The 72,089-nt window shown below is 34.5% G+C and overlaps 1 protein-coding gene and 1 non-coding gene across 2 annotated transcripts; one reads left to right on the top strand and one right to left on the bottom strand.

Moving 5' to 3' along the window:
* Positions 1–23,780: 23,780 nt before the first annotated feature.
* Positions 23,781–25,588, bottom strand: LOC113749463 (spermidine hydroxycinnamoyl transferase-like). The gene is made up of 2 exons (XM_027293216.1): positions 24,111–25,588; positions 23,781–24,011 (listed from the first exon to the last, which is right to left on the bottom strand). The coding sequence occupies exon 1, from the start codon at positions 25,490–25,492 to the stop codon at positions 24,128–24,130; it is 1,365 nt and encodes a 454-aa protein (XP_027149017.1). The 5' UTR covers positions 25,493–25,588; the 3' UTR covers positions 23,781–24,011; positions 24,111–24,127.
* Positions 25,589–60,597: 35,009 nt separating this feature from the next.
* LOC113753219 lies at positions 60,598–60,704 on the top strand. The gene has a single exon (XR_003465002.1). It is a non-coding gene; the product is annotated as a small nucleolar RNA R71 (small nucleolar RNA).
* Positions 60,705–72,089: the final 11,385 nt, after the last annotated feature.

Genomic DNA, 72,089 nt, shown 5'->3' with positions numbered 1-72,089 from the left:
GTTTGGTTGCTATGTGATTGCTTTTGGTTAGGCTTTGTCAAAGAATGTGCTCCGACAAGTTACTGCCTGGCGAATACTTTTGTACCCTAAAGCTCCTGCGGGGCAGCTTGATCGATCATGTAGTTATTTTTTAAAATATGGATCAATATTCGAGTTCCGTAATTATCATGTTTTCAGTAAATGGAGGTGCCCTTTCACAAGTTGCAAGAAAATTAGTCGGTGAAAACTCAGATACCTCCGGTGTCATAAAAAAAAATTCTATACCCTAAAACATTTTATTTTTGATCTTCTATTTCAGGAGACTATGATACTATTATGGTCTCCACATTTGTATTGCTGTTGTTTTGTCGATTGCTTAGCTTGCTCTTTTTATTTTGGGGCCCCTTGGATGAGGACAGCTGATGTCAAGTGGAACTACTTGGAGAGAAAAATTTTTTAAAAAAAATCAATGGTTTTTTTATTTTGGAAAGTCAGGTGACCCCTCTCTTTTTTTTTTTAAACAATAATAATATTTATATAATCTCATCTATCATATTCTATAAAAAAGGGGAGTCTAAAGAGACTATGTAAAAAATTAGTAGATATGCAGATCTGACTAGATTAAAGAAGTGTTCTATCATCTTTTTTTAATTTTTTCAAAAGAAGCGAGATTCAAATCTCCGACTTACCACCCAAATAGGAATTTAGTCCCTTTTTATTGCCACTGAAGCTCAGTGGTTGACCCCTCTCTTCATTGTGTGCATGATGGAAAGGTTCACAACTTAATTAGGCCGGGACATCAGCACAGCAGTTTTAAACAAATATTTTCTAGCAGGCAGTTTAAATATTTTCTAGAGAAAAGACATGCTTGGTATGACTCATGAGATGCTTGAAAGATTGGAGGCAAACTTGAAGGCGAATGGTTTTCTCAAGTTCATGATGCGATTGTTTGCGCTCATTTCTATGTTCTCATGCTAGAAGATGAAAGCCCGAACAACGCGCGGGTATTAGGTGCCTCTATTTAAAATGTTTTACATAATTTTTAAGCAAAATACAATAAAATTGAGAAAATAGAATGTATTGCTGCTATAACTTGTTAAAAAAAACATGTATTTAAAGTAAGTATCATATCAGTTGAAATAGAATTACCCATAAACAAATTATTTTATACTCTACATAAAAATAAAGTTAATTTCTAAATGCACATAGTATTTCTTCTACATACGTTAATTAAGAAACTAGAAGGAAATGTCAAAAAAGACTAACTAAATAACATAATAAGAAAACATCCAAAGTTGAAGCTATAATATATTACTTTTTATTATTTAACATCAACATAACAAATGAGAGCAAAAACTTTTTTTTTATGTCAAATAGATAATTCCCATCCTTATACTACAACTCATTATAAGATTAAAAAAGTTTTAACCTTTAGCTTTGTTCTTAGCCAGTTTTATCTTATCCACATCAATTTTGACAAACCTGACACTCGAAAGGAAAGAGTCAACCTTGTAAATATATTATGGAAAGCTCAAAAGTATCACGCAAATAATTTGCAAGTATTAGACAATCTATCTTAACTATGATCGAGGAAGTCCCTAAGTTTTTTGTCCACATAGAATCCAAAATCCAAGCAAGTTGATGCCTAATATATTTTTGGTCTCGTCAAGCATGATGTGGATTGGAGCATAGAATTTATAATTGTTCTGATCAATAGGAACAGAGAACATAACATGATCCAAAAATAGGATTTTTAGAAGGAAATAAATTTATGAGTTCATATTGATGGAAATCCATTGAAAACTAATAACTTGAAGTTAAGAGCTAGCTCATAGAATTTATTGAGGATAATTTTTGCACTTTTGCATCTCCTAAAGCAATCGGTAATGTCAGCACCAAATTTGTTGCATTGGACAAACAAAAATGAGTAAAACTTCTTTGGGAGTTCAAGGTGTCTATTTCATAAAGCATTCTTGAAAGGAATAAGTGACCTATTGTCACAATTTAACTCTAAAGAGAATGCAATTCACACTCTCTTGAAAGATTCACACTATAGGAAAATGTGAAAATTTGTTTCTTCTTTGATAGCACATCTCAATTGTAATGGTAAAATACAATAGAAAAACACCCTCATGTGAAAAGAACTTATTTGGTTGTACACATAAATTGGAGTTGGAAGCCACAAGTAGAAAGCGGTTAATGATATTTCCCTTGCAGATGCAGTATTTTCACTACTAACCCTGCAATGATGATCAAACATTCACGATATATTTCAAAAATTCCATATGAATAATGAAATTATGCTAGTGGAAAACAATCATACATAGAGTTCTGTGAAAGCAAGCAAATGAAAATTTGGTGGAACAGAAAATACCTCATTGGAAGGTTGTACTAAAGTGAAGGGAGTAGTTAAATCAGCAAATTTCTAATTTATAAGCTTCACAACTTTGATACAATTAAATTGGAAATAAAGAAGATGAATTGGAACAAGTTGGCCATGATTGTGATAATGATCATCCAACATAAGTTTCATAATAATGTGCATTAATTTTACCTTTATATCTTTTCTTCCAATTTGGCTTTTTCACCCTTATAAGAAACACAATGAAATATATGACTTTAGAACAAAATTGGAAAAGACAAGAAACTGATCTTAGTTTTATAGAGTAGTATACATAACTGGCCCAATTTAAGGTTAGGAAGAAGAAAGATCCTACATTCGTAAATGTTGGGGAAAAATGGAAGAGCAAGAAGCAAATGGATAAATGTGTAAATAATTAGAAACAATTGTTATTTGGATAATAATTAATTCAATTGATTGTAGGTTATGGGAGACAAAAAGAGAGAATTTTGATTAGTTGAAATTTATTGATTAGCTCCGAGGTAGTGGGGGTTGAGACAATAATGACGAGTCCATTAGGAACTTGAAATAATGGTATGTTGAACAAAATTCTTTCTTTATTTATGCTATGCTCAAAATCCAAGGATCACCGGATTATTAGGAATGGCAATGGGGCCGGGTGCCAGCGGACAACCGCCCCGCGGGGGGTGGGGCGGGGGCGGGGGGAATTTTTTCCCCCCGTTTAGAAACGGAGCGGGGGGTGGGGGAGTATACCCCCGCCCCATCCCCCGCATCGCCACCCGCAAAAAAAATTATATATATAAATATATATATATAATTATATATAATACGTAATTTAATTAGTTATAAACTTATGATAATGATATTATTAGTTAGATGCATTATATAATGTATATTAGTGTATGTAATATAATTAATATTATCAATTATACGAATAATTAGACATGTCTAATAATAGAATTTATTAATTAGTTTACTAAATTTACTAATACATTTATACTAAATTTCTAATTACACTTAATAGAATAACACTTTTTTCTAAAAAAAAAGCACAAACACAATAATGAATTAGTAATTATATTGGTACCAAAAGTAAAAAACTTAACTATTTTAGTTGTATTTATTTCATCATGTTGGATTGTATTCAAATAACTTTTGTTTGATTGTTTTTATGAGTTTCAATCATAAAATTACAATGAATAACAACTTGATGATGTGTTGATATATTAGTACTTGATTATTTATTAAAATTTAACTATAATAAAATTTTATTAACCCCGCGGGGGAAGCGGGGCGGGGCGGGGAGAGTGGGAGGCGGGGGACGGGGCGGGGGTCTGGGGGAATTAATAAGCAACGGGGCGGGGGGTGGTGGAGGGGTCCCCCGCCCCGACCCCGCCCCGTTGCCATCCCTACGGATTATGCAGCGGGATCTTTCCTCAAAATCAAAATCAATAAGCATGCCAAAAGAGGGAGATTTTTTCACAAAAAAGAAAACAATTAGTCATACCTGGAATAAAAAATGCCCGATTATCAAAACCCAAAGGCAACAGCTATTATGCAATAACAAAAAGAAATAAAAGAGGAAGAAAAACCATTGCATATTATCATAATGTTATTAAGAGGTAATTATATGATAATTAGAGAGATTCTAGTTTCCCTTAATCGTTATATCTTTACTTCACATAATGATCAGGATATTGCAATTTTAATTACCAATTCAAAATGACATAAAATCCACGACGTTGTAGAACCTTTGAGTGTTAATTGCCATATCAAATGGCAAAGTAATTTCACACATAAATAGTGTACTAATTAATTAAATGTCACATGCATAACCACACATTCAAAGCACAAGCAAGATAATACTGCCAAGTTAACAAAATTTCATGCTTCCATTATTTGTATTCCAAGTTTCACCACATATCAATACCTACTGTAAAATGCAAAGATAACCCTTAACGTAGTTGAAATTCAAAGATGAGTTTGATTAAAACTCATTCTTATAAAATATAAGGATATTGTTCAAGGATTAGTGTACAGTATGATTTGGTAGTCCGAGACACGGGACTGAACAGTTGTCAAAAAAATCGTTCCAGTTAATTTTGTGTAAAATACTCAAAATATAATTTTGTATTCATAAGATGTAACTTACTTTCAATAATAATATATAATTATAAAATAAAATTTTATAAGTCCGACATATAATATAAAAATAATATACAAAATACAACCTAGACCTTACATTTTTGTTTGACCAAGTTTTGACAATAAACATTTAGAAACAGTTGCCACCCTCCTCTAATAGTCTCTACCATTTTTGAGGTAAAAGCTGACACAATTGTACATGGCATTCTGCCGCACGTCAAGTCAAATTGTTCTCGGTCATTGCGTCAACCACTAACAAGTTGCCTTTTTACTTTCCCAACTCTGCCCACCATGACAAAACAAACGGATGATTTCCGAAACCTCTCCTCAGATTTTTTACAATTTTACTGAGTTTCTATAAAATTTAAAAAATTATATATATCTCTCTTATCATTTAAAATAATAATTTTATTCTCAAATATTTTATGAAATTCTCTTATTTCATATGCTTGTATTTAGAATGAGTTTTAAAATTATTTTTTCATTCCTTTTCCTTCTTATTCCTTTTTTTAAAAAATTTTTACCAATAAAACTGTATAACTATCATTATTGCCTCTAGATTTCTATTATAACCAAATGTCGAATTAGTGATTTTTTTGAAAAATTAATTTTATTTATAATCCAATATTTTTTATGATCTTTGTTTTCTATTTTTTGGTATTAAAATTAACAATAAATCAAAAGGAAATGGCCCAAAAGCACTACTAAATTATGATAATCTCACTCTTCCAAAAACTTATAAATTCTAAATAAATTATTTCAACATTTTCTTTTTAGTCTTATAAATCTAAATTTATAATAAAATACCATTAAAAATATCATATCATAGTAATAAAATTATTATTATAGTTGTTTATTAAATAGTAGATATGGACATGAAAAATTTGATACATTTTTCTTATAATTATACTAAATAATCCTATATTTGTATAGAAAAATAGATTAAAACTCATTCCGCAAGAGTATTTTTTGGTGTTTATATAAAAAATTGTTCAAGTCAATATTATTTTAAAGTTTTATTAGTAAAACTATCAAATTAAGGGAGATAAGTGTAATTTTTTAAACCTTAGAGAAACTCAGTAAAATTATTAGAAACCTCAGGGAGATTTCTGAAATTATTCCCAGAACAAAAGCTCTGCACTGTCAGTCCGCTCAATCATCTTTATGTCCATTCAATCTGGGTCTTACAAAAGCCTTATGTTTCCTGGTAAAATTGACCCCTCATGTACTTGATCCAAATCGCTTTGACGTCAGTAATTGTATTCGTACCTTACGCGTGATCCGTACTCCTTACCAACGTATTGGTACAAACCGCTATACCATTTAGTAGAATTTTTTATTGTTTAACAAGCAGAAAACTGATAATATGCGTAGAGAAAGTAGCTGAGCGAGTACTAATCCATACCTGGTGTAGGTAAAACAAATTGGTCCAGCGTAAAGACAAAAGAAAGACAAATCAGCATGCAGCAGCAAGAAAAAACAGAATTCCGCCGCAATGCTAAAGTCTTGTCTGGATTATAATTGTTTGAATTTTTCATAAAAAATTACTATAATAATTTAATATACGTAAAAAAATTAATAAAAAAGTATAATTACAAAAAACGAGGCCAAATTGGAACCTGAGCCATGTGATAATGCAGTAGGTGTCACCCTAAAGTCAAGTCTACTTCTGCAACCCATGAACCTAAAATATGTGTGAAATGATAAAAGAATCCATGCAGCAAAGGTGTTAATGAGGGACCAAACTCAGTGTTCACCCAACGCATTGACACACGCGTATCTACCTTGCGTATAAAAAGAAAGAGAGGTTACTGTAGCAATCTTTTTTTTTTTTTTTTACCAAATGTATAGTCTCTTATTTTAACAAGTGTCAGTTTCTTACTGTAGTTAAATTTTTGCTCCATAATTTTTTTTATTAGTCAAAAGTCATAAATATCTCTCCTTCCAATTCTTCTTTTTTTGCTTTTTTTGTCTTTACTTTTAACCTTCATCTCCCTTTTCAAATTTTTTCTTTATAATTAATTATATTAAGATTATTTTCTTACTTTTTTTTAGATAATTATTATTGACCTGGAGAGGTGGCGCAACAATCAACTAATTTATATTGTCACTTCCTATTCCATCAATTTTAACTTTGAGTAAATCCTATATATACTGACAGTATATACACTATTACCGTTTGATTCATGATATATGTACAAAAGTTAAATTTTAAATTCAAAATTTACATGGTTGTCATTCATCCAAAGTATAGGAAAGATTAATTCTTCAACCTTTTAATTTAGTGTTTTGCTTTTTCTTTTTCTTTTTTCCTTCATCCTAATTTTTCTCTGTCTTTCCTCATTCCGCTCAATCAATGCATTTTTTTTCTTTTTCCTCTATAATTAATTGAATGTATGTTTTTCTTGCACGGGAATGGATATTTCTTTTATTCCATTGTTCAAAAATCAAATCATGATCATCTTTTTGTTTAGAAGAAATATAGACTATAGACTATTTACCTCCACTACTCCTACTGTTTGGTATATTTCATTTTCTTTTTATTCCTATTCTTCCCTCGTTTTACACTCCCAAATATGGACTTAACTTTTTTTTATTAACTGTATTTTATTTAGCCTTTATCATTTTTCTTTTTTTTGCCTCTTTATTCTGTTACCTTGGTGTATTTATTTATTTTAGCTTGATTTCCTTGATATTGATTAAGCCTTCCATTATTTTGATTCTGCAAATCGATTTTCCTTTTGTGCGGTTTGTCTTAAATCTAAATGCAAAATTTATTTTTTGCAATTCTAATGTTTTAGTTCCTTTTTAATGCATAATTGAATCTTGCACTTCCTTTATTAGTTCTTTGGTATTGAATTTTTGTACCCTTTTTATGCATTGAAAAAGCCTTTCATTCAACTTTCTTGCAAGTTTTACTGTGAATTTGTAGGATAGAAATTTTTACATGATGGTGGTATCTTGTTGGAAAAAGAAATAATGGTGAAATTTTATGCATTTGTAATTATAATGGCAAGATACTTGAGTTGTATGAAGTATATATCATTTATGTTAATATTAAACTGGTTTTACATTTCTCATGTGTTTGATTTTTGAATTCTTTGTTGTTGTTTGTCCATACAATATAGTATATGTCTCCATTGCATCACAATAAGCAAGTTGGAGCAAACTTTTGAAACATTCCATTATATATAAACTTTTTTAGACTCATTTTTTGACAATTATAATTTCTTTTTATTTGAAAGCAAATTATAGTGTAATGAATTTTAACCATAGTTTTATAGATGGGCCTAGACTATGCTTGCATAGTCCGGTTACTTCTAGTTTGTTAGGATATGAAGGGTACTGTATCCGCACTAAACTGTCGGTTGTTGACATTTCATTTGCTTCATGCAGGTTTAACATTTCATTTCACTTTTTAAATTTTACTTATAAATATTGATGTTTTTATCATAAATTAAATATTTGAAAGTAAAATATTCATAAAGAATCGATACTTTAAATAGATAATATGTACTACATATAGTTTAACATGCAAATAGTTTTTTAATTAGTTAGTTAGTTAATTAATTAATTAGTTAATTAGTTTAACATGCAAATAATTTGTTAGTTTCGGATAGGCAACAATTTTAGTTAATTAGTTAATTAGATAAATAGAAAATAGTTAATTATTTAATTAGATAATTAGTTAGTTAACTAGTTAAGCAGTTAATTAGTTTAACATGCAAATAGTTTGTTAGTTTCGGATAGACAACAGCTTTAGTTAATTAGTTAATTAGTTAAGCAGTTAATTAGTTTAACATGCAAATAATTTGTTAGTTTCAGATAGACAACAATTTTAGTTAATTAGATAATTAGTTAATTAGATAAACAAAAATTAGTTAATTAGTTAATTAATTAATTAGATAATTAGGTAGTTAATTAGTTAAGCAGTTAATTAGTTAATTAGTCTAACATGCAAATAGTTTGTTAGTTTCGGACAGACAACAGGTTTAGTTAATTAGTTAATTAGATAAATAGGAATTAGTTAATTAGTTAATAGTTAATTAGATAATTAGATAATTAGTTAATATTTAATTAGTTTAACTATGCAGAAATAGTTTGATTAGTTAATAACTATTAACAATTAGATAATTAGTTAATAGTTAATTAGATAATTAGTTATTAATTAATTAGATTATTAGTTATTTAGTTAATTAGTTAATTAGTTAAACTATGCAAAAATAGTTAATTTAGTGTAATTTTTATTAACAAATGTTTTGTTGGGTTTGATGAAAGTACTCATCACATTCATTTGGTAAAATTAAATCATGTCAGGGATATTTTAGTAAATTGATCCACTTTTGCCTATTAAATTGCCTCCAACTTTTGATAGAGGAGGTCGGTGCTATTTCAAAATTGATAGGGGAGGTCAATGCTATTACTATAAAAGTCAGGGGAGGTTTCTCCAATTATCCCTTAATAATACTCTACTACAAGAAGGGAGAATGCCAATAAGGGGAGTGGGGGTCGGAAGTAGAATGAGAAAAAGTGGAATATCAATATCGTACGTCATATTTTAAAAACTGCATAAATATTTTTTTTAATGTAAACCTACGTACCTGTTGAAAGAGCTGCAAGCAAAGATTCAGGACTGAAAACATGTACTTCTTTTTTTTTTTTTTTTTATACCACCCAATATCTAGTGACCGCATTGAGTTCGGACTAATTAAAATTCGAGTATTAACATATCCTTTTTCTGAGGATGATTATCTCAACACTATTTTCTCTATTCACAAGACTTGAATTCATAGTTATTGACATTTCATTTGCTTCATGCACGTGGAATAATACTTTACTACAGAAAGGGAAGAATGCCAAAAAGGAAAAGTGGAACATCAATATTGTCCATCATATTTCTAAAACTATATATATATATATATATATATATATATATTTTAATGTAAAACTATATACATATTAAAAGAGCTATAAGCAAACATTCAAGACTAAAAACATATACTTTTTTTTAACTCTCAGTGTCTAGTGACCTCATTGTGCCCCGACTAATCTGGGTTTGTTTGGATTGCTGTTTATTTGCCAATATATATTTGCTTACATCATCATTATAATTTCCAACACACCTTTTTATCTTCCCAATTACCTTCTTATCTCACATACATCACATCACAAAAAGTGCTACAGTAAAAATATCTCTAATAATTCACATACATCATCATAATGTTGGATTTTTTTTTTCTGAGGGTGCTTCTCCCAACATTATTGTTTTCTCTATTCACAAGTCTCGAATCCAAAACTTTGTTTAAGGGTATCGAGCTTCCTGTCACTTGGCCCAATAATTATTTTAAAAAATATATATCCAAATTTATATTTGACATTCAACTGATTGACGAGTTTTGTTGGATCTTGCACCATTATTCTGTGGCGGCCCGAGGCTATGAGGAGTCCAAAATGCCAAACAAATATCGAATGGTCATAATTGTGCAATTGTAACACAGTTTTGGGCTTGTGATGGGTATGTTCTCGCTTGAAGTATATTTTGTAAAATGCTGCTTATCAAAATTAAATAGATTAATTTTTTATACACTCACAGTACATTAACATTTTTATCATTAAATGTTTGACACATAATTTAAATTTAAATTTGAAATTCAAATTTTACATACGAGTCATACATCAAACTGTCATAGTATATACACTGTTAGTGTATATAAGATTAACTCAAATTAAATATAAAGTATATTTAGAATTAGCTAAAACCATTCTTGGATAAATTTTAGACTTTAATTTTTTTACTATTAAAAAAGATCTAATATCTAGATGCAAAAGCAAACAAGAACATAAAAAAATGAAGATTTAAAATCATGTAAGAAGATCAAACAAGAAAAAAAATTCCAATATAGCATTGCAATTGCCTCAAATCCCTACAGCTTCCAAGTAACTAAAGTCCATTGTAGACCAATTGTGAGCCTAATAAAGTTCATGCAGCAAACTGCAAATTTGATACCTTAGAGGGAGTTTTCGTAATTAACCCTTTGAATAATTTACTCAGTTTTTTGAAGAGCTGATGTACCTAGAATAGTCAACAATTAGATTTATATACTAAGGAGTAAGCAATCAACATCACATCAACCCCCAACCAACAACGTGTTCTTTGGGCACATCAGAAATAAATGTTCCATAAGTGACGCAAACAACATATTGCATCAGTTATTACTAAATGATAGATATAAACATATGAGAATTCTAAAATCAAAGAGATGAATTATCTTTTAATTTGTTTCTATTGTTTAGTTGCGATGTCGCTTAGTATCGAATTTTTCGTTAATTAAGCAGCTAATATATCACTTGGCACTTTTATATGCATTGTGGAAGTTAATTATCTCTATGTATATACAGTGGCGGAGCTAGGAATTGCAATTAGGGGGGGCGAGTCTCTGTTATTTAGACAAAATCCAAATAACTTTCAAACATTATTATTTGGGTCCTTAGGAGGGGGCAAAGTGAAATTTTTTATCAATATTTTGGGGGGGCAAAACAATATAAGAAAATTTTTTTTTACTTAGAAATTTTTTTATAACAATTGGAGGGGGGGCAAAGTGAAATTTTTTATCAATATTTGGGAGGGCAAAACAATATAATAAAAAATTTTTTACTTAGAAATTTTTTTTTTAACAATTGGAGGGGGGCGGTTGCCCCCCTGGCCCCCCCCTTCCCTCCGCCCCTGTGTATATAGCTCCTACATTGTGGAATTAAGCTTGGTTTGAAAATTCTTCCGTGTTTAAGGTCATTGTCTAATTAAAAGGTCATTGTCTAATTAAAAGGTGGGCTCGGGCTCCTCTCCTTGGTTTTCCATCTTACATGAGTAGTACTGTAGTAGTACCATGAGACCATCAACAGGGACCAGGGAAAAATAAATGTATATATGTCGGCAGCACAGAAAGAAGCCACGTGTAATTTCCGATGAAGGAAGTTTCATCTGGTTGGGCTAATTGCGATTAGGCCGAAGTCCAATATCGTATGGGGGATTTGGAAGGACAATTGGCATTAATGGTGCCTGCAAATTAGATGAAAATCTCAACTCTTTTGCTGAAGAAGAGAATTGACCTCAGGCCTTTATATAGGGGTTTAACGGTACCTTTTAAAAAAAAAAAAAAAAAACAAGTCTATAGTACTTAAAATTTTTGAAATTATTCTTTTTTTTTTTTTTCAAATATAGAGATTATAAAGACCTCCTTTTAAGTTGATAAATTGGATGGCGATCTTTTTGTGAGATTTACATTTACTCTCAATATTTCATAAAATTCTCTTGGAGAATGTACCCAAAAAGTTCAAGCTAATAAGATATGACATTCTTTACTTCTTTTTAAGAGAAAAGAAGATGACATTTCATTACTTTGACATCAATCTCATTCCAGCAATATTATGTATTGCCTATTTTAACATCAAAGAAAAGGGCAATTAACCAAAAAGGAATTTACAAATATGTAAGTAATTTTTTAAAAACAAATAGAGAGAGAGAATTATGACATGGTAAAGTACCTTAAAGACTTTGGAAAATAATCATAAGAGTTCTATATATCAAATTTCGAAAAAGCAAGGGTAATTTTGTATGATTATTCTTTTTTTTTTTGGAGGCAGCTCTAAATTTGAGACAAGATGAACAGGAATGGTTCTTAAGTGCACAATGTTGAAGCTAGAAGACAGAAAGGGAACTCTGCACTGAGTTGATTACATAGAACCAATCTGGATTTGGGAAGTTGGCCATTGAGAAGGAATATAAAATTCCTCTTGGACTATAAGTCCTTTGCTTTAAGATGTCTAATAGTGTACTTCTCTACTTTATATGGGTTCTTTCCCTCTCACTTGGATTCTTTCTTCCCCTCAGACTGAGATAAGATAGGTTATAAATGTTATTCCACAAGAGAGGGAAAAAAAAGATTACATGGTCACCATTTTTCTCTAAATAAATTCAAGCGCATGGTTGATCATTTTTTGTAGTGTCCATGGTGGTTCCAAAGCTACTCCATTCCTAGCTTAATCTAATAGTCGATATGCCATTATGCAATTTACAAGTTTCTTTGCTATGGGATGGAATATGACAATTAAGTACCCAACACACATTGCTCATCATAATTCAAATTTTACTATGTAAGAAGCAAGTTTCATAGATTGACACTAAAAAGTAATAATATTATGAAAAAGATTATTCATCATATTTTTTTAATTAATCTTATATAAGGAGGAGGAATGGGTTGGGTGATACGGAGGGAGGAAGTAGAAGCAAGAGATCTTGGATTCGAATCCTTTTGCTTATACTAAAAAAAAGGGGGGGGCTTTTGCCCTTGCTTAAGAAAAAAAATTAATCTTATATATATTGATAGTATATACAATAACAAATATAGGTATATACAACATGTGTAAAAATTGAAGTTGAGAGTCAGTTCAAATTGAGATAAAATAACAAGTATCCATACTCAATGTATCCACTTTTTTTTGTATCACTCAATTAATAGTTATTGGATCTTAAGGAAATAAAAAAGAACTAAAATATGATGTTTATGCAGGAGAAATAGCAATATAATAAAAAGTGGGACAGAGAGTGGCACAAAGTGTGGGACAGAAGATCCGTTGCGGAGACTTTGGCTGTGGTAGCAGTATCGCCAGCCTATGCTTATATAGACCCAAGATTTATAGTGTATCACATATGAAAATTGTGAAGACTCTGCTTTTCGTGCAGTGGTGGCAATTTTCGACACCAACCTAACGTGAAATTAATGAGTTTGTATCGAGATTTCGCGAGTTCGGATTAGAATTGGGTGAAAGACGATGAACCCAAAAAGAAAACAGATCGAATTCAATTCACCCATAGGTTGACCCGATAACCCAATTATTAATTGAAAAGAATTTAATAAATATAAAAATATTTTATCTAACTAAACTAAGTTATTCTTTTTTTCCCAAAGGTATTAATCATTTAATTCTAAATGAATTTGTTTAATTCGTGTGAAGCTGGAATTATTATGTTTGGATAAATAATGTCTTACATTATTTTATACTTTTATAGTGTCTTAATTTATTTTAGATCTAGTTTGGGATAAAATACTTTATAGTTTTTTAATTTATTTCAGATTTGTTTTGGGATTGTTTTATCGAAATTTTTATTACTTGATTATGTAATTAGCCTTGTGTGAAATTGATTCTGCTAGAAACTGCAGTGGTAAATTAGTAAATTCAAATTATGTTTCGGGTCATAACAAGTCATTCGAGTGACTTGCGAAACCGAAATTTCAGATTCAGGTCAAGTATCCTGACCTGTTGTGAGTTGACAGGTCGTGTTTAGGTCAGCATATATCCTATATTACCTGGATTTCAACCAACTCGCCAACTCACTTCTGATCCAATTGCCACTCCTATTTATGTGTATGATCCATTGCTCATGATTTGGTGCATTGACTTCAAGTTCAATTTCCGATTGGCTTATTAATTTGGTGGGATAATCCTCCTGTAAAAAAAAAAAATCTTTACTTTGTGGTTTTATCAGGGAAAATGCTCAAAAGTGTAGAGATGTCAAATTGTAAAGAATGGAATTCGTGGCAATTGATTATATATTTTCAATGGTCTTCAGTTCTTCAATTGTATCTAGAAATAATTTCTTCAACATAAACTTTTTGATATAAAAGAATTTTTGTAACTAAATTTGATCCTTCCATGGATACCTTCTTGGTGTATGTATATCAACATTGACCAGTGAAACAATAACTAGTATTAATATTGGAGACAGGGAATGCCACGTGCTCTTAAACTAATATATTTAAGGAAGTACTTTGGTTGTTGCAATTATAGTAAATATCTTACCACATTCACAAGGAATTACAAAAGAAAAAGGTTCAACGAAATATCCAAGAACCAATTTAGTTCATCTCATTAGACGCAATAAGCAAAGACCTTTTCCTGCGTCTCTTTGCGGTCATCACAAAACGACGATACTTTTTAGCCCTTATTTAATCCACCAAGATGTATTTCGCTCGATTATGTACTTAGAAGTTCAACAAGGAGAAAAATTCAAGTAAAAAGTGGTTTGTTTGTGTATGGTTTTAATGGAACCTCATAACAGGAGAAAGTGTATTTTTGATGTTTTGGTCCTAAGTTGCTAGGCATGTAAACAAGACTTATTCAAAATGGCTAGTTGGCATTTTTGTTTATTTTAAAAAGTTTAAAATTTTGATTTATATTTAATTTGTTAATTTTTCCAGTCTCACACCTTTAGGAAGTCAATCTCTAGTAACGTAAATTTCTTAGTGATAAATTTCAAGTTTCATCAATATCAAATCAATTTTGAAATCTTAATTACTACTAATTCAAGTCCACGTCCAACAGCATTAGTTGACAAACCAGTTTTGAATGAGCTTGATTGAATAATCAACAATTTTGATTTGTATTTGGGCTAGATAATGAATTTAAGGGACTCTAGTTGGAAGTTGATTTACAATTCAACAAAGTAGCAAGGGACGAGGGCTATACATTCTCGTTCTACTTGAAAGGAAAAAACCAAAAAAAAAACAAAAAAATATCCAGGCCCCACACTGGCAGGCTCCGATTGGTCAGAGATCAGATAATTATGAACTTGTACAAAAGTGATAACGTCAATAAACTTTACTCATGTTGCTTTCGTGCAGCCTATGTATCTATCAACTCGTGTTAACAAGTTGGCTTATTTGATAACGAGGACTTAATTTTTTACAAAAGATTGTGTGGTCGAATTTCAATATTGATGTAAGAACTGTGTTGTAATGATGGGTGATATATGATCCCAGATATATTTATTGTCGATGTGAGAATTATGTTGATAAATAATAAATGACCCATGGTCTCGGATACATACCCTAACCCGTGGTAATGATTAGAGGTGAATCCAATCAAACATTTTTTTCACCCAAAAAATCCACTTACTTTTTAATTTTGATTTTTCTTTCTTTTTAGATTGGAAGGCAACACTCAATATTTTTATTTGGGATAATTTTGGAAACCTCCCCTAAGGTTTTTGACAATTTCATTGAGCTACCCCAAGGTTTAAAATGACAATTTTACTCTTAAACATTTTAATAGAATTCTCTTATTTGGTATGCTTATACTTAGAATGAGTTTTAAAATTATTTTTTCATTCTTTTTCCTTCTTACTCCTTTTTAAAAATTTTTCGCCTATAAAACTGTAAAACTACCACTATTGCCTCTAGGTTTCTATTATAACCAAATGTCCAGCTAGTAATTTTTTTTGACGAGTTAATTTTATATGTAATCCAATGTTTTTGCTAATATTTGCTTTCTATTTTTTGGTATTAAAATTAACAATAAATTAAAAAGAAATGGCCCAAAAGCACTACTAAATTATGATAATCCCACTACTCCAAAAATTTATAAATTCTAAATGAATTATTTCAACATTTTCTTTTCTATCTTATAAATCTAAATCCATAATAAAATACCATAAAAAATATCATATCATAGTAATATAATTATTATTATAGTTGTTTATCAAATAGTAGATATGGACATGAAAAATTTGGCACATTTTTCTTATAATTATACTAAATAATCTTATAGTTGTATTAAAAAATAAATTAAAACTCATTCCACAAGGACATTTTAGGTATTCATTTAAAAAAATTGCCCAAATCAATATTATTTTAAGGTTTTGCTACTAAAATTATTAAATCAAGGGAGGTAAGTACAATTATCTAAACCTTAGGGGAGCTCAGTGAAATTGTCAGAAACTTTAGGGGAGGTTTCTGAAATGATCCCTTTTTATTTTGGGAAAAGTTTACTTTGCAGAATCTGCAGAGAAAAAAAAAACCAAAAAGAGAGAGAGAGAGAGAGAGAGAGAGAGAGAGAGAGAGAGAGAGAGAGAGAGAGAGAGAGAGAGAGAGAGAGTCAGTCAATAGAAATTTGCAATATTATTCCAAAGAAATTCTTTTGCCAACTTGATTAAATAGAAACTTAGTGTACTCCTTTCAGGAATTTCTCCTTTCATTTATTTCGAAAACCTTTCAATAAAATAAAATTTCGACAGAAGTTTACGACTTTGTGAAATAGTAAAGGTATATTATTTGAATAACATGGGATGTGACAACAATAATTTGTTGAATGGCCTGAAGGGTTTATAAGCTGGGCCGGTTTCTTAGTTCTTGAATCCTTAAATATTTGCATCGTTCTTCAGTCAATTGTAAGCTATAGATTTATCTTCACATCCATATTTTCAATAACAGTTTTCTTTCGAGCATGTTATAGTGTCTTATGAATCTTTCACTTGGAATACATTCAGCGATTTGGACACATGATTTAGGTTCTCTATTAATGTATGCTTCTATAACTTTAGCAATGCAAGTCTATTCAAAAACGAAAAACTCCTCATTCACTACTTTAAGATCTTCTTTCAAATAAGGCCGTGGGTTGTGCGAGTATGTGACATTGAATTTTATTTCGAGCTTTATACTATTGAGCTGTAGAGAACTTATAAAAACTTGAAAAGATCGCTTTTAATGGAAAAGGATAAACTGTTCCATTGGGTAGAATAGTTGTAACTTGTAAGAGACTTGACAAGCATGGTGATACGGTTAACATGATTAAAGTTTGATACAATATAATACAGTGTCTCAGTCTACTTTTTCAAAATGTGCACTAGTTTTTCTTATTTCAAGTGCTTGTAAATTTGGTTCTTTGCACGTAATAGATAGTTACTATGAAGGCAAGAAGCAAGAGGAAAGAATCATCAACCGCAGTAGTATCAAGAAGTGAAAATCGGGTTTGTGATGACTTGATGAATCAGGGATATGATGTGTAGGCGGCCCTGAAAAAAGTTTCTTTTAAGTTGACAAAAATGAGAATAAAAAAAAAAAAAGAAACTTCTAAACAACCCCTCTGCCAGTTTTAAGTCCTGGATTACCTTTTGAACAACCATCTGAGCTAAGTGTAAAATCAGCAGCAGGTGGACTGATCCATCTCACAGGAATCGGCCTAAGTTTCTTCTTGAAAGAAGAGGCTGACTGCTAAAATTGCATCCAAGATGTAGTGACAAATCCAATTCCTTTGAACTGGACAGCACATGGATTAGCAACACCCTTAAAATTTTGTTTGCAAAGATGATGAAAAGACGAGAAACGCCCTTCAGAAAATGCCTCATTCCCCACCTTCCATAAATTCCAGCAAACGAAGATAAGTACTACTCTATGTATAAAAACCAGTAAAGGAAAAGTAGTTGGTTGCAACCACCAATTAACTAGCAGAACCCAAAGGCAAAATGCCAACCACAACTTCAAAGAAACTCCATACTAAAGCAGCAAGTTGCCCGTCACTAAATGCATGATCAAAAGTCTCTAAAGCTGGATTTTTGCGACACCAACAATTTGACTGACCACAGATCCCAAACTTAGTGTATCAAGCAAAGACAAACGATTAAATACGCACCGAAGGATGAAAAAAGAAACCTTTAAAGGAATACTCGAGGGCCAAATATCCACAAACGCCAAGGAGGATTTCCTTGCTTTTCTCACTAGGTGAAGGCGAAGACATGGAGAACTTGTCTGTAGATGAAAGCGACCAAACCATATCATCATTAGCGTGAAAGGAGGGTGGAGAAATCTGTGAAACTTGACTGACCACAACTAGATGCAGCGACTGGTTTAACAGATTTTGATCCCAAACTCCATCTCGAACAAAGTCTATTACCCGATGATCTGCAATTACTGACCCAGTATTATATAAAGGACCTGTATGATCCCAATTATCAAACCAGAAATTAACCAACCCATCTTTCAAAATCCAAAAAATAGCCCCCCTCAGCTAAAACTATCATTCATTTCCAATTTAAAGACCCTAAAGCCACGTCTACTTCTGCAGCCCATTGTTGGCTTGTCAAACCAGCAAAAATAAAATTCCTACTCTAAAAATATGATTTCGAGTATAGCGGTGAGTAGGGTCGTATCCACAGGGATTGAGTGATTTATTTCTTTGTGAAAAATGGGGGATTAGGAGAAATTAGCTAAATAGCTCACTTGAATAAAAATAAAAACAATATCACAAAATTAAATAAAACTAAACTAAGAATAGGCAACACTCTAGTTGAAGGTCTAATTTCCACTTTGGTTCATTTAACTGATCATCGATGCAAAGGTGAAATCACTTATTCATAAATAAACTGGTTATGGTTGTCAACACGCTCTGACAACCTGCCTCTCCTTACTGTTTCGATAATCACAACACGCTCTGTGGCTATTTCTCTTGCCAATTAAGCAACCCTAAACAAGCTCTTAGGATTTAACCTATTGACAGCATTAATAATTAGAGAAGCTACCAATTCTAACCAACAAACACACACGCTCGGTTCATTTAAGTTAGATTATATATTCCCGTGACATAAATTCGAAAGTCTTTTTTACAATCAAATTATACCACTCGCCACAAATACTAAAACCATCAAACAATTACGGATTTGATATTTCAGGTGGCAATAGACTATTTCGACAATTAAATATTGATCAGGTATTTAACTGTAGCAAATAATCATAATCATGAATAAACAGAGAATATATAAATACTCATAAATAAATGAAACAAACAAATCAAATTAGATCTCACAGTATTGTCGAACTAAAGTTTCAATTATTCTTCAACTAGAAAAGAAACTAGCCGCTCCTCCTGGTGGATTTGCGGCCACAAGGAATACTAGAGTTTATTGTAGAGGAAAAGAGGAAAAAGAATGAGAGCTAGAGAAAGAATCCCCTATTAATAAGGATGAGATTCCCCTTTTCCTTCTAAGATTCCTACTTAAATTAAACTAACCAACCAAGACCTATTAATTGAATTCCCAAAATAATTACATCGAATCATGGCCCCTCAAGATCTCCAATCCGTGGCTAATGTGTCAGCCCATGGGATGCAACCGGTTTCTTGATCAATTGACAAATTGATCTCATGTCCTGCGCACTCTTGATTGTCTTGTCAAATAAGGCGTGGGCACGCTTTATAATGAAAGTTCTTCTGGACATAGACCTTAAGAAGCACCACTTCGTGTTTGACAAAGCGTGGGCACGCTTAACAAGACGTCTTCTGGAAAATCGACTTTTAATGCACCTTTTATTTCATTCTCACCAACAATTCGTAAAAGCAACACCAAAATTCAAATATAAGCGAAATATATCGATTAACGCCATATTTTAGCAAAATAAAGGGAAAAATATTCACCAATTATATGCACAATTAGCCACTTAACACCCATGCACCTAAAATACGTGTGAAATGATGAAAGAATCTATGCAGTAAAGGTGTTAACGAGGGACCAAACTCACTGTTCACCAACCCATTCACACACTTATATTTGTTAGGATATGAAGGGTATTGTATATTTGTATCCGCGCTAAACTATCGGTTGTTGACATTTCATTTGCATCATGCACGTTTAATAATACTCTACTACAAGTAGGGTAGAATGCCAATAAGATGAGTGGGGGTTGGTAACTAGAATAAGAAAAAGTGGAATATCAATATCGTCCGTCATATTTTTAAAACTGCATAAATATTTTTTTTTAATGTAAACCTACATACATGTTGAAAGAGCTATAAGCTAAGATTCAGGGCCGCAAACATGTACTTTTTTTTTTTTTTTATACCTCCCAATAATCTAGTGACCGCATTGAGCTGACTAATTAGGATTTGAGTATTGTCATATTCTTATTTTCACTGTTCACCAACCCATTCACACACTTATATTTGTTAGGATATGAAGGGTATTGTATATTTGTATCCGCGCTAAACTATCGGTTGTTGACATTTCATTTGCATCATGCACGTTTAATAATACTCTACTACAAGTAGGGTAGAATGCCAATAAGATGAGTGGGGGTTGGTAACTAGAATAAGAAAAAGTGGAATATCAATATCGTCCGTCATATTTTTAAAACTGCATAAATATTTTTTTTTAATGTAAACCTACATACATGTTGAAAGAGCTATAAGCTAAGATTCAGGGCCGCAAACATGTACTTTTTTTTTTTTTTATACCTCCCAATAATCTAGTGACCGCATTGAGCTGACTAATTAGGATTTGAGTATTGTCATATTCTTTTTTGAAAATGATTATCTTAACATTATTTTCTCCATTCACAAGAGTGGAATCCATAGTTACTGACATTTCATTTGCTTCATGCATTTGCTTCGTGCACGTTGAATAATACTTTATTACAGAAAGGATAGAATGCCAAAAAGGAAAAGTGGAATATCACTGTTGTCCATCATATTTCTAAAACTACATATATTTTTTTAATGTAAAACTACATACTTATTAAAAGAGCTATAAGCAAACATTCAAGATTAAAAACATGTACCTTTTTTTTTATACTCTCAGTGGCTAGTGACCTCATAGTGCCCCGACTAATCTGGAGTCAATCAATGTCGGATTTTTTTTTGAGGGTGCTTCTCCCAATATTGTTTTCTCTGTTCACAAGTCTCGAATCCAAAACTTCACTTAAGTGTATCGAACTTCTTGTCACTTGACCTAATAATTATTGAAAAAAATATTCAAATTTATATTTGACATGCAACTGATTGACGAGTTTTATTGGATTTTGCACCACTATTATGAGGCGGCCCGAGGCTATGAGGAGTCCAAAATGCCAAACAAATATTGAATGGTCATAATTGTGCATTTTTTTTTAACAGTTTTGGGCTTATGATGGGTATGTTCCCGCTTGTAGTCCATTTTTTTGTGAAAAGCTGCTTATCAAAATTAAATGGATTAATTTTTTATTCACTGGCAGTACATATGCATTATGTTAAAACTAGGATAAGTGAGACAAACAAGATGGATAACAGTACAGCGCTTTTTGGATCTGCATCAGTTATTGCTTTTGCCATCGCATGGTTCTTGTTCGCAAGATACCTTATAACTCGTGAAAACTAGCAGCCAGCTTTGGTGCGGGGATTGTTCTTGAAGTGTTTTAGTTGGCTGTGTAGTCTATATCTTCATGTACATAGCGTAGGTTTATGTACTTGAGATTTCATTCTCTTTTGGAAACCTTCTAGCTCATATCCATGAATTATAGTTTTGCTTGACAAAAAAACTTGGCAAGTTCTAATTTTATTTGCAGTGCCTTAGAAAATTTAAGTTAGATAAGTAAATAGCATTGGAATACCAATCTCTAGGAGATGTTATTAATTAAGAGTCCACCTATAAAAGCGACTATAAATCATGACATTACTAAATGATAGATTCAAACATGAGAATTCTAAAATCAAAGAGATGAATTATCTTTTAATTTGTTTCTATTGTTTAGTTGCGATGTCGCTTAGTATCGAATTTTTCGTTAATTAAGCAGCTAATATATCACTTGGCACTTTTATATGCATTGTGGAAGTTAATTATCTCTATGTACATAGCTCCTAAATTGTGGTTTGAAAATTCTTCCTGGTTTAAGGATTGTATCGGTCATTGTCTAATTGAAAGGTGGGCTTGGGCTCCTCTCCTTGGTTTTCCATCTTACATAAGTAGTGGCACCATGACACCCTCAACAGCGACCAGGGAAAAATAAATGTATATATGTGGGCTGCACAGAAAGCCGCCACGTGTAATTTCAGATCAAGGAAGTTTCATCTGGTTGGGCTAATTGTGATTAGGCCGAAGTCCAATATCGTATGGGGGATTTGGAAGGACAATTAGAATTAATGGTGCCAGCAAATTAGATGTTGATGGATTGAAAATCTCAACTCTTTTGCCGAAGAAGAGAATTGACCTCAGGCCTTTATATAGGGGTTTAACGGTATCTTTTTTTTTTTTTTTTTTTTTAAAAAGAACAAGTCTATAGTACTTAAAATTTTTGAAATTATTCCTTTTTTTCTTTTCAAATGTAGAGATTATAAAGACCTCCTTTTAAGTTGATAAAAAAAAAAGAACAAGTCTATAGTACTTAAAATTTTTGAAATTTTTCCTTTTTTTCTTTTCAAATATAGAGATTATAAAGACCTCCTTTTAAGTTGATAAATTGGATGGCGATCTTTTTGTGACATTTACATTTACTCTCAACTTTTCATAGAATTCTCTTGGAAAATGGATGTTGACAAAGAATAATGATTGTAATTTTACACTTAACAAATATCAATTATTGAAAGGGGTGGTGGGCTCCTCGAATTAAAATATCAAAGATAGAATGTACCCAAAAATTTCAAGCTAATAAGAAGATGATATTTCATTACTTTGACATCAATCTCATTCCAGCAATATTATGTATCGCCTATTTTAACATCAAAGAAAAGGGCAATTAACCAAAAAGGAATTTACAAATATGTAAGTAATTTTTTTAAAAAAAAAATACAGAGAGAGAATTATGACATGGGAAAGTGCCTTAAAGACTTTGGAAAATAATCATAAGAGTTCTATATATCAAATTTCGAAAAAGCAAGGGTAATTTTGAATGATTATTCTTTTTTTTTTTTTTGGAGGCAGCTCTAAATTTGAGACAAGATGAACAGGAATGGTTCTTAAGTGCACAATGTTGAAGCTAGAAGACATGAAGGGAACTCTGCACTGAGTTGATTACATAGAACCAATCTGGATTTGGGAAGTTGGCCATTGAGAAGGAATATAAAATTCCTCTTGGACTATAAGTCCTTTGCTTTAAGATGTCTAATAGTGTACTCCTCTGCTTTATATGGGTTCTTTCCCTCTCACCCCTCATATAGCTCACTTGAATTCTTTCTTCCCCTCAGACTAAGATAAGATAGGTTATAAATGTTATTTCATAAGAGAGGGAAAAAAAAGATTAAGTGTCCATGGTGGTTCTAAAGCTACTCCATTCCTAGCTTAAGCTAGTAGTCGATATGCCATCACGCAATTTACAAGTTTCTTTGCTATGGGATGGAATATGACAATTAAGTACCCAATACACAATGCTCATCATAATTCAAATTTTACTGTGTAAGAAACAAGTTTTATAGATTGACACTTTAAAGTAATAATATCATGAAAAGATTATACATCATATTTTTTTTTAATTAATCTTATATACGGGGGAGGAGTGGGTTGGGTGATACGGGGGAGGGAGTGTAAGCAAGAGATCTTAGATTCGAGTCCTCCTGTTTATACTAAAAAAAAAAAAGTGGGGCTATTGCCCTTGCTTAAGAAAAAAAAATTAATCATATATATATATTGACAGTATATACAATAACAAACATAGATATATACAACATGTGTAAAAATTGAAATTGAGAGTTAGTTCAAATTGAAATGAAATAACAAGTATCCATACTCATTAATGTATCTATTTTTGATACATACAAGATTAATCCTTTTTTTTTTTTTTAAGAAAAAGGACATCGTAAAGGTCATACTAGCTATCTCAAAGGAGTAAAAGTCTCCTTATTTGCTACTACTTTGGAGACAAATTTTTGGCTTCCCTTTACTCCATCTTCCATTTCTTAAAAGTTCCACGTCCAACAATTTGAACTGTTCTCCACCAGCTGCCAATTTGTAGGCTCCCTGTCCAACAAATAAATTCAAATGTTAGTGGCACCTAACTTTTACATTACATATGACAAAGCTTTTTACTGAGCCCCATGAAACTACACAAGAACGAACCTTGTAAGTCTACATCATCATATATCATCATAGAAATGCTTCTTAAAAGCATTAATGTGTTCTGCTTGTAGGCACAATGGTATAAATAACGACCCATCTCCATTAGGACTAGGAATAATGAAGAGTTTTCCATCATAAGCAACTGACCCAGGGGTCAAGAAAATTTGATTTCCCCACCCAAAATCGGCTTTGTACAAGCCCAGACCAACCCAAGTTGTAAAGATCAAATTGGGATTTCCTAAGAACAACCCCTGTGGACAACCAACGGCTTGAAAATGTCGACTGCTAGATACCTCCGGAATGTTCTTCATACAAACAAGATATGACCTTACATACTCATCTTTAACATTCTCTATTGCTTCCTTAATTTTGCTTGAAGCATAGCTTAGTGGCCTCGATTGGAGGTCACCTACAATGGCTCTTGTTGGTACAGGTAAGACAGCATTTCCAAAGTACCTTCCGGGCAAGGGTAGTTTAAGCCGATTGCGAAAATCCATATTCACATATAGAACCGTTTCTTGGGCGGGGTTGTGCATACGGGCCTTGGATAAGCACTTCCATATATGTGCAGATACTGCTACAAACCGGCTAAAGGGGCTTTGATTGCTAGTTTTGTGAATCATCAAATCTTGGTAGTTGGCCTTGTTCCTGATCTGCTCAATTTGGTCTTTACTTAACTTAAGCATGGCGCAGATGGTAGCCTTTTTACGCTCTTCCAAGCTGCTAGACTGGCCTATCAGGACGGGTAGTGGGAAAAAGTCCGAGTATTGTAATTTTGGGGCTGTTGATGATGGGTGATCGTCTTCATATTTCTGAAAAATTGTTCGATCTAGAAATGGTTGATCATCAGATTTTTCACCACGTGCAATCTTTGCCCATTCGGAAACAAAATGACACCCGCTGTGGCCGTCCGCAATGACATGTGACACGGCCAAGCCTATAGAAACACCACCACAGGCAAACTTTGTAATTTGCGCTAGAAGGAGCGGTATCTCATGAAGGGGAGTATTATTGTTATCTATAGGTGGGATCAGGGCACGGATTTGTGGGGTTGGACAGAAGTCTCCGAAATCCTGTATTTTGAGCTCAGATTGTGCTTCAACAAGTAAAGCTCCCATGGAATTGCACTGCAGCTCAACTCGGCCCCCATCTTTCTGGTATAAACGTCCAGCAAGCGGATGAAACGCCACCAAGGCTTCGCTTAGTGATTCTTTCAAAACCCCAGTGGCATCTTTTAGCAATTCTGGACCTTCTGGCTTGTAAAAATGGACGATAGTTACATGAGTCACGGGCACACGTTGATCACACTCGGATAAAAACATTACTTTTGTGGGGATTGGTTTTGCTGGTTTGACGATGTGAGAGGCAATCAAGTTAACCATTGTGAGAAGGAAAGAGAATAATGGGAGTGAGAGTTGTAAGAAGGAAAAAAGTATCGCAGCTGGGAGACTTTGTGAGAAGGAAAGGAAATTTTGAGGGTGAGATTTTTGAGGAAAGGAAAGGAAAGGAAAGGAAATTTTGAAGGAAAGGAAAGGAAAGGAAATTTTGAGGAAAGGAAATTTTGTGGTAGCAAAGTGCCGCCAGCGTACGCTTATATAGACCCGAGATTTATATAATATCACATGTGAAAATTGCAAAGACTTGCTTTACAAGTAGGGGTGGCAATTTTCGATACAACTTGAAAACATCATACGAATTTAATACGAAATTAATGGGTTTGAATTGAGATTTTGCAGATTTAGATCAGAATCGGGTCGAACCTGGTGAACCTGAAAAGATAACAGGTCGAATTTAGGTTACCCACGGGTTGATCCGATAATTCGTTTATGAATTAAAAAGAATTTAATAAATATAAAAATATTTTATCTAACTAAACTAAGTTATTCCTTTTTTCCCAAGGCATTAATCATTAATCCTAAATGAATTTGTTTGACTTGTGTGAAGTTGGAATTAATATATTTGGACAAATAATATATTACATTATTTTTCTACTTTTATAGTGATTTAATTTATTTTATATCAGGTTTGGGATATTACACTTTTACAGTGTTTTAATTTATTTCAGATCTATTTTGGAATTATTTTATTGAGACTTTTATTACTTCGTTATGTAATTAGCCTTGTGCAAAATTGGTTCTGTTAGAAACTATAGTGGTATATTAGTAAATTAAAATTGTGTTTCAAATCATATGATGTCCAAAAATTTCAGGTTTAGGTCAAGTATTCTACCCTTTGCAGGTTGTCGGGTCGTGATTAAATCAGTAGGTTTTCTGTTATACCTGGATCTCAACCCAATCCGTTACCCTTATTTTTGACCCGATTGCCACGTCTATTGATAAGTGTATATTTTACATGTTTTAGCGTATTTTATTATTTAATTTTGGTGTGTTTTAGTCATGTTTTTAGCTAATTAACTAGGATTTTAGTGACAATGTATATTTTGTGGTTTAAGTGGTAAAAATTACATTTCTATGGATAATCCACCTGTAAAAAAAAATCTTTACTTTGTGGTTTTATCAGAGAAAATGATCAAAAGTCTAAAGATGCCAAATTGCAAAGAATGGAATCTGTGGCGATTAATTATTTATTTTCAATGGTCTTTAGTTCTTAAATTGTATCCAAAAACTAATTTCCTCAACATAACCGTTTTTTTCACTTAAGAGTATTCCAACCTTTTGGCTAGACTAATCCCCCAAGGCTGTGTAGAGTTTACTCCAAAGATACACAGCAAGGTAGCACACGAAGATCGATCACGAACTTGCTGGTACTCAACATAACCATTTTTGATATAAAAGTATTTTTGTAACTAAATTTGATCCTTTGATGGATACCTTCTTGGTATATGTACATCAACATTGACCATTAAAACAATAACTACTATTGAGTGTGTTTGGAAAGAGTATTATTTGAAATAATTACTGTAATACTTTTTGTAATATGATGTATGTGAGATAAAAAAACTAATTAAGAATATAAAATGGTGGATTGAAAAATGTGTTTATGATGCAAGCAAAATATTATGTGAAATAATTCAGCAATCCAAACACACTCATTAATATTGGAGACAGGTAATGCCACGTACGTGCTTTTAAACTAATATATTTTAAGAAATTACTTTGGTTGTTGCAATTATAGTAAATGTCTTACCACACTCACAAGAAATTACAAAAGCAAAAAGTTCAACGAAATATTCAAGAACCAATTTAGTTCATCTCATTAGACGCAATAAGCAAAGACCTTTTCCTGCGTCTCCTTGCGGTCATCACAAAACCACGATACTCTAGCCCTAATTTAATCCACCAAGACGTATTTTGCTCGATTATGCACTTAGAAGTTCAACAAGGAGAAAAATTCAAGTAAAAACTGGTTTGTTTGTGTATGGTTTTAATGGAACCTCATAATAGGAGCAAGTGTATTTTTGATGTTTTCGTCCTAGGTTACTAGGCATGTAAACAAGACTAATCAAAATGAGCTAGCTGGCATTTTTGTTTATTTTAACAAGTTTTAAATTTTGATTTACATTTGATTTGTTAATTTTTCGAGTCTCACACCTTTAGGAAGTCAATCTCTAGTAACTTAAATTTCTTACAACTGAATTTCAAGTTTCATCAATATCAAATCAATTTTAAAATCTTAATTACTACTAATTCAAGTCCACGTCCAACAGCATTAGTTGACAAACAAATTTTGAATGAACTGATTGAATAATCAATAACTTTGATTTGTATTTCAGCTAGATAATGACTTTAAGGGACTCTAGTTTTCCAATTCAACACAAAGTGGCAAGGGACAAGGGCTATAAATTCTCTTTTTTTTTTTTTGTCAATCGTCAACCCTACTTTTTATCATACTCTATTCTAATCTAATTGCGGGGGAGATCTAACTGGGCCTATGAAGGGATCGATGGGGACAGAACCACCGGACAAGGGCTATAAATTCTCGTTTTGGATTAAAGGCCAAAAACTATCCAGGCTCACACGAGCGGGCTCCACTTGGTCAGAGATCAGATAAGTATGAGCTTGCACAAAGTGATAACGTCAATTAACTTTATCTATGTTGTTTTCGTGCAGCCTACGTATCTATTCATTTGTTAACGCAAGTTGACAAGAACGGGTCAATTTTTCACAAGAGGTTGTCAAATTTTGTGTGGATGTAAGGACTGTGCTAATGAATGATTTGTAAGAATTTTTATAAGTCATTTATGGTTCCGGACACATCTATTGTCGATGTAATAATTGTGTTAATAGACGATTTGTAGAACTTTTATAAGCGACCCATGGTTCTGGAGGCTATGTTTTCATACTCGGACCGGGTATTGACTTGGTTGAATTCAGGAGGCAGGGGTCAATAGGTTCGATCGGATTTGATAGGAGTTAAACCGGATGATGTCATAAATAAAAATTATTTAAAAATTAAAATATTATATGTAAAATACTTAAGAACATGTTAATATTAATAAATATATATATTCATATATATTTGATGTTTCAAATATATTTAACAAGAAAATACAAAAAAATTAGAATGATCAAGTCACATTTTAGATTATTTAATGAACATTAACAAGTTTAGAATTAAAATTATGGATTTAATTGAAAAATAAACACTGAACTTTAGGATAACATTTATAAAATATGAAATATTTGAAATATATTAATAATTTTTAACAATATAGGGGCCAAAACATAATATTGAAAATATTTTGATCTTTAAAAAAAAAATTGGGCGGCAGGACTGAGGCTGAGGTCTCCAACTCATGCCAATGTCAAGTATCTACTTCAATTAAGAAGGCCGCCATTATATCTTTCCATCGGGCCCACTACGATTCCCACCGTTGGCGACTTGAAAGTTGGAGACTTCTTTTAGTACAAATTGGAAGAAATGTAAAGCCGAAACTTGACACCTCATCAAGTTTCTTTCAGCGTTCCACCGGACCTTTGGTATCAAACCGGTTCATCCGTTTGCCGGTCAAACCCAATTTTTGACCGAGTTTTATTGCATCCGATTTTTGGGTAATTCGGACTGGACGCTTGGCCAGTTTTCGGTTCGATCGATTAGACCGGTCGGTCCGGTCCGAGTTTGAAAACACAGTCTGGAGGTGTATCCTGATCTATGGTGGTGATCAGAATTAAATTCACCCAAACTTCTTTTTATCCAAAAAAAATTCACTTACTTTTTAATTTTGATTTTTCTTTTTTCTTTGAGATTGGAAGGCAACACTCAATATTTTTATTTTGGGAAAAGTTGTGCAGAGAAAAAAAACCAAAAAAAGTGCCAGAAAGAGAGAGAGGGAGAGTCCGTCAATAGAAATTTGCAATATTATTCCAAAGAAATTCTTTTGCCAACTTGATTAAATAGCGCAACGGATTTTCTGTCCCATAACCTGTGCCACTCTCTACCTACCTTTTATTATATTGCTATTTTTCTTACATAAATATCATGTTTTAGTTCTTTTTTGTTTCCTTAACATTCAATAACTATTAACTAAATAATACACAAAATTTAACAAACTCAAAAAATAAAATACATAAAAAAGGAGATTTTTAATGAATTTTCTATTGTATTTTTTAATTTTCTATTATATATTACTTTTTTGAACCTGTTGTATTTATTTTTTATTCAATTAATAGTTATTAAATGTTAAGGAAACAAAAAAGAACTAAAACATGATATTTATGTAGGAGAAATAACAATATAATAAAAAGTGAGACAGAGAGTGGCACAGGGTATGGGACAGAAGATCCATTGCGATTAAATAGAAACTTAGTGTATTCCTTTCAGGAATTTCTCCTTTCATTTATTTCGAAAACCTTTCAGTAAAATAAAATTTCGACAGAAGTTTACAACTTTGTGAAATAGTAAAGGTATATTATTTGAACAACATAGGATGTGACAACAATAATTTGTTGAATGGCTTAAAGGGTTTATAAGTAGGGCCGGTTTCTTAGTTCTTGAATCCTTAAATATTTGCATCGTTCTTCATTCAATTGTAAGCTATAGAATCACATCCATATTCTCAATAACAGTTTTCTTTCGAGCATCTTATGGTGTCTTATGAATCTTTCACTTGGAATGCATTCAGCGATTTGGACACATGATTTTGGTTCTCTATTAATATATGTTTCTATAACTTTAGCAATACAAGTCTATTTTTCTTTCTGTTTCCATAGAAGGAAATCAAAAACGAAAAACTCCTCATTCACGACTTTAAGATCTTCTTTCAAATTAGGCTGTAGGTTGTCCAAAGTATGTGACATTGAATTTTTTTTCGAGCCTTATACTATTGAGCTATAGAGAACCTATAAAACTTGAAAAGATCGCTTTTAATGGAAAAGGATAAACTGTTCCATTGGGTAGAATAGTTGTAAGAGACTTGACAAGCATAGTAATACGGTTGAAATGATTAAAGTTGGATACAATATAATACAATGTCTCAGTGTACTTTTCAAAATGTCCATTAGTTTTTCTTATTTCAAGTGCTTGTAAATTTGGTTCTATGCACGTAATAGATAGTTACTATAAAGGCAAGAAGCAAGAGGAAAGAATCATCAACCGCAGTAGTATCAAGAAGTGAAGATTGGGTTAGCGATGACTTGATGAATTATAGATATGTAGGCGGCCCTGAAAAAGTTTCTTTTAAGTTGACAAAAATGAGATTCCTAAGGAAAAGAAAATTGTGCTGAATCACCTTCTGAACAATAAAAAAAAAAGAAGAAACTTCTAAACAACCCCTCTGCCACCTTAAGTCCTGGATTACCTTCTGAAAAACCATCTGAGTTAAGTGTAAAATCAGCAGCAGGTGGACTGATCCATCTCACAGGAATCGGCCTAAGTTTCTTCTTGAAAGAAGAGGCTGACTGGTAAAATTGCACCCAAGATGTAGTGACAAATCCAATTCCTTTGAACTCGAGAGCACATGGATTAGCAACACCCTTAAAATTTTGTTAGCAAAGATGATGATGAGTCGAGAAACGCCCTTCAGAAAATGCCTCATTCCCCACCTTCCATAAATGCTAGCAAACGAAGATAAGTACTACTCTATATATAAAAACCTGTGAAGGGTTTGTAGTTGGTTGCAACCACCAATTAACTAGCAGAACCCAAAGGCAAAATGCCAGCCACACCTTCAAAGAAACTCCATACTAAAGCAGCAAGTTGCCTATCACTAAATGCATGATCAAAAGTCTCTAAAGCTGGATTTTCCCGACACCAACACTTAGACTGACCATGGATCCCAAACTTAGTGTATCAAGCACAGACAAACGATTAAATAAGCACCGAAGGATGAAAAAAGAAACCTTTAAAGGAATACTCGAGGGCCAAATACCCACAAACGCCAAGGAGGATTTCCTTGCTTTTCTCACTAGGTGAAGGCGAAGACATGGAGAACTTGTCTGCAGATGAAAGAGACCAAACCATATCATCATTAGCGTGAAAGGAGGGAGGAGAAATCTGTGAAACCTGACTAACCACAACCGAATGCAGTGACTGGTTTAGCAGATTTTGATCCCAAACTCCATCTCGAACAAAGTCTATTACCCGATGATCTGCAATTACTGATGCAGTATTATATAAAGGACCTGTATGATCCCAATTATCAAACCAGAACTTAACCAAGCCATCTTTCAAAATCCAAAAAATAGCCCCCTCAGCTAAAACTATCATTCATTTCCAATTTAAAGAACTGTTCAAAGAAAACCCACCAATTTCCAATTAATATCTGTGGAACTAAGCATTCAAACTCTTTTCTGTGAACATTTTCACATACCTTTTCACCAAAAAAGGGGGGAATAAAAAAGACATGTATGAAGTCAAGTGATTTGGCCAATGTAGTGATCTGAATTATACTCATAACGTAAATGAAATAAGCTATGCAAGTTCACTGATTATTAACAGACAAAATGACTTTAAATTAGTGTTCAGATTATTTTTTTTGAAAGCACGTTTATTGAACGTAGAAGAAATATTCCATAGCTTCCATTTTACAAAGAACAGTATTTTAAATAAGAAACTATTTAAACACCTGATGTTTTTCCCAGATGAAACAAGCATGAACAATAGCATTAATACTTTAAAACTTGGTTCAAGAGATTTTGTACATTTTTGTTAAATCTCATCAGAGAATTTCACAGTATTGGGCAACTAACAATTAATAATAAAATTCAGTTGAATTTCGAATCCAAATTGTACTTTACAGGGCAAATAAATTGGCATCTCATGATTTCTTTTATGAGCAATCATATCCCCCCATGCAGGAATGGTTCCTGTTTTGGGTTGGACTTTTACCTGGCGCCTGAAGTCTTGCAGCCACTGCAAGTACTCAACCTGCAGTGAGAGCTGGTCCTGTTTATGGAATAACTAGTTGTCTCCTTCAACACCCAGCATATAAGGACAGTATCTATCTATTCCACCTGCCGCAGGTCCTTCAGGTAGCATCCACAAGAAGCATGCAGTTTCAGAAAGTCCTGGCCAACCTGAATGCCAGTATTATATGAAAACTGGGTACTGTAAATTTTGGCCTTTCTGTAGATATCATCACCAACCTGAATGGAGTGCACAGAAGGCAAATCTTGTCCTTAGCCTCAAGGGTCTACCTCTACGTCCGGGTGTTGGCTGTTTGTCATCACTATTTACAAAATGAAGTATCCAAATTTGGGCGTTCATGCATGTTTGATCACCCAATGGGGTCTCTAAGCTATAGTCCATCTGCATCTTCTCTTGCTGATGTGCCTGTTGCTCACGCTGTTGGATCTTCAATGGGTACTCTGGCTCCATCATCCTTCTCATTGGACTCGAGACCTGAACTTAATTTGTCATCCAGTAAGGATGCCTTCTCCAGTTGAATGTCTTCTGTGAGGGTTCCAGTGGTTTGGTTAGTTCATTGTTTTCAAAGAGCGGTATACTCCCTCACCTAAAGGCTTAGCAGCCTGGACAGGGAATCTCTACTTCATGTGGCAGCAGTAGTACAGTACATGGAAGTGAGGCTTGAACATCAAGCTGAGCAAAGTGAAGCTAAGCCATTACAATCTTTTTGTGGATAACTCTTATCGACCCAGTGATATATTTTTGATGCAAATCACTTCCTAGGAGGTTGTTTCTCATCAGTCATCATGTTTGGTCAATCAGGTCTGGGAGATTGTAGCTCAGTAATCTGTGCTCACATAAATCATTACTTGGTCACCATTTCCATTTTCAATAAGCCATGCCTACTTCAAATTATCCAACAAACTGGTATAGCTTCATGCTGGTTTGAATAACAAGAAAATACCCACCTCAGGTTTTGAAATTCTTCACGCAGCCCAAGTTTTGGAGCTTCTTGTCAATTGTCCCCATTCTTTCACTGTTAGTAAAACAATTATGTGCTGCCTCTATCCCAAATTTAGGACATTTCTTGAGACTACAATTTTTTAGGAAAAATCGTTCAAAACGTTTCTCATATTTTACAAAATGACTTTTTTAGTCCCTCACTTTTAAAAGTGTAATTTTACATCCCTTACAAATTCATATTGGTCAAATTTGGTCCCTACCTAGATTTCCTACTAGTTTTTTATCGGAATCCACCATGTGCCTTGCACGTGATCATTTTTTATGGACAAAATTGTCAAATTAAATTTTACATAATTCGATTCATAGTCCCTCACATTTCACAAAATAAAATTTTTCGTCCCTCACATTTCACAAAATGAATTTTTCGTTCTTCACATTTTTCAAAATGGATTTTTTCATCCTTCATTGATCATGTGTGCGAATAATTTTTTTTAAACACATGTATATATCTATTTAAATTCACCTGAGCAGTTCGAATATCATGTAATATATTTTTATTTGATTTCACCTAGCGAAATCAAATAGAGATATATTATATACTATTCATATTGTTCACTCATATTCATTTCATTTTACTCAAAAATTGAAAACAAAGAAGACATTTAATCCTAAACATTATCGAGTATTTATGTCGAATTAAATTTGGACACAAAAAATAAACAAAGGAAAAGTATGACAAAAAGAAGTAACTGATTAGCACTTTCAAATTTTAATACAATCACAAGGCAAGTAATTCAACTATTGGTTTTAAAAGTGGCGAGTAGAAATTTTAAATTTAAACTGCAATTTGTTAGTACAACTATAGAATTTAAGTTAGGATCCATTAATTATATGACCTTATTATACAACTCAATAAATAAATTATTACCAAAAGAGAAATGTTACAAATATTGAATAGGTTCACATGGTAAAATCATTTAGATATATGTATGGTTTAAAACAAAATTGTTAGTTTTAAACCCCCGTATATATATATATATATATATGTTGAATAGCATGTATACAACTACGATTGGCCTATTTTAGTGAAATCAAATAAAGATATATTACATGTTACTCATACTGTTCAGGTGAAATCAAATAGATATATATATATATATATATATATATGGATTTAAAGAGAAAAAAAAAACTATTCATACACATGATCAATGAGAGATGAAAAAATTCATTTTGAAAAATATTAGGGATGGAAAAATTCATTTTATAAAATGTGAAGGATGAAATAATTCATTTTGTAACATGTTAGGGACGAAAAAATTCATTTTGCAAAATATAAGGGACTATGAATCGAATTATATAAAATTTGATTTGATAATTTTGCTCTTAATAAATGATCATGTATAAGGTACTTGGTGGATTCTAACAAAAAATTAGTAAAAAATCTAGGTAGGGACCAAAATTGATCCATGTGAATTCATAAGGGACGTAATATTACACTTTCAAAAGTGAGAGACGAAAAAAATCATCTTGCAAAATGTGAGAGACTTTTTGAATGATTTTTTCAAATTTTTAATATACAGTAGATCATTATGGACAACCGAGATTTTGCTTCCAAATTTGCGCCCGTAGTCAGATAATGTTTGTTTTTTCTATTTTATAATAAATCCAAGGGTCCATCCTCCACACATGCATTTTTTAAAAACCAACATAAGCCTTGCCATTAGATGTTGTTTTGCACACACCACTAGATTTTCCAAATGGGTACTTAATAGTGGGTCTTACTAAAATTTTTAGTAACTTCTGTGACATGCACCTCTGAGGGTAAAGAGATGAAAAGTTTGGAAGGAAATATTGTAGCATGACTCCAATTGGGGATGGTAAAAAAGTGAAACATGACATTAACAATAATAACACGGAGGGTGTAATTGATTTTGATCATTTGTGTAGTTTCTTTGTAAGTTAATATCAAGATTAGCCTTTAAAGCAGCAAGTTACAAGTAATATTAGAGATGGCAACGTTACATGCGACATACGTGATATCAAACTAGTATGTTTTAGTAAATATATTATTGTTTACAAACTTCACATGAAATTACAAAAGAAAAGCTATGAAGAAACATATAAGAATCACTTGACTCTTACTTGAGTTCCTTTGCAGTCATCACAAAAGATTCAAAAAGGAACAAAATTCAAGTAAATATAGGTTTCTTTATCTCCGCTGTGAATGGTACTCCCAACAGGGGCAGCTGTAGTTTTGATGTTTTTTTCTGGAGTGGTCTATGGTATGTTTTAGACTCTGAGTCTAGTATCATGTGACTGTAAGAATTTTATGAATCTTAGGTAATTTTGACGATGGTCTATTAATGCTTGTTTGGTTGCTTTATGTGCTGCTGCTCTATGTTTTGCTCTTCTAGTACTAATCCGTGTCAATGAAAGACAATTAGTATGAAAATTACCCTCAAGCCATGGATGTAGGGCACAGGTAAACACTTCAAGCAAACCAGTCTCAAAGAAGGTACCTCATCGTTGCATCCCCTCAAATTTTTAGAAACCTCTTTTTTATGATATAAATAATATTGTGGTGTCTTAAACTGGTTATATTATAATATTTTTCGCCCACTCAGACTACAAGACTTATATATTGCCCTCCCTCAAGAAAAATAAAAGTTTACTGATGCCTGGAGAGAAGGGAACATGAGTGCAGATTGTTTGGCCAAGGAAAGCTCGAGTCAAGGACCAGGATTATATAATGGTGGTGGCAACACCTGTTTAGTTTCAATGTGAAGAGCTTGGAGGCTCTCCAATGCATCCAAAAATAAAACTAGATCAATCAATACCCAATTTTCCAATGAGAAACAATTGGAACAGAATAAAAAAAGAAGAAAAAAGGTAATAGATGCATAAAAGGTCAAAAAATACCATGTTAGACTTAGAGTTATATGGAAGCATTAGCCAAATACAACTGGCATATCTAAGGAAGAAACAAGCTAGTTAAAAATGAACAGCGAGAAAAGACTTATAGTGTTTCTTTTTTAGCTAAATTTGATTTATTTCTTTTTGTGTTTGGTTGATTATCAACTAATTTACTCTTGTATGATTTGCAATTGTGTAACTTCTGTGACATGCACCTATGAGGGTAAAGATGAAAAGGTTGGAAGGAAAAATTGTAGCATGACTCTAATTTAGGGATGGTAAAAATGTAAAACATGATATTGACAATAATATGGAGGGAGTTTAACTGATTTTGATCATTTGTATAGTTTCTTCGTAAATTAATATCAAGATTAGCTTTTAAAATAGCAAATTATAGATAACATTTAGATGGCAATGTCACGTGCGACATTGACAGGTGCCGAACCTGTGCAATAATAATTACCTACTCGAGAAAAATACAGATTTTGTATATAGCGGTGAGCAGGGTCGAATCCACAGGGACTGGGGATAATTCGTTTCTTCTAGAGTCCAAAGTATGGGGGGTTTTGGATTAAATGCTAACTAAATAAATTAACTGCAGAAAATAATTAATTAAAAGAAATAACTAAGAGAAACTCTAGCCAAGGGTATACTTCAGAAATGGTTCATGCACTGATCATTGATGCAAAAATAATCCCAACATTTATTAATAGATTGGTTATAGTTGTCATGCACGCGATAAACAACCAACCCTTCCTTAATTTATCAAAAAATTGACAGGTGCCGAACCTGTGCAATAATAATTACCTACTCGAGAAAAATACAGATTTTGTATATAGCGGTGAGCAGGGTCGAATCCACAGGGACTGGGGATAATTCGTTTCTTCTAGAGTCCAAAGTATGGGGGGTTTTGGATTAAATGCTAACTAAATAAATTAACTGCAGAAAATAATTAATTAAAAGAAATAACTAAGAGAAACTCTAGCCAAGGGTATACTTCAGAAATGGTTCATGCACTGATCATTGATGCAAAAATAATCCCAACATTTATTAATAGATTGGTTATAGTTGTCATGCACGCGATAAACAACCAACCCTTCCTTAATTTATCGATAGCTAAGGTACGACCGTTAGCTATTTCTCTAACCCAAAAACAACCCTAGGTACGACCGTAAGATTTAATTTCTAGATTGCATTAATAATTAGAAAGGCCCAATCCTAACCAACAAACACGCTACGAGGGTTTGTTTAAGCTAGATCATATGCTCCCCTGACATAAACCCAATTACGCCAGTTGCTACTGAGGTAGAGATAACGAACAATTACGGATTCAATTACCCCTATTTAGCAAAAATAGTCTATATGAATAATTAATTATTACGCACTAATCAATCATACACAAGGCCATAGCAATTAAAATCAAGGAACATATAAATACCAATAAATGAAGAAAATAATTAAAAAAAAGATTCGATCTCACAGTAATTGTCGAACCAAATCGTCAGTTGTCCCCTTGACTAGAATTGTAGAATTAGTTCATAATTAATGAACTAAACCCACGAGAAATTGAAGCAAAAGCTGCGGCCATCAATTCGCAAGTTGAGGGAATTCAATTCGTCTATTTAATAAAGAGAGAAAGCTACAAAAGGGACTTCATAGTTTTCCTTCGGTCTGGGCGTCCGCAGGAAGCAAACCAAAAGGAAAAGTCAAAGAAAAACAAAGAACAAGCCTCAGCTATTCAGCCATCTTCCATGCGTAAGAACAAACTAGCTAAAAGGCCAAAAAAAGGGTCAACAAAAGTTGCTAAGCTAAAGGCTACCCAAAATTCCTACGAGAAGAAAAGTCAAAATCCTAAGCTAAAACTAAAGAAACGGAAAAACTAAGAGGACCAGACAGCCCTCTGCTGTGCGGCGGTTCCTCCCAGGGGGGAAGAAGACTCCCTACTTCAGCCCTTCGTTCCTCCTTTTAATGCTGCGCTCTGCGAATTACCAAAAAGGACTTGTATCTCCTTGTTCCAAAAATGCCCTGGATGCCTGCTACTTGAACTCTTTCCTGATAACTGTCAAATCGGCACTTATTATGGTATTTTCGTTCTACTCGCTGAAATATATGTAAAATACTAAAAGTGAGTAGAATCTAATAATTAATTCACATTGGGTTAAGTAATAGGGAAAATTAATAATAAACTAAATGATAAAATTGCAACCTATCAATTCCCCCCACACCTAAACCATGCTTGTCCTCAAGCATGAGAACAGCAAATAAACACCAACACTTGCCAATGGCTATTACTCCATCTACCATATTGCCAAGATACCAAGAAAATATAATAATCAAGCATCAATGGTCTAGTCCAAGAAACATCACTCCGGTTAGCTTCTAAACCATAAATTCCTCTAATTTCATGTTAACCAATCTAAGAAAAAGGAATGACGCATAACAGTTATCAGCAAATGGTCCAACTATTAACCAAAATCTCAACATTAAATCCATAAATCGGCAAGCTGACTTTTATTATACACTAACACAGCATTCACTTTTTCTTTCACATTTTTCTACTTTTCTCTTTTTTTCTTTTTTCTTTTTTTTTTTCTTCTTCTTTCTCGTTTTTTTTCAATAGTAACAAAAGACTTAGTCGCTAGCCATTAGAGCCTTTTGACGCGAATTCCAACATTGGCCAGATGAAGGAGCCCGGTTACTCAGCTTCTATCGCCACGTGACCACGTACTCATAGCAATTATTACCTTTTGACGCGAGAATCAACACTTTTAGGTGCAGATCCCCGGTTACTCAGTAGTAAAGACTAGCGGAGTACAGTCAAGTTTTATTCACAGCTAATAACACAAAAACTCAATATAACTCAAAAACTAAAAGAAAATTTGCATCAGCTAGCCTCTTTTTCAAACATGGAGAATTGAGGTTAATAACCGGACCAATTCACATGAAAATGCCAATAATCATTCCCTATGCTTAGGAAAGTTAACCAAAAATTATAAGAGTAAAACAATTATCGATATTCACCAAAGAGATGTTCTTGAATTCAACCACATTAACTTGATACCCTTTTATTATTAAAATTGGCAATAGTAGAAATAGAGGCAATAATCCAACATCAAAGCTTGGCATGCACTTACGAGCCAATCACTAAAAAGAAACAAAAAAAATAAATGAAAGACACTAGCACCATAACTGCTCCCCCCACACCTAAATCCTACATTGTCCTCAATGGAGGTAATAAAATAATTAAAGCGAAGAGGATAACGAGACTTCCCTGCTGAACAGCTAAGGGATAGGAGGGAACAGTGGAGGAAAGCCGAGTTCTGAGACATCCTTGCCACTTGGCGTAGAGAATGCGCACTGGCAACCAAGCAATATCAGGGCAGAGCAATAGCCATCTATGTCTCTCAATTCATCAGGCAACTTTAGAAATAACTCAACCAGAATACCAAAAGAAACCTCCCAATTGAACAAACGAGTGCAGTATTGCAGTTCACCCAAAATCTCAACAAATGGCTCCAGTTGGCCAGCTAAAGTCTTAACCCAAGATCAGCAATTCCATTGAAAACAGCATAGATATTGGACAATAAGAACGCAGCCAACCAAATAGAGGTACCCAATTGAGGTATAAGACCCGCATGCTACATGAATGCTGCCAAATTCTGCGCCATGCTATGCACATTGTTAATTAGACATAATCACTAAGCAATAAGCAATGAAAGTGGCACAGTAGCCTTCCAAATCAACAAACAAAAGCAGAAATTACTCAACTCACGTCACTCCAATGGACTCAAAACAGAAGGCAGGACAATAGACTCAGGTGAAACCAAAAATGACCCCAACAAGGTAGCAAATAATGACAAAATGAACTGGTGCCTAAAGCCCAAAAGTTGTCACCAATTGGAAAGTCCAACACATAACTCAACTGGGAGCAAATATAAGCACAAGGGTTTGGGTTTTCAAGCAAACAGCTGACCAAACACACAGGGAAGAAGCAATTCAAATAAGCCGCCCAAAACACTGATAAATCCATCAGCACAAGCAGTACCAGAAACAGAAGAAACCAAAACGGCAATCAATTGTGGCAAATAACTCCCAAGGCAGCCCCAAACATGCACTAGAAACTCCAAGCAAGGCACAGGTAAAGAAAATCAAGCAATATACCACTTGCTAATATCCACCCAAAATCCCAACAAATGCTCCCAAGAAATCAGCAAGTCTAGTAATAGCAGGTCAGCATTTAGGCAATAACAACTTAGTCACAAGTTCTGAGCTTTCAATCCCAACAGCCACACCAATGAAAATGAATAAATGTTAGGCAACTACCACAACCAGTACCACTGGTGTACGCACAGGGAAGAATGAAATCAAACGGCAAACTCAATTCACTAAGAAATACAAACAACACTAGACAGTACTTCAAGAGCCCAAACAAATGACAATTATATTAGACTAGGCAAATCAGTTGCAGGTCATAACCCAACCCACGGGCTCCAGTAACACAGATGCAAGCCAATCAAATTTACTCAATGAAATCGTAATCATCAAAATCCCATCATCAAGAAATTGGAATCGTAGACCACAAAATTAGTAAGAAAAACCTGGCACCAGGGAGGTTGGGCAAGTGCGGTGGGCGAGAGGGAGTTGAAGCTGGGGGAGTTGAAGCTGAAGTCGCGCGTGAGGGACAGGCCGCCGTGGCTCGCGGCGTGCGGTGGTGCGAGGTGAGCTAAGCAGCAGTGGTGGACAGCGGCTGATAGCTTGTGAAGGAGATGGAGGGAGAGTGAAGAGCCGGTGGAGTTGGGGGCAGGGAACTGGCGGCGCGCGGCAAGGGGATGGTGGAAAGCAGCGGCGGCGGCCAGCGTGCGCAGGAAAGTTGGTGGTGGTCCGTCAGGTGGAGCTTGCGCAAGGAGAAGGTCGCGCGATGGAACTCCTGGCGGCGTGCGACCTTGGGAGAGCTGGAGCTGGAGGGAAGCTCGGCGAGGTGGCGATGGAGCTGCCTGGTGGGCTTCAGGTGGCGCGAGGTGGAAGGAGAGGTAGGCGTGAAGTTGGACTGGAGCGGTTGTGCGATGGGCGAGGGAGCTTCAGCCGTGGACTGCTGTGAGCTGCGGCCGACAGCAGAGAGCTGGGATGCGGCGAGCCGCGCTCGAGATGGCGGCAGGCACAGAGGACGACGGGCTGAGCAGCGTCCGTGGCAGGCTGGGTGCGTGCGGAAGAGAGGAAGGGAGAGCTGTGGCGGCGGGCAGAGCAAAACAGAGGAGAAGAAAGAAAGAAAAAGAAAGGAAAGAAAGAAAAGAAAAAACTGTTTTTTTTTTATTATACTTTGAAAATCTAAGCTACGGTGAAACAAAAATTTAAATATTCTTTTTTTTTATATTTTTTTTTTATTAAATTTTTTTTTAAAAATTTTTTTTTTTTTTTTAAAATTTTTTTTTTCATTGGCAAATTTCATTTTCGAGATTCAAAAGCAGAGATAACCAACAATCAACAACCGCTCTTGAATTTTTTAAAATACTTATCTCTCCCGCGAACGTGACGTGGGCACGCCATGAAGGCACGGAATCTGGAACTCTCCAGGTGACTTGACGCGGGCACGTCATGAGGGTAAGAGAGCTCCCAGAAGTTTCTGATCGCGAGCTTCCTGCACGTCACCACGCGGGCGCGTCATGACTGAAGGTCACCTACAAATCAGCAAAAACGAAAATTAACACCCAAAATCAGTCAAATTCAAGGAAGACAGATTTAAACTAACAAATAAAATCAAACAAACAACTAAAAGAAATTGGGTTGCCTCCCAATGAGCGCCTTTCTTTAATGTCTTTGGCTAGACATTATCATGTTTTGCTCATGGAGGATAAAATCTTGTGGCTCGCTTCAATGCTTCATCTTCAACGTGATCCTGGTAACCCTCATAGATGGAGTAATTCTTGGGCACACGAGTTACGGGCTTCCATGGACTAGTAAATGGCGCTAAACAAGTCAACAATGATCTGCATTCTCCACTCACTCCTCCACCACACGCATTCATCGGTTCAAGATATTTTTCCATTGCCACTCTTAACTTATTCCTGTCATGAAATTTCAAATTTTCTGGTATAATAAAATCAATTTCAGTAACAGGAATTGAAGAAGAGGAATTAGGAAAATATTGATTAAGGAGTGGAGAAGATGTCACCGCATTTGGAAATTGTTCACTGGATTCATTCACTTGAATACTTTGATGTTGGAGTCTCATGTCTTCCGCTTCAACTTCCTTTTCAACTGTATCTTTGGATCCTCCTTCTTGAGACTCTTGCAGTTCCATATCACTTGTCAGGATAATTGCACTCTCACATTTCTTAGAGTCATTGATGGTCTGTGAGGGCAAGTCTGACATGAATGACGATTGTTGAGACTCTTGCAGCTGAAAACTCATTGACCCCTCTTCATAATTAACGTTAGAGTTATCCCACCATCCTTGATCATACCGGTTTGAATAAGGGTCATACCACGTTTGAGATCGAGGTGAAGAATCTCCAAATTTTTTTTTGAGATAGTCACTCAGGTAGTCTTGATATTCGGGGCACATACCGGTTGAATGATCCCTGGCATAACAAATTTCACAGGTTGCAGCAGCCATTCTTTCTCTAACAGAGTTTAGTGCCTCTGCATATGCAGACCTCACAAAAAAACTAGCCTCATTGCCTTCCCCGGAAATAAAATCCAGTATATCACCAAAATACGGAGTGTAAGAAGCCATAAACTAAATAAAAAATGTAAACAAGATGAATTGAAAAAGAAACAAATAACTAGCGCCAGTCCCCGGCAACGGCGCCAAAAATTGACAGGTGCCGAACCTGTGCAATAATAATTACCTACTCGAGAAAAATACAGATTTTGTATATAGCGGTGAGCAGGGTCGAATCCACAGGGACTGGGGATAATTCGTTTCTTCTAGAGTCCAAAGTATGGGGGGTTTTGGATTAAATGCTAACTAAATAAATTAACTGCAGAAAATAATTAATTAAAAGAAATAACTAAGAGAAACTCTAGCCAAGGGTATACTTCAGAAATGGTTCATGCACTGATCATTGATGCAAAAATAATCCCAACATTTATTAATAGATTGGTTATAGTTGTCATGCACGCGATAAACAACCAACCCTTCCTTAATTTATCGATAGTTAAGGTACGACCGTTAGCTATTTCTCTAACCCAAAAACAACCCTAGGTACGACCGTAAGATTTAATTTCTAGATTGCATTAATAATTAGAAAGGCCCAATCCTAACCAACAAACACGCTACGAGGGTTTGTTTAAGCTAGATCATATGCTCCCCTGACATAAACCCAATTACGCCAGTTGCTACTGAGGTAGAGATAACGAACAATTACGGATTCAATTACCCCTATTTAGCAAAAATAGTCTATATGAATAATTAATTATTACGCACTAATCAATCATACACAAGGCCATAGCAATTAAAATCAAGGAACATATAAATACCAATAAATGAAGAAAATAATTAAAAAAAAGATTCGATCTCACAGTAATTGTCGAACCAAATCGTCAGTTGTCCCCTTGACTAGAATTGTAGAATTAGTTCATAATTAATGAACTAAACCCACGAGAAATTGAAGCAAAAGCTGCGGCCATCAATTCGCAAGTTGAGGGAATTCAATTCGTCTATTTAATAAAGAGAGAAAGCTACAAAAGGGACTTCATAGTTTTCCTTCGGTCTGGGCGTCCGCAGGAAGCAAACCAAAAGGAAAAGTCAAAGAAAAACAAAGAACAAGCCTCAGCTATTCAGCCATCTTCCATGCGTAAGAACAAACTAGCTAAAAGGCCAAAAAAAGGGTCAACAAAAGTTGCTAAGCTAAAGGCTACCCAAAATTCCTACGAGAAGAAAAGTCAAAATCCTAAGCTAAAACTAAAGAAACGGAAAAACTAAGAGGACCAGACAGCCCTCTGCTGTGCGGCGGTTCCTCCCAGGGGGGAAGAAGACTCCCTACTTCAGCCCTTCGTTCCTCCTTTTAATGCTGCGCTCTGCGAATTACCAAAAAGGACTTGTATCTCCTTGTTCCAAAAATGCCCTGGATGCCTGCTACTTGAACTCTTTCCTGATAACTGTCAAATCGGCACTTATTATGGTATTTTCGTTCTACTCGCTGAAATATATGTAAAATACTAAAAGTGAGTAGAATCTAATAATTAATTCACATTGGGTTAAGTAATAGGGAAAATTAATAATAAACTAAATGATAAAATTGCAACCTATCAGACATACACGTGGTATTAAACTATTATGTTTTAGAAAATATATTCTTGTTTACCAAATTCACATGAAATTACAAAAGAAAAACTATAATGAAACATATAAGAATCGTTTGAGTTTCTCTCAATAGACACAACAAGAAAGACCCTTACTTGAGTTCCTTTGCGGTCACCACAAAAGACAATAAGGAACAAAATTCAAGTAAATAGAGGAGGTTTCCTTGTCTCTGCATTGAATGGTACTCACAATAAGGGCAACTGTTGTTTTGATGTTTTGTCCTTGAGTGGTCTATGGTACATTTTAGACTCTTTAGTCTAGCATCGATCTAAGGTAATTTTGACGATGGTCTATTGATAGCTATTGTCAGTTATTTTTTTTTTAATGCTTTTTTGGTTGCTTTACGTGCCGCTGCTCCCTGTTTTGTTCTTGTGGTGCTAAACTGTGTCAATGAAAGATAATTAGTATGAAAATTACCCTCGAGCCATGAATATTGTGCACAGGTAAACACTCAAGCAAACCTCATCATTGTATAATTGGTATTTTCTTTAGTTCAACACTTCAACCTTCTTTGACAACTTAATTTCCAGCAAACTTGATTTCTAGTTTAGACCGAGTTGAATAGAAAATACAAAACTACTACGGGTAACTTCTTCATCCTTTGCACCTTTAATCATCGACTTTTTTACAGCCTTCATAGCCTTTGCATTCAACTTCATGCTGAACAAGTAAATATTGATGCTGTCATTTTTTCTCCACCTAAAATAAGGCTTATCCACAAAATTCCAATTACCAAACAGGCCATTAGCTTGTCTCACACTGGATTCTTCCAGTTTTTCCCTCTTCAATTTTCATAAACTGCAACATTAACAATTTCAGCTCCACAATTGGAGTCCACCTTGCCCTTTTTCTCTTATATCCACCAGGTCCTTATCACATGGAATACCATAAGTGAAGGAGGATATCAAAACCTTAAGGATCAAATATCTTTTTTTCCCCATCTGTATTCCTAATTTTACCTCTTACAGGAACACGTACTCACTACTCCTTCTCTGCCTACTTTCGAGTATTAACTGATTCATTTTGATCAGAAGTAGAGCCACATACTCAGGAGGGTGGGCAATTGCATCCCTTCAAATTTTTAGAAACCTCTTTTTTCCCTTATAGATAATATTATGGTGTCTTAAACAAGGTATATTGTAATAGTTTGCACCCACTCAAACTACAAGACTTATATATAGCACTCCCTCAAGAAAAATAGAAGTTTACACTTACCTGGAGAGAAGGGAATATGAGCGCAGATTGTTTGGCCAAGGAAAGATTGAATCAAGGACTAGGAAGTTCTTGAACCAGGATATAATGGGGGTGGCACCACCCCGGTTAGCCTCAATGTAATGAGCCTGGAGACTCTCCAATGTATGCAGGACTGTTGAATGGGCAATAAGCATGATCATGCCCGAAGGCTGGCAAAGATTGAAGACTGAAGCTACAATGGCTTGACTTTAATCATTGGTTTAGATATTTTGACGAAATTATTAAGGATCCAGGACTTCTGTAGTTACCAGTAGCAATTGCACTATATAATATAGAATCGGATATAACAAATGTAAATACTAAACAAATTAATGTAGACATTAAGACAACAACATGCCAAAGAACAACAATTTTTGTCAGTTATTGAAATTGTCCTTACAAATTCAATTCCAATAATCTAATTTTAAATCACTACATTTTTTACAATGAACTATTCCCTGCAATCGCCATTGTGATTGTGATTGTAGAGGATCTTGATCCTACAAGTTAGGGAGTGAAGGGATGGGATTCAGATGCTTCATTAGTCCAAGTTTGAGCCGCTTTTCTGCACTGGCTTGATTACCAAATCAATTAAATATCTGTGGAACTAAGAATTCGAATTCTTTTTTCTAACCATTTTCATATTCTTTTTTTTTTAAAAAAGGACATGTATAATGTCAAGTTGTTTGCCCAGTATAGTGATCTAGATCATACATTTAACGTAAATGAACATTAATAAATCATGCAACTATGCAATTTGACAAGTTGTTAATAGTTAATTAAACAAGATGACTTTAAATTAGTATTCAATCTTCTTTTTTTTTCTTTCTTTTTTTTGGATGAAAGCACGTTTGTTGCATGACGTAGAAATGTTCACTAAATTCTGTACTATAAAGAACATTATTTTAAATAAGAAACTATTTAAACACCTAATAATTTTCCCAAGTCAAACAAGAGCAAACATGGCATTACTTGTTTAAAACTTTCACCAATTTTGTACATTTTTTGTTGAATCTCATCTGTGACTTCTACGGCATTGAGCTACTGACAATGACAAAATTCAAGTGAATATCGAATCCAAAGTGTACTTCACAATGCAAGTAAATTGGACAGGAGTTTCATGAAAATTACTTCAAACCTCGAGTTTTGCGCACAGGTAAATGCATGGTCCCGTGCTGCTTCCCCCAGGTAAATATGGTTCCCGTTCCAATGCAAGTACCTAACCTGCTGTGGAAGCTGGTCCTGTTTATGGAATAACTCAAATGTCTCCTTCGGCTCCAGCTGCTGGTCCTTCAGGAAGCAGCCAGAAGGAACATGCATTTCCCCAGACACCTGGCCAACCTGAATGCCTGTATTATATATATGGAAACTGGGGACTGTAAAGTTGGGGGTTTTTGTAGATTTCATCACCCACCTGCATGTAGTGCACAGAAGGCAAATCTTGTCCTTAGCCTCAAGGGTCTGCCTCTACAGTCGATCTGCATCTTCACTTGCTGCTATGCCTTGCTCCTTTCCGAGTTGGATCTTCAAGGGTACTTTGGCTCCATCATCCTCCTCATCGGACTTGAGGACTGAACTTTTTTTTGTATCCAGCAAGCATGCCTTCTCCAATCGAATGTCTTCTGTGAGCGGTTCCTGTGGTTCTGTTGGTTCATTGTTTTCAAAGAGAAGTATAGTCCCTCAAGCGCTCAGCAGCTTGGATAGCATGCTTGGCCGTTGCAGGTTGCGGTCACACTTGTTCCATGTCCGTCATCGCATATAAGATTAGATATAGGATGATACACACATTACAACACATAAAAATTTTTAAAATTCTGAAAAATTACTAAAAATAGAAAATACCATAAAATACACCATCTGAACAAATATCCAAATCGACTCCGAGTTAACTCGAATATTTTGGCCGATTTCATGTATCACGAATTCGAATCGGTTAATATTGGTCGAGTCAAAGTGAGTCGCTACAGATATAAAATTATTCACAATTCAGGAATCGGTATTGTATTGCTCGCCTCTATTTCTAGTTATGACTCGGTCGAATCGTATCGAACTCGGCCGAGATGGCTAATCATGCTGGATGGGGAATCTCTACTTCAAATGGCAGCAGTAGTACAGATGTGGAAGCGAGGTTCGCACATAGCAAAGTGAACATAAGCTACTTCAATCTTTTTGTGGATAACTCTCATGGACCCAGAGATATATTTTTTATGCAAATCACTTCCAAGGAGGCTGTTTCTCATCAGTCATCATGTTCCGTCAATCAGGTCTAGGAGATTGTAGCTCTGTTAATCTGTCCTCATAAATCATTACATGGCCACCATTTCCGTTTTCAATAAGCCATGCGCACCTCAAATGATCCAACAAACCTGGTACAGCTGGATGCTGGTTCTGAATAACAAGAAAATACCCACCTCACATTCAGAAATTCTACACCCCAGCCCAAATTTTGGAGCTTCTTGTCAGTTGTCCCCATTTATATTGGAATCTTTTTCGGAAACAAATTTGACTGTCTTCAAGGCCATTCGTCAAATTTGGAAGCAAGCTTCCAACTTGACTAAGGAATGAACAAAAATATCTCCTTGTTACTCACTTTTCTATTTTGTATGGGGCGTTTTTGTGCAAATTATTACAAAAGGGAACTGCAAGCAGGCATTTGGGGAACTGCAAGAAGGCATTTGGAGAACTGCCTTGATATGTATAATTATTACATAAACCAGTATCAAAGAAGGTACCTCATCATTCTATAGTTGGTATTTTGTTTACCTCAACTTTCTTTGACAACTTGATTTCTAGCCAACTTGATTTCCAGTTTAGACAAAGTAGAATAGAAAAATACAAAATTACTATGGGTAACATTTCATCCTTTACACAATTAATCCTCAACTGTTTCACATCCTTCACAGCCTTTACGTTCAACTTCTTGCTGAACAAGTCAATATTGGTGCTGCCATTTTTTCTCCACCTAAAACAAGGCTTATCCACAAAATTCCGATTACCCAACAGGCCATTAGCTTGTCTCACATTGGATCCTTCCAGTTTTTCCCTCTTAAATTTTAATAAACTGCAATGTTAACAATTTCAGCTCAGCGCCACAATTGGATTCCATCGTGTTCTTTCTTCTCTTATATCTACCAGGTCCTTATCAGATGGAATACCCTAATGATCAAATCTCTTTTTTTTTCCGAATGTATTATAAATTTTACCTCTTAAAGGAATACCTACTTACTACTACCTCTCCATCTCTGCCTAGTTTCGAGTATTAACTGATTAATTTTGATCAGGGTAAGAGCCGCATACTCATGAGGGTGGGCAATTGCTTCCCCTCAAAATTTTAAAAATTTCTTTTTTACGCTATAAATAATATTGTGGTGTCCTAATTTAGTCCTCAATGTTTTAAAAGGTGAAAGTGTTGGGGGGATCATTTAGTATCCGCCCCAATGGGGCGAAAGCCCTGAGGTGTGAGGCATAAGGCCCGCGAATTTTTTTTAAAAAAAATATATAAATATTTTATGTATTATAAAAAAGTCATTTGAAGATATAAATAAACAGAATAATTAAGTGCATGTTCATCAAAGTTAATATTCAAGCACTTAAATTACAAACACATAAAGCAGAATAATTAAAATTACAAAAAGTTCAATTTTAGAAATGAACTAGTCAAAATTCAAAAGTCACCACATTATGGAGCACTTAAATTACAAACAGATAAATTGAAGTAAACACAAACTTCAAAGGTTAATTGTTTCAATAAACACACTTAACTAGTATCAAAAGTACCAAATTAGCAACCATAATACTTATAATACATAACAAAGAATAGCAACAATAATTAGAAATAAACTGACAAATAAAATTGACGGGATTTTTGTATCAATGCAAGTTTAATTCCGATTTTACACCCGTTGGACTGCAAGTATACAGGTCGCAATTGTAGTACAAGATGTGTATCGGGTCGATCCCACGAGGAGCAATTTAAACAATTACTAAGCCCTTGTTCTCTCTATTATTTAGACTTACAATTAATTTGAGCAGAGAAAGTCTAATGCTGTAATCTACAAATCTGATATACAAATCTAGTTTAACAAATACTGAATACAAATAGAGAAATTTTATTTAAGGAAGATTCTAGGGATGTAGATTCCACTTATGGCATAAACTACACAAATGAATGGATTTACTCCTTGCTATTATTCTTGCTTAACCAGAGATTTATTTCCAAGAATACCAAGTCTCATTTTCATGATGAAATGGCTTAGAACAATATAGATTTCCCTATTTTCATGGTGAAATATTCTACTACTCCGTTTTATTTCATGAAATGCTCAATAATCCACCTAAGTGTATCTCTATTTTCATGAACATACAACTCAAGCTCTACTCATGTGTTTTAATTGTTATTACCAATTCTCATTAAATAATAACACTATAAACATGCTATTGGTGATCAATCAACAACACGTAATCACAGCTACACAAGTAGACAAGTTACTACAAGATATAACAAGTGTAAATCACATTCCATTCATATTATTTAACCATAAGCTTCATCTACTCCCTAGATTAAGGGGTTTAGCTACTCATGAATGATTTAACAATCAAACTCACAAGTTTATTAATGCCAAACATCATGAAGTACAAATACAAGAAAGATAAAAGAAAGCTTAGCCACTTGAAGGTGAAGCTCTCCAATTCCTGCTATGCTCTTGCACAATATGATTACAAGTAAAAACTCCAAGTACTTCTCCAAGAACTCCTATCTTAGAGAGAAACTAGATACCAGAAAGAAAACTAGCTACGTGTGCTCATCCTTTTTCTCCCCAGTCTTTCTGCATAAAAATGTGGTAGAAATTCCATTCCTCTCACTTCATAATTTCCTCCACTCAGATTTTGTAAAAAGAGGTCAAAGATATGATGTCTCCTTTTGTCCACATTCATTTGGTCTTCTCTTTTGTTGCAGAAGCATGTGCCACCGATTTCTGTCCCTCAAAATAGCTGGAAAGTTGTGAAAAAGGTAAAGAAAAACGGCTATGGCACTTGCTGAGGAGAGAGACAGATCCGAGCCTCGGATCCGAGGAGTGAAAATTGGATCCGAGCTCGGATTTTAGGATCCGAGGGCTTCCATGATGGATCCGAGGTCGGATCGTCCTGACCTCGGATACACTCCGCCAGAAGTACAGACTAGGGGTCGGATCCCTCTTGTACACACGGATCCGAGCTCGGATCTGTGTTGAACAATTTTCCAGTTTTTCACTTCTTCCCTTTTTCTATATTTTTGCTCCCAATTTCTTGTGTACTTTGTCTTCTGGATGACCCTGACATTTCTTTCAACTTGTGCATGAATTTCATACATCAATTACCTTCACAATTTCACAAAATTAACGCATTAATCCACTCATTTATCAATTTCTGAACTCTTAAACAATATTTAAGCAATTATCACCAAAAGAGTTCAAATATGGCTTTAATCTTCTCAAAACATACCAAAAATTCATGCCAAATTCGTACAAAATGTACGTTAAATATTCACTTATCAAATTCCCCCACACTTGAATCATTGCTTGTCCTCAAGCAATTTTACACAAAACTTATTTCAAATATTCAATAGAGATAGAGAAAACAATATGCGTACTATTGTCAAATTTAATTCCTCAAAAACCTAGAAATCAATCATTATGTCATTTCTCAGATTACACTAAATACTCATAATATTCAATTAAATAAAAATAACTATGCCTTAATTTCAACAAATTCAAATCAATTCTCTCATTCTATCCTAATTTCACAAATAAGTAAATCACATTAGTCAATTTTATGGCCTTCCTCATCCCAAAACTTATCAATTTAGAGGGATTTATTCACATTTCATCTTATTTAAATAGTGAAAACGTCTTTTTACGCGAAAATCAACACTTTTAGGTGAAAATTCCCGGTTACTCAACATTTCACTTATTTAAATTGCTAAGCATACTTTTAATTCCAATACCTTTTTACGCGAATGTCGACATTTGTAAATGCCAACCCCCGGTTACTCAGTATGTGAATCATTGGAGTAGAATAATAATATTATTCTTTTTTTTTAATAATTTCTTTTTCCCTCTAAGTATAATTAAAGGAAGAATTTGGGCTTGTCTTTGACTATATCAATCACTTACTTATAAAATTAAGTAACAATGATAAATATCATTAATTTTGCAAAATTCTAAGCATAATTTTTCTTATTTAACCAAATATACTTTCTAAAATGTAAATATCCTAATTGCATAATAATTCGTTCCAAGCCAATTAAGAACTAAACTTTTCCAAAATACACATAGCATTTTATCCAATGGAAGAATTAGACACTTAAAATTTTAACATTTTGGCCATTTAATTGGAAGAATTGCAATGAAATATTGAAAAATGTTTTAGAAAAATTTCGACAGAGTTTCCCCATAAAAATGGATGAAACTCCCTGCCAAATATCATTAATTTTCACAAAAATTATCCTCATGACTATCTCCACATATAATTCCAACATTTTTAAGCCATAAACAACTAAAATCATGCATTTCAAAACACAATTACCCATAAGATAAGTCACAATCCCTCCCCCACACTTAAAATCTACAATGTCCTCATTGTAGAGGAAGGTAAAAGAATTGAAACTTCCCTCACATAGGTGGTGATGCAATTTGAAGCCCTTACTCATCACGATCATCCAATTTCTGTTCAAAATGAGACAACAAAGGTACCAAACACCATAAGTAGCACAAGATGATTCAAATTAAAGAAAAATAAAAACTACAACATTTATCTTAACAAAAGAAGAGAAAAATAAAGAAATAAAAGGTCGAATCCGCTAAAAAACATCATGGCTGCTGGGAACGAGGGTCTACTGCCTCCTCGGCTCCATGAGGACCCTGTGAGGTACCAATATGGCCCTCCTCCTGATGAGGTGTCGGGGTAGGGGACCGTCGGATATGGAAATGATCCTCGATCGCACGAAGACGGCGATCATGTCGGTCGAGGCGCTCAGTCATCATCCGCTCCGTCTGGTCAATGCGCTCGACGACTCGCGTCTCCATACAGCAAATAGCATTGAGAAGCTCTTGCCACTTGGAGCGCATTTGAGGAGGTGGTCGTGGAACCGGAGGAGGAAGAGTCTGCTGTGCCTCCGTCTCTTGAGTTTCCGCTTGAGGTTCAGTGTGAGGCAGAGGTTGAGTGGAAGTCGATGCTTCTCCTGTGTCCCGGACCAAAGCAGCTCCAAATTCCGTAGAAATACCCAAAGATTTGAGTATTGAAACATTTACCTCCTCGGCCGACCTAGTTACCACCGATCTCTCGGTTCCAAGAGGAACCTTGAGCTTCTCAAAAATGAGGGATAGCAGTCGAGGGAATCCAAAACAAGTCTCGCCGGCCCTCATGCGAGCTGTGGTCCGCATATAATTGATGATAATGTTGGGTAGAGGAATACCAGTCAACTGTCTACCCACTCCATGTATCATCTTATCCAGAAAATAGAGATCGCTATTTCGGATCTCCCGTTTACCACTCTTTTTCGGCACCACATTGAAGGCAAAAAGATAGAAGATCAGGTGGTAACGATGCTCAAAGGAGTCGGCATATACCGTGAGTTTTTTCGAACTTCCTCGCTCACGGTACTGACCCTTTAGACGTCCCACGGCTTCTCCCACTTGCCAAGGGTCTCGAGCTTTGAATTCCTTGGTCAGTTTGACATCTTCGCCTTCGTCTTTGAGTTGGATGAAGTGTCTCAATGTATCTCGATTGAGAGTCACTCTTTTACCTCGAACCCACGAGACGATGAGGTTGTCACTGTGGCTCTGCTTGTTCTCCACATTGGCATAGAACTCCCTGACCAGGTTGGGGTAGTAGTGCTTGGGCAACTGAAGGATGTTCTCCCATCCAAGCCTCTTGAATGCTGTCGAAATGTGGTAGTGCGCATCCACCTCTGGTGCCAAGTGTTTCTCAATTATGATCTCCTTGTCCAGTCCGGCTTCATACCACTCTTGATTTTCGAGCGATGTGAATCGTGTGGTATCGTAGTCTGGCGGTGGCTCGTCACGGCTAGTGGATTTGGTCTTCCGGTGAGACCGAGGTGGCGACTCAGGTGAAGGAGATTCCTCCTCAGGCGACTCCTCATGCAAAGAAGGTGTATGTTCTTCACTTGACGATGGTGTAGGAGTACGAATACGAGCCCTCCTTGTACGAGCCATAGTACCTATAAACAAGATGAGTATTTATTAGAAACGATAGAAACTCACTCATACATGTTAAATAGGAATTTAAGAAAATTTCGGCAGAGTTTCCCCTGAAAAAGGGCTAAACTCCCTGCCAAAATGTACCCAAATTTAAACAAATAAACTTCCTAACACTTCTCAATTCCAATTCCCACACTTAGAAAGGATATTAGCAGTAAAGAAATCATTTCATGCATATTAAGTGCAAACAATTTTAAATTATATTCATTTGCAAGAATGAACACTCAAACACTTGAGAATATCTTCAATCCAATTCATAACACTCGTTAACACTTAAGTTAACTACACATGAGTCCCAATTCATCCAAATACAATTATTTCAAGTAACAGTGGTTCAATGTGCTTAACTTGATCGGGAACACACACTTTTACCTAATGGGCTATTGCTCTAGTGATAGCATATCATTTTCAATTGGTATAACAGTGATTTATACCTCTCTGAACAAGTTCAGATATTCAATGAAAGCTAAATTCACAAGTTTAAATCACTAAAATGTTCAAGCCCAAAAATTGAGAAGGAAATCTCAAAACTATCACTAAATCCACAATTCTCTCACAAATAAACATGAAAATAATTATAACAGCTGATTTGAGCACAATGTAGCACAATTATATCAAGAATTTTCAACAATTAAGCTATTTAGCAAAATATATTGAAAAACTAAAAATATGCAAAAATGAGAGATATACAATGTCACATAAATTCGAAATTTGTTACCTCAAATAGATGGAGTGATGATGGAGGATGATAATGATGCAAAAATGGAGAACAACCAAGCCCAAATTCGACCTCAAAATGCAAGATTTCAATTCGGCCCTATTTTGCGTCTTGAAGATCAAAACCCCTCAATTTGATGTTTTTGATTCCAAATTATTAAGGGTTAATGCTCAGAAGAGGTTAGTGAAGGTTTTTGTTGTGAAAAATTGGGAATGTTATGGATGAAATGGAAGATTGGAGGAAAGGGAATAGGGTTTCGAAGAGAGAGAAAAGAGAAATCTGGAAATTGAGGAACCGAGGCCTCGTTTCCCTTCTTATCGCGAAAGGATCCGAGGTCGGATCAATTCTGGAAGGCCTCGGATCCGACAGGGCTCGGATCAGTCCCAACAGAAACACAGACGAGCCCTCGGATTTATCTGGGTTGGAATGGATCCGTGGTCGGATCAGTGGATCCGTGGTCGGATCTGTCTGGGCTTTTCAGGATCCGAGCTCGGATCTGTATTTCTCTGCACTAATTGCAGAAACTGCAATTTTTTCAAACTTTTTCTCCCTTTTTCGGCCAATTCCAAATTACACATTGGACATACCTTTTCTCAATTCCAACCTCCCACGCACATGTAATATACCATAAACATAATATCCAACCTCTCAAAATACAACAAACACATCTACATTGAAAATCGAGGGGTGGGGTTCTTTGATCATTTTTGCATTTTTACACTAAAATGGCATTTTTGAGCATTAAATGTACATCAAATGAGTCCATAAGCCTTTATAACCATGATATCACCAAAACTCACTTGAAATGCACAATGTATGTATATGCATGGGAATTTTAAGCACTTAAAACACAATTTGGTAAGAAAAACTCCCTTTTACACATATTCTTCAAGTGCACCTCCGAGATGGATGATAAAACTCCCGTACCTCCTACAAACAAGTGAAATGCATCTAATTAGTCAATTAAATCACACCAAAATGTAAGAAACACCTAAAAACACACAAATACACTATTATTATTGGGTTGCCTCCCAACAAGCGCTTTTGTTTATAGTCGTTGGCTCGACAATCCTATAACTTCTTTAATTCTCCTTTGCATTTCCTAAGGAGTAAATTACCCCTTTAGGAACATTTTCTCCTGCCAAATAGGGCTTCAATCTTTGTCCATTTACTTTAAATGGAGAACCATTTTCTCCTTTTATTTCCACTGCTCCATACGGAAATACTTGAGTTACTTCAAATGGTCCCGACCATCTTGACTTCAATTTTCCTGGAAATAACTTCAAGCGTGAGTTGAACAAAAGTACATTTTGCCCTACCTGAAATTTTTTAGGAATAATATGCTTGTCATGCCAATATTTGATCTTTTCTTTATAAATTTTGGCATTTTCATAAGCATGTAGTCGGTGTTCCTCCAATTCACTTAGCTCAAATAATCGCTTTTCTCCTGCAAAATTAAAATCCATGTTAATAGATTTAATTGCCCAATAAGCTTTGTGCTCAATCTCTACAGGTAGGTGACAAGCTTTCCCATAGACTAAACGATACGGCGACATCCCTAGGGGTGTCTTAAATGCCGTTCAGTAAGCCCATAGTGTATCATCTAGCTTTGTAGCCCAATCCTTGCGTGATTTATTCACAATTTTCTCCAAAATGAGCTTTATCTCTCTATTAGCCAGCTCTGCTTGTCCATTGGCTTGAGGATGATATGGAAGTGATGTCTTGTGCCTACAACCATATTTAAACATTAAGGAATCCAATTATTTGTTACAAAAATGTTTCCCTTCATCACTTACTATGGCCTTGGGTATACCAAATCTACTGAAAATATTCTTTTTAAGGAATCTAAGTACAATCTTAGAGTCATTAGTAGATGAAGCGATTGCTTCTACCCATTTAGAAACATAATCCACTGCTACTAAGATGTACTTATTATTAAAAGAACTACGAAATGGTCCCATAAAATCAATACTCCATACATCAAATAACTCAACTTCCAAGAATGTAGTCAGGGGCATTTCATTTTTTCGAGATATATTTCCAGTTCTTTGGCATGCATCACAATTTTTAACATATTCCTTAGCATCTCGGTACATAGTTGGCCAATAAAATCCTGATTGCCATACCTTTGCCACAGTCTTTGAAGTATTGAAATGACCACCTGTTTCAAGGTTATGACAATGATATAAAACATTATGTACCTCATCTTCAGGAATACATCTACGTATCATACCATCGGCACAATGTCTGTATAGCAATGGTTCCTCCCAAAAGTAACTTTTGACGTCATGTAAGAATTTCTTCTTTTGATGATAATTGAACTCCTTTTGAATCTCTCCACTGACCAAGTAGTTAGCAAAATCTGCATACCATGGAGAATTTCTAAGTGCTATGACAAACTCATCCGGAAAATTCTCTTGAATTGGAACCTGATCTTTGATTGGGATATATTCCAAACGTGATAAATGATCTGCAACTAGATTCTCCGATCCCTTTTTGTCTTTTATCTCCGCATCAAATTCCTGCAATAAAAGAATCCACCGAATTAGTCTAGGTTTTGCATCCTTCTTATGCAGCAAATATTTAAGAGCTGAATGGTCCGTATATGTAATAACTTTAGATCCTACTAAATAGGATCTAAATTTGTCCAAAGCAAATATCACTGCCAATAGCTCTTTTTCTGTTGTTGCATAATTGAGTTGTGCCTCATTTAGCAATTTGCTAGCATAGTAAATGACGTGCAATCGTCCTTCTTTCTTTTGTCCCAAAACTGCTCCAACCGCATAATCACTTGCATCACACATCAATTCAAATGGTAGTGACCAATCGGGTGAAGTTATAATTGGGGCCGAAATCAATTCCTTTTTCAACCTTTCAAATGCAACCAAACAATTGTCATTAAATTGAAAAGGAGTATCTTTGCATAATAAATCACATAATGGCTTTTCTATTTTAGAAAAATCTTTAATAAAACGTCTATAAAAGCCAGCATGTCCTAAAAAACTCCTTATCCCCTTGACATTGCTTGGGGGTGGCAATTTTTCGATAACTTCTATTTTGGCTTTATCCACCTCAATTCCCTTGGAGGAAATCTTGTGCCCTAAGACAATTCCTTCTTTTACCATAAAATGACATTTCTCCCAATTCAGTACAAGATTTGTTTCCTCGCATCTCTGCAAAATCAATTCCAAATTATGAAGACAATGATCAAAAGATGAACCGTACACAGAAAAATCATCCATAAATATCTCCATAATTTTCTCAATATAATCAGAAAAAATAGCCATCATGCATCGTTGAAAAGTTGCAGGAGCATTGCATAAACCAAATGGCATCCTTCTAAAGGCAAAAGTGCCATAAGGACATGTAAATGTGGTCTTCTCTTGATCCTCTGGAGCTATAGCTATTTGATTATATCCTGAAAAACCATCAAGAAAACAGTAAAATTCATATCCGGCTATTCGCTCCAATAATTGATCAAGAAATGGCAGGGAAAAATAATCTTTTCTTGTTACCGTATTCAACTTACGATAATCAATACACACTCTCCACCCTACCACAAGTCTAGATGGAATTAATTCATCATTTTTACCTATGATTGTAGTTATTCCACCTTTCTTTGGTACCACATGAATTGGACTAATCCAAACACTATCTGAGATAGGAAAGACTATACCTGCATCAAGCCACTTAAGGATTTCATTTCTTACCACCTCTTTCATGTTTGGATTGAGTCTTCTTTGTGTTTCCACCACTGGTTTGCAATTGTCCTCCAATAAAATGCGATGCATGCATATTGAAGGACTTATACCTTTAATGTCAGCAATTGTCCATCCCATTGCCTTCTTATGCTTCCTTAAAACTCTTAACAACTTTGTACACTGCTCATCATCAAGGTCAGCACTAACAATTACAGGTAAAGTACTATTTTCTCCAAGAAATTCATACCTTAGATGAGTTGGAAGTGGCTTAAGCTCTAACCTTGGAGGTTCAATTTCTGAAGGTTGTGAAAACCTTTTTCCTTGGCCAAGATTTTCATACAAATTACCCCTTTTATGAGGTGCTTGAAAATCCAAGTACTTGGCCAATTCTTCAATTTCTTCAAAAACATCTTCTTGCTTACCTAAACTCATTAAACAATACTCAAGAGGATCTAAATCAAGGTTGACTTGACTCATCTCTTGGGTTAGTTTATCAATTGTGCCAATAGAATAAGCATGATCAGTAAAAGAAGGGTATTTTTCCATTTCATTCAAATTAAATTCTACTTCTTCTTCACCTACTTGAAACTTAAGCTTGCCATTTTTTACATCAATAATAGTACCTGCAGTAGCTAAAAATGGTCTACCTAGAATAATTGGCATAGATATATCTTCTTCCATATCTAATACCACAAAATCCACTGGAATGATAAATTTTTGAACTTTTATCAATACATTCTCCAACACTCCCAATGGATATCGAATAGACCGATCCGCTAGTTGCAAAGTAATATTTGTGCGTTTAAGTTCATGCAAACCCAATTGTCTAGCCACTGTTAAAGGTATTAATGATACACTAGCACCAAGATCACACAATGCTTTAGAAAAATCAACATTACCTATGGTGCAAGGTATAGAAAAACTCCCTGGATCCTTCAACTTTGGTGGTAGCTTATTTTGAATAATTGCACTACATTCCTCCGTTAGTGCTATTGTTTCGCAGTCTTCCAACTTTCTTTTTCTAGTCATGATTTCCTTGAGAAATTTCGCATAAGACGGAATCTGCAAAATAGCATCGGCAAAAGGAATGTTAATGTGCAATTGTTTGAAAAGTTTAACAAATTTTTCAAAATCTTTATCAAACTTATTTTGCTTTAATCTTTGTGGAAATGGAACCGCAGGGGGTATTGGAATGGTAGCGGAAGATGATGGTTGATTTTTTCTTGATTCCTCCCGGCTACTTTCCTCCACTATCGCCTCTTGGTTCCTATGCTTTTCTTCTTGTTTTTCATTCTCATCTTTCTCAACTTCCACCACTGGAGGATCTTCTAATTGCTTACCACTACGAAGAGTAATGGCTTTGACATGCTCCTTAGGATTTACCTCCGTTTTGCTAGGTAATTCTCCTTGATTACGATTATTCAAAGAACTAGCAATTTGATCAATTTGGACCTCTACATTCCTGTACATTGTAGTGAGTTGGTCCAATCTTCCTTCTACTCGCTCAAATCTGTCTGAAGTAACTTTTGCGAGCTTTTCCACTGCCATCTCCTAACCAGGTTTAGTTTCAACTTGTTGTTGCCTTGATTGAAATCCCGGTGGATTGGCTGGCCTTGGTTGATTTCCTTGATCCTTCCATCCAAAGTTTGGATGATTTCTTCACCCCGGATTGTAAGTATTCGAGTAGGGGTTATTTTGAGCATTACGATTGTAATTATTAACGAATTGTACCTGCTCAGAATCAACACACTCATTAGTATCATGTTCACCTCCACATATAGAACAACATGCTACATGTGCATTAGATGAACTTGGACCAACTCCACTTTGTCTACTTAGCAACTTCATCACATTATTCATTTGAGCACTCAGCATATTGAGAGTGTCCATTTCTATCATACCTGCGTGACGTCTTGTATTACCTCTCTCATTGGCCCATTGGTAGTTGTTTGCAGCCATTTCTTCTATCAAATTCTGAGGTTCTTGGGGTGATTTACCCATTAAAGCTCCACCTGCAGCTGCATCGATCATAGTTTTAGTAGAAAAAACTAAACAATTATAGAAGGTTTGTATGATTAACCACTCCGGCAGTCCATGATGTGGACATTTCCGAAGCAAATCTCTAAACCTTTCCCATGTCTCATATAATGATTCACTTTCTAATTGGTTAAAACTAGTGATATCCATTCTAAGCTTAGCAGTCTTACCTGGTGGAAAATACTTATTTAAGAATGCTCTTGATAACTCATCCCATCCAGTGAAAGTATTAGGAGCATGAGAGTGTAACCAAAGTTTGGCCTTATCTCTCAATGAAAATGGGAACAATCTTAGCCTTATAGCATCATCACTAACTCCATTCATTTTAATTGTATCACAAATTTCCAAGAATGTAGCTAAGTGTGTATTAGGGTCTTCTACTGCATTACCTCCAAATTGAGATTGTTGAACCATTTGGATAAGTGCTGGTTTAATCTCAAAATTGTTAGCATTTACCGTAGGCCTTGCTATACTCGTTTGAGATCTTTGTGTTCCCGGTAGAGCAAAATCTCTTAGAACTCGTCTATGTGCTTCGTTTTCTGCCATGTCTTCTTCAAATGGAAGCTCTATTAAGATATCTTCTATTGGCTGCCAAACCTCTTATTCCTCTTGATGTGATGTACTCCTCCTGTGTCTGTGTAATGTTCTTTCAATTTCAGGATCGAAATGTGCAACTTCTCGATTTGATCGGTGCATACACTACAGACAAAAACAAGAGAAATTTTGCAGTTTAAATTCAACAACTTGAAATAAAAAAAATGAAAATATCTAAAGTAATAGAGATGATTAGGCCCTAATATTGCCGCTCCCCGGCAACGGCGCCAAAAACTTGACGGGATTTTTGTATCAATGCAAGTTTAATTCTGATTTTACACCCGTTGGACTGCAATTATACAGGTCGCAATTGTAGTACAAGATGTGTATCGGGTCGATCCCACGAGGAGCAATTTAAACAATTACTAAGCCCTTGTTCTCTCTATTATTTAGACTTACAATTAATTTGAGCAGAGAAAGTCTAATGCTGTAATCTACAAATCTGATATACAAATCTAGTTTAACAAATACTGAATACAAATAGAGAAATTTTACTTAAGGAAGATTCTAGGGATGTAGATTCCACTTATGGCATAAACTACACAAATGAATGGATTTACTCCTTGCTATTATTCTTGCTTAACCAGAGATTTATTTCCAAGAATACCAAGTCTCATTTTCATGATGAAATGGCTTAGAGCAATATAGATTTCCCTATTTTCATGGTGAAATATTCTACTACTCCGTTTTATTTCATGAAATGCTCAATAATCCACCTAAGTGTATCTCTATTTTCATGAACATACAACTCAAGCTCTACTCATGTGTTTCAATTGTTATTACCAATTCTCATTGAATAATAACACTATAAACATGCTATTGGTGATCAATCAACAACACGTAATCACAACTACACAAGTAGACAAGTTACTACAAGATATAACAAGTGTAAATCACATTCCATTCATATTATTTAACCATAAGCTTCATCTACTCCCTAGATTAAGGGGTTTAGCTACTCATGAATGATTTAACAATCAAATTCACAAGTTTATTAATGCCAAACATCATGAAGTACAAGTACAAGAAAGATAAAAGAAAACTTAACCACTTGAAGGTGAAGCTCTCCAATTCCTGCTATGCTCTTGCACAATATGATTACAAGTAAAAACTCCAAGTACTTCTCCAAGAACTCCTATCTTAGAGAGAAACTAGATACCAGAAAGAAAACTAGCTACGTGTGGTCATCCTTCTTCTCCCCAGTCTTTCTGCATAAAAATGTGGTAGAAATTCCATTCCTCTCACTTCATAATTTCCTCCACTCAGATTTTGTAAAAAGAGGTCAAAGATATGATGTCTCCTTTTGTCCACATTCATTTGGTCTTCTCTTTTGTTACAGAAGCATGTGCCACCGATTTCTGTCCCTCAAAATAGCTGGAAAGTTGTGAAAAAGGTAAAGAAAAACGGCTATGGCACTTGCTGAGGAGAGAGACAGATCCGAGCCTCGGATCCGAGGAGTGAAAATTGGATCCGAGCTCGGATTTTAGGATCCGAGGGCTTCCATGATGGATCCGAGGTTGGATCGTCCTGACCTCGGATACACTCCGCCAGAAGTACAGACTAGGGGTCGGATCCCTCTTGTACACACGGATCCGAGCTCGGATCTGTGTTGAACAATTTTCCAGTTTTTCACTTCTTCCCTTTTTCTACATTTTTGCTCCCAATTTCTTGTGTACTTTGTCTTCTGGATGACCCTGACATTTCTTTCAACTTGTGCATGAATTTCATACATCAATTACCTTCACAATTTCACAAAATTAACGCATTAATCCACTCATTTATCAATTTCTGAACTCTTAAACAATATTTAAGCAATTATCACCAAAAGAGTTCAAATATGGCTTTAATCTTCTCAAAACATACCAAAAATTCATGCCAAATTCGTACAAAATGTACGTTAAATATTCACTTATCAAAAATAATACTATTCATCAAAGTCAATATCATTCATGTCATCATCTTCATATAGTGTATATATACTAGGTAATTTTCTTCCAATAGTTGATGGTAATTCTGGAATTTCCATCCCATCATAGGATCCAATCTATAGGTAACAACCTCTTTTCCTTTACCTTGCTTGCCTAACCATATATTATATTTCAAATAAATTAATTTCAAATTCACTCAATGTCTCAATATAAAAGATAGTAAATTAGTAATAAAATTGAATATTAAAAAGTTAAAAATTTAATTGATAAAGTTAAATCTTTTTTTTTAACTTCTTTTAGTGGCCCTAGATTTAGGGACGTATAAATAGTTTTTGGCATCACATTGATTGACGCCCCTATATCCAACATGGTCTTCCTGATCGGCGTATTTCCAATCTTGCAGGGAATCGTGAACATACCTGGGTCTCTACATTTTGGTATGAGTTTCCTTTGAAGTATAGCTGATACATTTTCTCCCACGGCCACTCGTTCATCTTCTCTTAACTTCCTTTTATGTGTGCACAGATCTTTCAGAAACTTGGCGTACTTAGGTATTTGCTTGAATGCATCCAGTAAGGGGATGTTAATCTCCACTCTTCGAAATACATCCTAAAGCTCTTTTTCCTTCTCTACTTTTTTTGTCTTTTCCAACCTGCAAGGAAAGGGAGGTAAGTTAGATTTAATAGTGGATGGAGAAGTGAAGGTTACCTTAGGATTCTCGTGAATACGTCCTTCCTCTTCGATTTCCTTTTCTATCTCCTCCTCACTTTTGTTTTTTGGATTTTCCACTTTAGGCCCTTCCAGTTCCTTGCCACTCCTCAGTGTCATGGCACTTACATTCTTGGGATTTACCTCGGGTTACGATAGCAATTTCCCATAAACGTGGGACTCCAAGTGGTTGATGGTAGTTGCCAGTTGGTTTATCCGAGCATCTTGGTCCTTCATGCCCGCTTTGGTGTCCTGCTGGAGCTGAGCGGTATTCGCGGTCAAGGATCTGATCTCCTGTTGAACCTGGGTAGTAGTCGTGGTCAGACTTTTGACAATATCCTCCAGGGAGCTTCCTGAATTGGAGGACGAGAGTTGAGATTTTGTTTGCCATGACTAGTGGAATCCTGGTGGATGATTCGGGAATGGATTTTGTTACCTGTTCCCATAACTGAGATTGGGATGGTCCCTCCAGCCCGGGTTGTACGTATTGGAGTATGGGTCATACTGCCTGTGAGGCGCGGGCACGCCTCCGGCTATGTTTACCTGTTCCGTCCCGTCCTCTTGCAAAAGGGGCACGTGTCCGTGCAATGGTCCATACTCGTGCAAATTCCACATACTTTCGCTCGCGGCGTGTCTCTCATAGCTAATTGCCTAACAACAGACGTCAACTCTGACAGTTGTTGCTGTATGGATGAAGTCTCTACCTCGTTGACTCTACGGGTAGGGTTGCTCTCACGGAAGCCAAATTGTTGGGATTTCTCTGCCATGACTTCGATAAGCTCCCACGCTTTCTTCGGTGTCTTGTTTGCCAGAGCTCCCCCACTCGCAGCGTCAATGATATTCCTATCAGTTGATTGGAGTCCTTCATAGAAGTATTGGATTAACAATTGTTCACTAATTTGATGCTACGGGCATCTAGTCCACAACTTGCTAAATCTTTCTCAATATTCATACAAGGACTCCCCGGGATACTGTTTAATGCTGTAGATCTCCTTCCTCAAACTCGCAGCCCGAGATGCAGGGAAGAATTTTTCCAAAAACTTCTTTTTCAACTGTGTCCATGTGGTAATACTACCTGCTGGTAGGTAGTACAGCCAATCTTTAGCTGCATCCTTGAGAGAAAACGGAAAGGCTTTCAGTCTAATTTGCTCTTCAGTGACCCCAGGAGGTTTCATACTAGAGCAAACCACCTCGAACTCCTTAACGTATTTGTGGAGTTTTTTACCAGAGAGACCATGGAAAGAAGGTAAGGGGTGAATCAACCCCGATTTCAGTTCGAAAGCAGTATTCTCAGCCAAAGTGGGGAATGTGATGCATAAGGGCTAGTGAGTCAGCTCCGGGGCAGCCGCTCCTTTAATGTTTGGGTGTTGGCCATGCTTACTCCGTCTTCTATTGACTCGTTTGTAATAAATAAGTGCCCTTCTTTTCGTCTCTTGGTCTCTTGCCTCCGCTTACGTACTGTCTTCTCAACCTCATGATCGTATACCAATTCACCTGTGCGAAAAGAACGAGGCATAAATTAGTAAAAATACCAAGAAGAATAGAATAAAATAAAATAAAAACTGAATTTGAAAAGAAACAAATAATCCAAACGCACGCTCCCCGGCAACGGCGCCAAAAATTGACATGTACCAATTTATAGTAATAACACTTAGTTCTAAGAAAAAAAATGGTTTATTAAGACTTTTATTGAGGGCTTAAAAAATGGATCAACTCTCTATTTATAGAGCATACAAGAAACAAATCAATATAATCTTATGCTAAAAAATCTCAACAAAAGTACTTATAATTCAAAATGTTTGAACTAGTCAAAAAAACTATAAATGTGGAACTACTCATAATAACAAGATTTATTCAACAACTAATTCATTTATTCTGGTATAAAAAGTCTGGAATAAAGTTGCATATCTCAACAGAATTTAGAGCATAAATTACTGATACTTTCTTGCCATCCACTTTTGTAGCTCCACAATACTCCAATATCAAACAGGTAAACCATCTAAAATAAGTATTTTTCCACAGAGATTCATTATCTCGAATATCATCAGCTCCTTCCACAGAAAAAGCTACAATTTAAGTCTATCTCTTCAAGGTCATTTGTTTTGGACTTTTGGATTTTATTTTTTGCTTTTTCTTTGTTTGTTAAAGTACTACCATCTGGAGTTAATCTTTTGGGAGAACTGCACCAATCATCTCTCACATATCGCAGATGTGAAAATTTAGTCCCTCAAAATAAAAATGATCAGTTTTAGTTCCTAACAAATAAAAAATGATCACCTTTAGTTCATTTACACTTTTCCGAACAAATTTTAGCCAGAACTCAGAGGATCCACATATATTGACCAATTTTTAAAAGGTAAAAGTGACAAATCACCATTGACCAATTATGCGAGAGACCAACTGTGCAAAACTTTAGCATAAACATTCATAAAAAAAAAAAACACAAAAACTAACCCACCATTATTTGCAATTCATAATTGGGGCGTCGATCGTCATTGCGCCACCTATCACTTGGTTGGGAGCGCTCATCTGCCCTTCCATTGCCCACTGTGTAGAATCTGATGTAGGACCCTGCCCAGAATTGTCAAGCCGCTGCTTGAATTTAGGAACATACTTTCCAGGGGGTGGTGCTGCTGATGCTGCTGGAGCAACAGCAGATGTTCTGGAGTCAGAACCACCCCTTCCACCATTCAGATCAGAATGTCTCGCAGGGCTGTCGCTTGATTTTCTCGGCCTTTCTTCTATTTCTTGTTCCCGTTGCCTCTGCTTTTCTGCCATACGGTCTAACGTTGCTTGGTGCTCAGCTGCTTCCTTTTTTTGCCTCTCTGCCTCTGTATATATAAATGCAAAAATTCACAAATAGAATACACAAGCAAGTACATGCACCTCAGATGAATAAAGGAGATGATTTAGGCATTCCCCTTTCTTATAAACTCCAAATCAACTTAATTTCTTTGAAAAACTTATCATTCAAATAACAATAGAATCTTAAGTTGTAATTGTGGATAGATGAAAAGGGCAAAATTGTCTCAAAAACGAATAAAAAAATAAAAAAGAGGGGTACATGAATGAAAATGGGACTGCAAAAACTCTCCTAAAAAAACCATATAGAAAAAAGTTTTAACCCACAAAGCATAATTTCGAGATTTCAAGAAAACAGCTTTCAATTATAGTTTTGCAAGAGCTTGCAATGATTATAACGTTATTTTGTAAGCAGTATTACTGTATTGATTATCACAAGAAATTGTCATTGCAACAAGAAGAATCAGATTTTGGGTTGAGATGAATTGCAAATAATGGTGGGTTAGTTTTTGTGTTTTTTTTTTTATGAATGTTTAGCTAAAGTTTTGCACAGTTGGTCCCTCGCATAATTGGTCAACGGTGATTTGCCACTTTTACCCTTTAAAAATTGGTCATTGTATGCGGGTCCAGTGAGTTCCAGCCAAAATTTGTTCGGAAAAGTGTAAATGGACTAAAGGTGATTATTTTTTATTTGTTAGGGACTAAAACTGATCATTTTTATTCTGAACGACTAAATTTTCACATCCGTGATATGTGAGAGACGCTTGGTGCAGTTCTCTCTAATCTTTTTAAAGTTCGTCTTAAATGGCAGTTCGTGATTTCTTTTATGAGCAATATTTGGAAACGTCATATGCAACTAAATTTTTTCTCTTTCATTCTTTTGTTAAAATCTTTTGTAATTTCTTCAAATAGAATAATTTGAATTTGCTTTTATGGCATTATTCCATTTGCACTGAATAAAATATATGGACCTTAACTTTTAAAACAATCATTGCAGACAATATTAGAGATCATTAATATCACGTGCGAGACACGTGCTATTAAATAAAGTAGTATATTCTAAAATTTTATATCTTATTGTAATATGAATAAATATCTTACCAAATTCACGAGAAATTACAAAAGAAAAACTACAGAGAAACAAAAAAGAATCATTTGAGTTCATCTCAATTGACACAGCAACCAAGACTCTTATTTGAGTATCAATATGGTCATCACAAAAGCACATTAATCGCAACCCAAAATTACTGCACCAAGACAAATTTTCCGCGACTCATACCTTTAAAGGTTCAATATGGAAAAAATTTTAAGTAAAAACATGTTTCTTTGTCTCTGATGTCAACGGTATTCACAAAAGGGGGCAACTGTAGTTTTTGATTTTTTGTTCTTGAATGGTCTATGGTAAGTTTTAGACTCTTAGTCTAGCATATTATCAATCTTTGGCAATTTTAATCATAGCCTGTTAATAGGTATTGTCAAAAAAAATTTTTAATGGTTTTTTAGTTGCTCTATGACGAGCTGCTCCATGTGTTTGCTTTTCTGGTACTAGTTTGTGTCAATGAAATATAACTAACATGCAAAAATTACCCTCTAGCCATGGATGTAGTGTATAGGTAACCACTTAAGCACAGCAAACCAGTCTCAAGAAAGTACCTCATCATAGTATTGTTGGCAATTTCTTTAGTTCAACATTCCTCGACAACTTCATTTCTACCATGGACAAAGTAGTAGAGAAATTAAAGAGTCACAATTGGTAGCTTCTTCATCTGCTCAAGAACCCCACAGTCGCCTATCTTCAGTGATTAGAATTGAAGTTCTGTAATCTTAGGGCTGGCCGTTTTGAAGGCATTTTACAATTCACAAATTCAGACATATTTTAGAGCAAAATATCATCCATTATGTTATTAAGGTGGCAATATTTCTTCTTATTCTTTTGGAAAGTTTAAAAAAAAACTTGTCTATTTCAAAGTATCTAACATAAGAGACAATGAGTTACAAGGGTGCGAGGGTGCCATTCAATTTTTTGAGTCTGTTTTTGGATAAGAAAGTGAGGTTACTGTAGCAATTCCAATGATTGCCAAGTGGCTTTCATTTTATTTTGACACGTGCCACATCTCTCTTTTGAGGAAATTATCTTCATTTTTTCTTTTCTTCTTTTTACTTTCTTTTTTTTTTGTCACCTTATTTCCTTTCTCCTTTCTGAATAAAAATAACTAAACAAACCCTTATTTACATTGCAACTTTTTCATTTAGTTTCTATTTTGTACTTCTTTCTTTTTTTTCCCCTTCATTCTCATCATTTATTCTGCCTTTTTTCTCTATTGGATTAGTTGATGAATTTTCTTTCAATGTTATCCATATATAACTAAATAACTGGTTTTGTAATAGGAACTGCAGAAAGAGTTTGACATTTCCTTTCTTACTAAGTCTAGTAATCATGATTCATGATTTTCTCCTCTTACCGTCTCTTTTTGTTATGTACTATTTAATATTTATTGTTACTTTTTGCCTCCTAATCAGAAACCTTTGCTTATTCTTTTTCTTACCATTTCCTCCTTCATTTGACTTCCTTTTTCCCCCTAAAAGAGACAAGTTGAAATTTGCATGTAATGTTGTGAATACTTTTTCCCCAAAAATCTAAAGAAATGTGTTTTTTTTTGTTTTTTAAAATTTTATTTATTCTAAAATTACTTTTGATCTGTTTTATTTTTGGAAAAAAAAATTCCCTAAGGCTAAAAAGAGGACTGGTGGTGATTACATGACAAATTTTCAGGTTGACAATGAAAGAATTGTAACTACATTTTCCACATAAAATAATAAATGCCATTATACATATTCATTCCAATTTTAATTTTTTAATTATTAAAATTGTTATTTGATAATAGGATAATAATGCTAGAGTGGAGGAGAAAGAATCTGACAAGTGAATGTCTAAGATAAATGATGATTGGGAAGGAAATGGTGAGACTTGCAGAATTAAAAATTAATCAAAACCTCTTAATTTGTGGATATATAATTATATTTTGATATGTTGATTTATATAAAGTTTCTTAATAATGAAAAGTGCTTATTTACTGGATAAAGTGGATGATATATAAAATAATTGTTGGGCCTTGTAATTTAGAATGTGAAGAAAATATTTCGTATCTCTTCATTTTGAATTACTAGCCTGTATCCATGATAGGTAGTTTATTTTCATAGTTTTAAATTTTAACGAATAATATTTTGAGAATAAAGAAGTGCAAAATTAAATTTCAGAATCTTTTGTCTAAAGTGGTTTATATGACTTTTCCTCTTATTCTTTTTTATTGTCCCTGATGATAGATAATGTAATTAGAATTTGAGATAATTGCTATGTGTGGAACGAGACCTATCATTATTATTTGGTTGAAGGAGTTGATAAAGTTTCTTTTGATATTATATTTTAACTAGTTGAAACGATAGCGATTGTCAATGGATTGTAGTTAGTCGTGGAAGTTACCATTAAGCCTTTCAATCTAGAGTGTCACTCAATAAAGTATTATTAGAAAATTGAATTTAAATTAAGAAGACATTTTTGCTATCAAACTAATTGTTGTTTCATATTGTATATGTAGATCTGGAAATATTTTGCTATCTAAAATTACTATTTGTATTCTGGAGCTATTTGGTAAGATAATGTTCTCACCTATTTGTAATGCTATTAGGTAGGATTTAAATGAGTGGATTGACTCGTTTTTTCTCTCAAGAAGAAAGAAAGATGTGCAAGTTTGTCTGTTTTTATTGATGTTGAAGACTGTGATATGTTTTGGAGGTTTTATAAGCTTTTTATATTTATTAATGTGCTAGAAATAATATGATTGTTTTTTGTTTAGTTACAACTAATATTATGTTGTTATTAAACCGACAATGCACTCATAACGGATTTGTTTTCTCTTTTTTTTTTTGGTACATTATGTACACATAATGCTGGTTAAAAATTTTTTGTTCAAATCACAAAAAAAATAGGGGACTAACTTCATAGATAGAATTTTTCTTCACAATAACTTTTTAATTATTTTGATACTCAATTTTGTCATATATCTCTATTCATTACATACCAAAATGATTTGTTACTATGTATTCAATTAACTTTCTAGGGTGCCCGAACCTCTAGTATTTACATATATTTATATTGATTCATGAAGGATAATTACATGTGGCCTTCATTAAGTCGGATTGGAAGGCTATCAAAAGTTACAAGGCTCGTTTGGCCTCAAAAAAGGGATGTCTTTTTTTTTCGATATCGATAATAGTTGTATAATCTATTCTACGCTAATTTACAGGGAGAGGGAGTCTAAAAAAACTTGTGTGTTAGGAACTAGTAGGTATATAAACCTGACTTGATCAAGAAAGTGCTATGGCATCTTACTTGAATTTTTTTGCAGCAGAAATCCCACCGACAGCCTGGTGGCCACTGAGCCAAGCTCAATGGTTCTCAAGAAAGGTGTGTCGTTAGGTGAATACCTTTATGGTAGGAACCTGCCTATGGTAGAAAAATCGGCAGAGAGCGACACGTGTTGGGGTTGCATACAATCCAAACGGAGACGTTAAATTGTTGCAGAGCACGTAGAGAGAAAATATACGAGAACCGTCTGCGGATGCAACCAAAAAGCATACTGACTTCCGTAGGAGTTGGGCCAGGAAGTGTTATTGCAGGTTAAAACCAGAGGCATTTATGTATTTGCAAATGTACCCATTACCAATGGAAAAATGCTGCAAATGCCTTGGACAAAAAATATGCGTAAAGAAGGTACCGAAATTTTAAGAAATAATAAATGATTATCGCACACGCGTTGGGGATAATAATTTAGAAGAAAGAAAAGTGGAGGTAAACCAAAGGATTCAAGCCTTCATTATATTTATATACATATATAAATTTAGTACCAAGTGTTGAGCTTAAGCATGTGGGAAAATGGAGTAGTAACTATCATTATGGTAAAAAAAAAAAACAGTTTTAGACATGATATAATAGGTTATAATAATTTTAGCAACCATTTGATTACCTGTTGGACTTATCCACTTGAATAGGATTATGCGTAAAAATAAGGAAGTAAGTTTGTCATCTAAAATAGTAAGTTAACATAATAAACTAGTAACTTTTGCAGCCCAAAAGGTGAATTGAAAGTATTATGAAACATATTTTTTAAAGAGATAAATTATAATTTTTATCCTCAATATACTTTTAAGGGAGTAAGTTTATTCGAAATAATAGTATGTTTTTATACATAAATAATCATTTTTACTTATAACATAGTAAATTTGATTAATGACAAAAACATGCTAATTTATGGCAAAAATATTCTATTATGCTTAAAATACTTATGTCAAGCCCATATTTTATTGTTATTTGAAATGACACTAAAATGTTTTATTAATGATTAAAACTAAGTACTTTACTTAGTAAATACTATTAATATACTTGTATAAATACTTGATTGTATGTGAATAAATTAGTATTTTTGAAATTTATACATAATTAAATTTTTTTTGT

The sequence above is a fragment of the Coffea eugenioides genome, chromosome 1 (assembly GCF_003713205.1).
Source record: "Coffea eugenioides isolate CCC68of chromosome 1, Ceug_1.0, whole genome shotgun sequence".
Lineage (NCBI taxonomy): Eukaryota > Viridiplantae > Streptophyta > Magnoliopsida > Gentianales > Rubiaceae > Coffea > Coffea eugenioides.
Note: the sequence above shows the minus strand (reverse complement) of the source record. Positions and strands in the feature narration are given on the sequence as shown.

Coding starts and splice junctions, on each gene's coding strand:
- LOC113749463 (XM_027293216.1), bottom strand. CDS start 25,492: ATGGTTAACTTGATTGCCTCTCACATCGTCAAACCAGCAAAACCAATC.